We start from the raw sequence: 72,089 nt of genomic DNA, 5'->3' as shown, positions 1-72,089 counted from the left end.
ACGGTTCACCAGTCTGGAGCAGCTAAAGGAGAGGGTAGAGCTGCCAATGGGGAGTGAGTTCAGGTATCTGCAGGTTATGGACTTTGCGCAAAAGGTCTGGGAGGGTTCCCTAGGTTGCTGGGATACACCCAGCTGGAGCAACTGCTGCTTCCGGGTGTGGAGGGGGAGAAAAGAATTGGGGATATATACTGGGGAGCAGGGAGGTGAGCGGGTGGTGATCAAGTAAAACTGGGAAGCGGAGTTGGGAGGGGAGGTCAATTGGGGAGTATGGAGTGAGGCACTGTGAAGGGTAAACAGGACCTCCTCTTGTGCAAGGATGAGCCTGATCAGTTCAAGGTGGTGCCCAGGGTGCATATGACTCGGGCGAGAATGAGTGGGTTCTTTCGGGGGGTAGCAGATGAATGTGAGAGGTGTGGGCAGGAATCATGCACATGTTTAGGGGTTGTGAAAAATTGGGAAGATTCTGGGCAGGCGTATTTGCAGTCTTAGCCAGAATAGTGGAGGAGGAGGTGGACCTTTAGTGATGATATTTGGGGTTTCAGAGATGCCGGAGCTCAAGGAGAGGAGGAAGGCCGAAGTCTTGGCCTTTGCCTCTGATTACACGGCAGCAAATTTTGCTGGAGTGGCGGCTGGCATCGCCACCAGGGGTAGCAGCATGGTTGGGTGACCTGTACGACTTCCTGGAGTTAGAGAAGATAAATAATGGGTTAAGGGGCTCAGCAGGGGAGTTTGAGAAAAGGTGGGGGATGTTTGTGACCGTGTAATAAAATACATTTTTAAAAAAAGGTTAGGTGGGGTTACAGGGATAGGGCAGGGATATGGGCCTACATGGGGTGCACTTTTGGCGGATTGGTGCAGACCCGATGGGCCAAACGGCCTCCTTCTGCACTGTAGTGATTCTATGGGTTCTATTCAACCATTGTCGATTGTCATTAAAAAGATAGCAAATGTACTTTAGGAAAGGAAATATGGCGTCCTTGTCCAGCTTACACATTGTTCCAGACCTACAGCAATGTGGTTTACTCTTAAAATCACTCTCAAGTGGCCTAGCAAGCCATTGAGTTGTATCCAACCACTTCAAAGTTTACTAGGAATAAAAAAGATGGACCACTTGACATTGACAACCGGAAATGACAACGGCAAACTCAACCTTGTTGCCTGTAAAGTGCTCCTTACTAATACCTGTGGACTTGGGAGAGCTGTCTCACAGACTAGTCAAGCAAGAGCCTGGCTTAGTCACACTCACATAATCATACCTTATAGATAATGTCCCCAATATCACCGTCACCATCCCTGGGTATGTCCACTGGCATACAGTACTCAAATCTGCTCCAAATCCCATTAATTCTTATGGCATCAGGTCAAACATGAGCAAGAAAATCCCCTGCTAATTAACAAGTACTGCTCCCAGCCCACCTCAGCTGGTGAGCTAGTACTCCTCCATGTTGAAGACCACCTTTAAGAGGCACTGATGGTGGAAAGGCTGCAGTGTATATTCTCGGTGAGGACTTAAATGTCCATCACCAAGAGTGGCTCGATAGCACTCTACTGACCAAGCTGAACAAGTCCTAAAGGTCTTGGGCTGGATTCTCCCATCCCAGATGCCGAAATCGCATTTGGAAAGGGGGCGGAGAATCCCCGATGATGGGCAAATCTGGGGTGCCGCCGCTTTCACGATGCTCTGCCCCTGAAAAGCGTCGTACTCTAGGGGTACGCCGCACGACTTATCCATGGTCTCAGGCCATTGCCTGAGGTCTGTCGCGTGATGCTCCATCCCCGACTGGCCACGTTCCTGTCAGCTTGGGACTATCATGCGGCGGGATTCTCCTGCAATTGGCGGGATGCCCCGATGCCGGCGCCAAGAATGTTGTGAACCACTCCGGCGTTGGGCCAACCAGAAGTTGCGGAATCCTCCAGCACTCAAGGAGTTGGCGCCACGCCAACCAGCGCCGAAGGTCCGGCGCAAGTTGGCACATGCGCAGAACCGCCAGTGTGGGGCAAGTTGGCACATGCGCAGAACCACATGCGCAGACCGACAGGCATGCTCCTGCACATGCGCAAGGAGGTTCTTCTCCATGCCAGCCATGGCATTGCCCTACAGAGATCGGCGCGGAAGGAAGGAGTGCTCCCACCGTACAGGCCTGCCTGCAGATCGGTGGGCCTCAATCATGGGCCAGGCCACCGTGGACTAAAGCATTTTCAACAATCGTCAACCAGAATTGCCGAGGGGATGAACCATCTCGGCCTTGTCCAGAGGTCCCCTGCATCACAGATGCCAGTAGTCAGCCAATTCGATTCACCCCACATGATATTAAGAAATGACTGAAGGCACTGGATACTGGAAAGGCGAACGCCCTGATAATATTCCAGCATCTTGTGCTCCAGAACTTGTCGCATTCCCAATCAAGCTGTTCCAGTACAGCTACAACACTGGCACCTATCCAGCAATGTGGAAAATTGCCCAGGAGTGTCCCATACACAAAAAGGAGGACAAATCCAATCTGGTCAATTACCGCCCCATCGATCAACAGGAAGATAATTGAAGGGGTCATCAACAGTGCTGTCAAGAGGCGCTTGCTTAGCAATAACCTGCTTACTGATATTCAGTTTGGGTTCCGCCAGGGTCACTCAGCTCCTTACCTCATTACAGCCTTGATTGAAACTTGGACAAAGAGTTAAACATCAGAGGTGGGGTGAGAACGACTGTCCTTATCATTAAGGCAGCATTTGAAGAAGTGTGGGGTCAAGGGGCCCAAGCAAAGCTGGAGTTAACAGGAATCAGGGAAAAGCTCTCCACTTGATGGAGTCATATATAGCACAAAGGCAGACCGTTGTGGTTTCCAGATTTTAATCATCCCCACTTCAGGACTGGAGTTTCTCAGGGTAATAGCCTCAGCCCAACCATTTTCAGCTGCATTATCAATGATCATTCCTCCAGCATAAAGTCAGAAGTGGAGGGTGCTTGTAGATGATTGCACAATGCTCAGCACCATTCACGACTCCTTAGATAATGAAGCAGTCCATGCCCAAAGCAGCAAGACCTGGACAATGTCCAGGCTTGGGCTGACAAGTGGCAAGTAACATTCAAGTCACAAAAGTGTCAGGTAATGACCATCTCCAACAAGAGAGGATTTAACCATCGCCCCCCGACATTCAATAGCACTACCGTTACTGGGACCCCACTATCAAAATCCTGGGGGTTACCATTGTCGAGAAATTGAACTGGACTATCCATATAAATACTGTGGCTGAAAGAGCAGAGGTGGGTTCTGGGTCGGAGAATCGCCGGGGGGGCGGCGTGAATCCCGCCCCCGCCGTCTCCCGAAGTCTCCGGCACCAGAGATTTGGCAGGGGCGGGAGTCGCGCCGTGCCTGTCGGCGGGCCTCTCCCCCGGCCAAAGTCCAGCTGCTGTCATGCCGGTCCCGCCGGCGGGAATCAAAACACCTCCCTTATGAGCGGGACTGGCAGCATGGGCTGGTTCCGGTGTCCTGGGGGAGGGGGGGGGGGGGCACGGGGCGATCTGGCCCCAGGGTCTGTCCCCACGGTGGCCTGGCCCGCGATCGGGGCCCACCAATCAGCAGGCGGGTCTGTGCCGTGGGGGCACACCTTTCCTTCCGCGTTGGCCATAGAGTTCACGATGGCGGACATGGAAGTGACCCCCTCCCCTGCGCATGCACGGGGATGACGTCAGCAGCCGCTGATGCTCCGGCGCATGTGCAGACTTCCGCCCAGGCTGGCGTGGTGCCAAAGGCCTTTCCCGCGGGCCGGAGGGGCGCCAACCACTCTGGCGTGGGCCTAGCACCTCAAGGTTAGGGCTTGGCCCCTAAAGGTGCGGAGAAATCAGCACCTTTGGGGCAGACCGACGCCGGAGTGGTTCACGCCACTCCATCCCGCCGGGATCCCCCCATCCGGCCGGGTAGGGGAGAATCCCGGCCCAGGTCAGAGACTAAGAATCCTCCTGCAAATAGCTCACCTCCTGACTTCCCAAAGCCTGCCCACCATTTACAAGGCACATGTCTTGAGTTTGATGGAATAGCCTACAATAGCTTGGATGAGTGCAGCTTCAACAACACAAGAAGCTCCACAGCATACAGGACAAAGCAGCCTGCTTGATTGACAGCTCATCCACAGACATGCACTCCCTCCACCACCGATGCGCAGTAGCAGCAGTGTGTACCTTCTTCGAGATGCAGCAACTCACTAATGCTTCTTTGGCAGTGCCCTCCAAGTCCATGACTACTGACATCTAGAAGGACAAGAGAAGCAGATACCTTGGATAACCGCCACCTGGAAGTTTCCCTCCAAGTCATTCACCATCGTGACTTGGAAATATATTGTCATTCCTTCACTGTCACTGAATCAAAATCCTGGAACTTCCTCCCTAACTGCACTGTGAATGTACCTAAACCACATGGACTGCAGTGATTCAGGAAGGCAGCTCTCCCCTGTTATGGCTGATGGTAAATGCCAAGCTGCCTCAAATCCCAGAAGGGAAACTTGAAACAGCTGGCAAAACAGTTTTTTGCAAGTTGTACATTATGGGAGAGGTTCTGAAACATGTAAATTATGTCCTTAACTACTTCTAATGATTTTATATTGGAGCAAATGCTCATTAAGAAATGAGGGGGAAAAATAGAATTACACTTAAACACAAAAATGGCGACATGTCGTAAAAATAATTTAACACGGTCCCAGTAGAGGATCTAGGGTGGGATTCTCAGTTTCTGAAACTAAGTGTTGATGCCAACGGAGAATCCATGGACTTTTGCGACAGAAAAACTGGCGCTGCACCTGGACTGATTCTGTTATCGTTGAGGGGCTAGCATCGGTGCCGCGTTGAACAGACTCAATTCCACTGAAAAACGGTGCGGGTTTCGCCAGGTCTGGGATCGACATTTGGGAGGCTGACAAGCTGCAGCCGCACAGACACATTACAATCCCTACACATATTTATCCCAGCCAAAAAGGTGGCATTGGTTGAACTGGAGCCTGCTCATACAGCTGATATGTCGTCTGGGGTCAGAGGGCACCCGTGGGGTGCCCTGGGGGGAAACCTACACAATCCGTGGCACCAGGGTCAAAGTGGGCTGTTAGCGGTGTGCGCAGCTGCATGGCTGCCTTTCTGGCTGCAGCAATGGTGCTCCGTGTCTGTCCACCTCGACCCCCCAGCCTAAATCCTGCACTCCTCCTCCCCCCACTACTCCCCCCCAGCCCTGGCAAAAGCCCCCCGGCCAGCGGCACAACTATCAGCAAACTATGCCGACGTTAGACACCTCCTGTACCCCCTCTCTCTCCTTCAGCAGCCACCAAAGTGTAAGGAAGTAAAGTAAAGGTAGGGTGGATTTACTATTATTCAAATTCTGAGAGCTGAAGTAAAGAAATGAATTAATCAGTTGTGGGAGACAGCATTTATAAAAACTTCTGACCGGATGCTGGATGACACAATGGAAGATCAAAGGGAAATAACATATATAAAGAGATAGTGAAACCTATGTGTGGGTAGCTGTTTAGATCTCCCAGCAGACAGTCGGCATATCTGGCCAAAATTCCCAGATGGCGACCAAAACGAGACCTGAAGAACCAACTGTTTACAGTCACAGAGGGTACCCCTGAAGTGTCAATCACAGACCCAGCAAATTCCTCACTGTTTATCATTGAAATTGATTGTGTTCCACATGGGGCCGGTGCTAGCCCCTCCACAGTTGCTGAATCGGTCCAGGTTCGGCGCCAGTTTTGCTGTGGTGAAAGTCCGCGAATACTGCCGCGACGTCAACACTTCGTCTCAGGAACGGGGAATCCCGCCCCTTTTCTTTTCAACCTGTACAACTTCTCCTTTGAAACAAATAATCCATTCATGTCTACTCCTGTTTTTGTCGTATGTAAACATCTGTTTGAAGTCCCTCTGGGTTCATTACTATATCAACCACTTCTATCTGTCAGTTTACATTCTCAGAGTCATTCTGTGTCTTACTTCCATTACCATACTCACAAGTCCCCAACAGCTGAAGAAGTATGACAATGATATTGCCAACAAAAAAAATAGTTTCTGAATTTTCTGGACACCCCACCTTTTCAATGGCAATTTGGGATGGCCAATAAATGCTGGCGACACCCACATCCCATGAATACATTGTTAAAAAGATCCAGATTTTGCCACGATGGAGCGCCTCTCGGTTGTGGCAAAAATCCCAGGCAAGGCCAGAACTTCTAAACCCCGAACACAGTAAATTCCACTTTCTGGGGGTGAAATTGGAATTGGACCGGGCTTTACGCATACTCGGTTTACGGAGGCAACGGCCCATTTAAATCATCAGCTCCCTCCACTGAAGTGGGACTTTGGTAGGCTAGGAGTACGAAACCCAGAATATGCAGGTAAGATGCAGTGAGGGATGGTCTGAATTTAGCGGGTGCATTTGGATAGCCAGGGTACCAATTTGGAGAGGAAAGGTACCCCGTTGGGTCTCGCCCTTGAGGTAAAACACCCTTTGGGATTGTTAAAAGTAAACATGATTGAGTGTAAAAGTGCATAAACTCTGGACTTAATTTTCCATTGATCAAACGAAGTTCAATGGCAGGCACTATCGGCAATCCCACCCCGCTGCTCAGAATGGTGGAAACACATGCTTCATTCAGTGCTTGGAAGCTCATTAATTATGCACCAGCGAGCATCTGACCAGATCACCTGTGGGTTGGAAGCTGATTTGTGGGTCAAAAGTCTGGGCACCATATTTAAACACCAGTGGAGCACACATATCTCAATCTCTCACTTGTCCTCAGGAAACTATAACAGATGTTTTTTATCCACAAGCAGACGACTTCAAGCCTCAAGGTTGCTTCACCCAGCAGGCCCTTAAGGCATTAATCAGAGGTGTGCAGGCACACAGGCCTGCCCTGTATCCCAGGGAAAGGTCCAGGAAGCACATCAGCCTCACCTCTGTGGCCTGGGAGGCCGTCACCCAGCAGGTCAGCGCAGCTGGAGACCGGGCCCAAAACACCATCCAGTGCAGGAAGAGGATGAATGATCTCAGGAATAATCTCATCTACTCTGCCAGGATCAGTCATCCCTCAACTCCCTCCAATGTCAAACTCCCATCATGACATCATTGTACTCAAACGGCCACTCACTACTCTCTTCAGGGATTATCATAGAATTTACAGTGCAGAAGGAGGCCATTCGGCCCATCGAGTCTGCACTGGCTCTTGGAAAGAGAACCCTACCCAAGGTCAACACTTCCACCCTATCCCCATAACCCAGTAACCCCACCCAACACTAAGGGCAATTTTGGACACTAAGGGCAATTTATCATGGCCAATCTACCTAACCTGCACATCTTTGGACTGTGGGAGGAAACCGGAGCACCCGGAGGAAACCCACGCACACATGGGGAGGATGTGCAGACTCCGCACAGACAGTGATCCAAGCCAGAATCAAAACTGGAGCTGTGAAGCAATTATGCTATCCACAATGCTACCGTGCTGCCCATTAACAGGCAACGTATATTAACACTCATTGTCTCACAGAGACTTTCGCTTCACCACCATTCAATCTACCATGCTGTTCACATACATGCTGTCCCTTCTGGGGAGGGTTCACCACACACAGGGTACATGCTTTGGCTGACATCAAAGCCCTCACTGAGTTTGAGGAGGCTGCAGCCGAGTTGACTGGGGAGGAAGGCGGGATCAGTTTGTCCAACCGTTCTGGTATGGATTGCAGCTCCATCAGTTCATCACATCCTGACAATCACAGTGAGTGACATGCCATCTTATATTGCTCATGTTCATCAACTAAAACCCTATTCTCGATCTTCTCGGCAGTAGATCGAGGCCCACAAGGCTGCCCACCATAAGTCCAAGCCCCTAGATCACGTCTGAAGAGAAAGCTCATGAAGAACTGTCACAGCGCCCGCACGAATGCTCCACCAACATAGAGACACATATCTTGGTGGGACATAGCTCTAGGTTAGGCTCCTGGGCACTTTCTGGAGAACACTTGATTGAAACATCTCGCCAGCAGTCGAGGCAGGGACAGCCCAGATGTCTGTCACTCGGAGGACTGCTGGCGAACAGCCAACCGCTCAATCCCAGTCAGGTGATGGCTGCCAACTCAATGTTTGCGATGCAATGAAAGGCAGCAGAACATCAGGCAGAAATTCGACAGTCACTAAGCAGATCACAACGAACGATGGAGGAGTTTATCCACATGCTGTCTATTGTCAGGACCCCGAAATTGAAGCACTTCAAAGTGACCTCGGGAATGTAGGCAACCACCATAGAGACCTTGGACCAGCAGGCCTTGCGGGGTTTGTACTCAACCTGCTCCCCTTAGCCAGACACCGTGGTTAGCTGCATCAAGATGTAGGCAACAGGGGGATGAGGCAGCAAGGCCTCCCTCCAGGTGCAACCTCTGCTCAAGGAGTCAGGGCAGGGCCCTTGGGCACCCACATGGAGGATGAGTGTTAGCTGAACATCCTGGGGGCCTTCTCTCAGGCCACTCCAGGGTGTGCAGCCACTCAGAGTCCCCCCAGCCTGTTACCCCATCCACATGAGCTACTCAAGCAGATCAGAGTGCATCTGCTCCTGAGCAAGAGACCCTTATGAGGCAGGGGCCCTTCTGGACTTGGGCCACCAGAGGGTGTCCACCAAGGTCATTACAGACAGCAGGATGCAGCAGCCTGTCTCAACCTCTGCTGTGGATATCTGGGCTGCACCCAGGCATAGTGGTCGGGTTAGGAAAGTTAAGACATTTTGATGTCACTTGACCTGAGGTCGCAACACAGGTCAAATCAAAGTTACTTAAATACCCAATGTCTTTGGCGTGATCCCGATTAAGTCCAGCCACCAGGTTTGTAAATTTTAATACATGTAACCTTTTATTATTTAACAGTAATTAGTATTAAATAGGCAACTGTACAATTGGTTAACAACTATCTAATTCCCAACCTTCCCTTTCTAACTCTCTCCACTCTGTACACACACACGCACAGACAGACAACATAGAGGGAAAGGATGGTGGAGAGGGAACAAAATAATGGTAAAAGATAAAAGAAAGGTATCTTTGACTTCAGGTGGATATCTTCCAGTTAGGTTCTTTATCCAGGTTAGGCCTTCAGTTTGAGGTTATCTCTTCCCTCAGCTTGTAATGGTCTTCATTGTGGACTCGCCGCAGGCAGCCAGCGGCTGAGAGAGAGAGAGAGAGCGAGAGGGATAAAACACAGTTCCTTACTTCGAGCGTCTTGCCAGGCAGAACACTGTTCCTTGCCAACCCATTGACCATCAGCCAACCAATTGAACCAAATCGCTCCCATTTGCTAGGTGCCAGAAAATCTGGGATTTCTCTCTGATATCGCTCTGGTCCCTGAGTGGACTCTCAGAGTGAGTGCATTAACAGGGCACCATGGACGAAAGTAGAGATCATGGCCTCGTGTTTCATGTGGCCATGGCGCACATGTGTGAATGCTGGACCCGTTCTCGTTGCAAGTGGTTGGACATGCCCCGAGATGGCCCCTCATAAATCACAGGCACCTGGGAGTGACTCATGGTGCAGAGGTCATGGCAACTCCCAGAACACCGTACACAAATGCACAGCCCATGCTTCTAATGATAACACACCAGTTCTACAACGATGGAATGGTAGCTTGGCAGTATATAAACATTAAGGGCTGCTCCCATGGATCCGGTATAGCCACATGGGTTCAGTCCATTGCACCCTGCACTCTTGGAAAGCCTTAGATGGCGATGAAGCTGGTGAATGTCACAGTCTGGTTAACTTTGAGCCAACATAGCATAATGGTGGGCCTTCCTGCAAAGTGCATCAGTGACTTCCTTAATGTATTGATGTGTTGCGGACTGATAGATGCCGCACAGGTTGCCTGTTGGTCTCTGGAAAGACCCACAGACAAATAAACTGAGCACAGCGGTCATCTTCAAAGCTACGGTAGCACAGTGGCTCGAACTGTTGCTCCACAGCTCAGCGTTCCAGGTTCGATTTCTCGCTTGGGTCACTGTCTGTGTGGAGTCTGAATGATCTCCCCGTGTTTGCGTGGGTTTCCTCCGGGTGCTCCGGTTTCCTCCCACAGTCCAAAGATGTGCAGGTTAGGTAGATTGGCCATGCTAAATTTCTTAGTGCCGAAAGAAAAAGAAAAAGGGTTCGGTGGGGTTATGGGGATAGGGTAGAGATGTGGGCTTAAGTGGGGTGCTCTTTCCAAGGGCCGGTGCAGACTCGATTGGTCAAGTGGCCCCTTTCTGCACTGTAGATTCTACGATTCTATGATATTGGCTGGAGCAAGCATCCAACCCCACCAGGTGTCAGATCTTCCTGAAGAATGTGGCTCATGGAATCTACCGGAACTCAGAACAAGCGCAGACGTGCCTGGCACGGTCTCTCACTCATTTGTAAATTGGAGACTCTTCTACTGTATACCTTAGGTCTGGGGAGTCCCCTCCATTGTCTTTTTCTCTCCTCTTAACCCTGTTGTTCATGCTCTGGTTCCCCTTGATCAGGTCCCTCAGGCGGGGCCTCCTGCTGAAGCTGCACTCAGCATCACCTCTCTCTCCTTTGACTCATCCATAGTATTGGGATCCTGACAAGGGCAGCAGAGAGCCCTTGATCGATTTGCACTTTTGCTTTCTCTCCGGAATGAAACATTGAAGACATTAATCATTAAAGTGTCAAGAGAGTGATGCTCAGAATGTGAAAGCTGTGTGAATGTGAACACAGTGCCGGAGCACAGAGGTAGGCCTTCTGCCCAGCACACTCGCAGCCTCCACAGTTGTTTCGGGGACCAAGAGCCTGATTCCAATCCATCACAGTTCCCCAAAATTCAAACTCTGACCAGCGAGCGGCCATTTTTAAAAATCAGGAATTCTCCCATCACTGTGCAGCCCACCCGGGCACAAAACTATGGGTCAGAATGCTTTTTTCTAAATAAAGCCTGAAAGATAAACATGGAACTTTATTTGCTGAGGTCTTTCCATGGTGGATACTGGTTGAGTTGGCAAGGAGGATGTGAGGGCAGAGAGTGGTTCATAGGGGGATATGGATTGGCATGTGAGTTGGCACTGTTGGCAGAGGGGATGTAATTGGTGATTAGGCATGGATAAAGGGACATAAATTGGAATGGAGGTTAAAATGGACGATTGGCGGTGGATGAGGGGCATGGAATAGCATGAGTTATCATCGATAGTGCACAGGGAGTTTGTGGGGGGTTGGGGTATAAGGTAGTTTGAGGGCCTGAGGGCTGTTTTTGGTTTTATTGATTTCTTTACAATACTGATTGTGTCCTAGAGCACAGAAGTGGACCTCTTCTCAGCCAGCCTTGCCACCCAGCAGTCCCCTTGGCTGTCTCCAAACGCCTTCTGAATCAGTGGGCTGGACTCCCATTAACTTTCACACATCTGGAATAAAAATTCAAAGATCCAGTACACTTTCTCCCAAGTCAGATTTGCGGAGTCTGGAATTTTTCTGTGTGTTCCTGAATTCTTCCAAAGCAAATTAATTACCCAAGCATATTATGTCTTCTTTGTGTATCCTTGGTTTAATCCCAGTTGCACTCTTTAAGGTTTTCACCTTCTTGAGGTGCTAATAAACACATTTTCATATTCTATCTGACCTTTCAAATGGCTTAACCTTTGCAGGGATTTCAATTCAAACTATGTCAAACATTATCCTATAGTTGGTTCAATCACCCAAAGATTACATATCTTCAACTGTCCGGGTCACTTATCATACCCAGACTGATAACTGCCTCTTGTGGTTTTCTTAACACACAAGACCATGAAGCAATTTTCACAAAATAATAGATACAATTCCTGGGAAAAGACAAAGGGAATCAATATTGTTGTTAGAAAAGTTACAGAGGTTTCTTTGCACCTATTGATAACATTATGTCCCTTTCTACTAAGTTGGGACGCAACACCACACTTTGAAACACGACGAATCATCAAACTTAAATTACAAGCAAAATATTTTTTCAAAATTCATTTGCGGGATGTGGATGTCGCTGGTTAGCCAGCATTTATTGCCCATCCCTAGTTTCACTTCAGAAAGTGGTGGTAAGTTGCCTTCTTGAACCGCTACAGTCCCTGAGGCGTAGGTACACTCGCTGTGCAGTTAGGGAGGGAATTCTAGGATTTTTCCCCAGTGACAGTGAAGAAACGGTGATATATTCCAAGTCAGGTTGGTGAGTGACTTGGAGGGGTTCCCAGGTATCTGCTGCTCTTGTCCTTCTAGAATTGGTAGCGGTCTTGAGTTAGGAAGGTACTGTCGCAGGAACCTTGGCGAGTCACTGCTGTGCATCTTGTAGATGGTACACACAACTGCCACTGTTCGTCAATGGTGGAGGGTTTGAATGTTTGTGGAAAGGGAGCAATCAAGCCTGCTTTGTCCTGGATGGTGTCGAGCTTCTTGAGTGTTGTTGGAGCTGCATTCATCCAGGCAAGTGGAGAATATTCCCTTGCACTCCTGACTTCTGCTTTGTAGATGGATAGGCTTTGGGGGGTCAGGAGGTGAGTTACTCACCATAGGATTCCTATCCACAGTATTAATATGGCGAGTCTAGTTCAGTTTCTGATCAATGGTAACCCAGGATATTGATTGTTGGGGGGAGGACTCAGCAATGGTAATGTCATTGAATGTCAAGAGACAATGGTTAGGTCCTCTCTTGTAGAAGATGGTCATTGCTTGACACTTGTGTGTTGCGAATGTAACTTGCCTCTTGTCAGCTCAACTCTGGATATTGTCCAGGTCTTGCTGCATTTGGACACGGACTGCTTCATTATCTGAGGAATCGCGAATGGTGCAGAACATTGCAAACAACCCCGCTTCTGACCTTTTGATGGAAGTGGAGGTCATTGATGAAGCAGCTGATGATGGTTGAGCCTGGGACACCACCCTGAGGAACTCAAGCACTGATGTCCTGGAGCTCAGATGATTGATCTCCAATCACCAAAACCATCTTTGTTTGTGCTAGGTATGACTCCAGCCAGCAGAGAGTTTTCCCCCTGATTCCCATTGACTCTAGTTTAGCTAGGGCTCCTTGATGCCATACTCAGTCAAATGCTGACTTGATGTCAAGGACAGTCACTCTTACCTCACCTCTGGAATTCAGCTTGTTTGTCCATGTTTGAACCAAGGCTGTAATGAGGTCAGGAGCTGAGTGATCCTGGCGAAACCCAAACTGAGCATCCGTGAGCAGGTTATTGCTGAGTAACTGCCACTTGATAGCACCATTGATGATTGTTTTCATCACTTTGCTGATGACTGATAGGACAGTAATTGGCTGGGTTGGATTTGTCCAGTTTCTTGTGTACAGGACACAACTGGGAAATTTTCCACATTGCTGTGTAGATGCCAGTGTTGTAGCTGTACTGGAACATCTTGGATAGGGGTGCGGCTGGTTCTGGAGCACAAGTCTTCAGTACTATTGCCGGAATATTGTCAGGGCCCATAGCCTTTGCACTGTCCAGTGCCTTCAGCTTTGAATGGTGTGGTGGACAATTAAACAACTCACTTTAATCAGTGGCAGTGGACCTCTGAACAGATCAAACACTAGCACTGCTCTGCCCTGCCCTGCACTCTCCTGATCAGCTCTCTCCAGCAGATTCTGTTTTGAGATCCTGTCCAATAGGTACACTGCCTATTTGTGTCTCTGGCCAACTCGTGGCAAATGTGTGGGGTCAGGGAGAGGGAGGATAGTGCCCCCGTCCGATACCTCTGTGGTTGGGAGGGGGTTTCACCTAAATGCGTTTTGGGGGTTAGGTCCTCCATGACTGTGGGTGAGTGGAAGTTCAATTTTCTCGTTGATCATGGCGCGCTTTAAAGATGACATGCCAATCTCTATCAGGCCCCGCCCCACCAGTGTGACGGCGCAAAACATGACCACCGATTGTGCCAGAAGATCTGGTCAGAAAATGTGGCTGCGCTTCTAGGGAAAAACAAGTTGGTTTTCAGTGAGATCCTGACACTCATTCTTTTGGGAAAAATTCCACCTATTAATTTTCTCTCTCCAGAGAAGCTGCCAGAGTTGCTGTGTTTTTCTGGCACTTTGTTTTTATTTTATTCATCAAAATTGATTGGTTATGTTTTCAACAATTGAATCTTTAGGAATGACTCATAGGCAAATAATAAAAATATGGAAGGATATATTTTAGCTCAGTGGGTACAGTGTTGAGACCCAGGGCATATTAATGACATAAATTAGATTCTTCTTTGAGCTGCTGGTGTTTTTTTTTCACTGTTCTTTTTTTCTCTCTGACAGGAACATGTCTTCCATTAACACCAAACTCTCACAGTCAAATCCCTTACCTAATCTTTCCATTTTTTATACTATTTCCAAGTCACTTGAATGTGTGTCACCGGCAATATTCAGCATCTCTCAGTGGATTTCAGTAGTTTGCCAGTCACATGCCTCACTTTGGGCTCGAGATATGTTGCCACTAAAAGCAAAATAGGCAGCTGCCAGGCAATAATACCTCACACTCGGGTAAATTTTGCACTCTGTAACAGAGTGTGTTAAAGCTTCTTAAAGCCATTGACAAATTAATAAAATTTGCAGTGCTAATATAGCATTATGTAATTTCAACCCACATTTTATTGTGCTTAGCAACAGAAAACATTGAAAACTTCAGCTCTATAGTAATAATTCCTTGCCCAACAGTAGGTAAAATAAAGATTATTTTGCATATGTAAAGCACTTTACCACGGTTGTCACAAGCTGAACTTACAAATAGCTACGTTTTAGCCTGGCGACTATTGTTGATAAGACAAAAAAAGCAACTATTTTTAAGACAGCAAGATTTAATGAGAAATAGTGAGTTGAAGACCCAGTTAAACTGCTTATGATTATGTCGTTGGAAGAAATTAATGTTTGCAGGATTCTGAGAGAACTTCACTGGCAGGGTTCCCTGCTGCTTTCGTTAAAACAGAAGGGATTTAATAGAGATGATGAAGGGATGGGACAGATTATATCTAAAATGAGGGTGCACAGGCATAAGATTATATATGAGATTTACAAAGAACAGGAGAATCTACTGTACACAAAGGGTGCGAGGATGTGAAATGCGCGACTGGGTTTAATGATTGAAGCAGAGACCGGATCAACATTTAAGAATTGATTAGATCAGTGTTTTTACCAACCGGCCAACTTTCGGGACCCACACCGACTGACCTTCGTGATCCATGCCGGCCGACCTTCGCAACCCACCATTTTCTCTTACCTTTAATGTGACAGGTGAGTCTGCTTGGTCCTCACGATCTCACTCAAATCAGGTTCACAGGAGGTGAAAACTTTGATTTCTTCACAGTGCGAAAAGCAATCATCATCCTTCCCTTGCAATTGAGGTTCAGTTCATTTAGAATTGAAAAGATGCCTGCAAGGTAAGACATAGTTGGCATCTAAGTTTCATCGGCAAACAAATCAGCCAGAGAGGACAATTTCTTGAGGAGGAAAGTGTGGATTTCTTACCTCAGTTCGTAAACTCTGAGTAGCACCTGACTCCTTGACAGACAGCGTACTTCTGTGTGGAATAATGCACGTGATTGCTCAGCCCCCATAACGGTACACAGAGTCTCAAAAAGTCTGGTATCGAGTGCGCTGCATTGAATGAAATTCACAACTTTCACAATTCCTTTCAACACCACTTCAAGATTGGATGGAATGCCTTTCGATGTCAGTGCCTCACAATGAATAAAACAATGATTCCAAACAATGTCCTGACCAGCTGCCTCCTTAATCCTTACAATAACTCTGCTGTTTTTCCCAGTCTCCATCGCTTGTGATTCTTCTGCAATGAACCCAGTCGAGCCTGTACTTTCCAACCATTAAACTATTCAATGCTTCAGAAATCTCTGCGCCAGTCGTGGGGGTTGGTAAAGTTTGACCTTTCATTTGCCAGCACTTCCCTGCATATAACACACATGGGCCTTGCATCCTGATTTGCATTGGCACAATTAATAAATCCATACTTTAATATAGCTTCTTTATACTGCTTTGTGCCTGTATTCAGCTCTGTCTTAATGGACTGTTCACCAGAGGCCCTGGCTCTCACACTAGCACTGCTTTTCCCTGTTGTGGATTAACCTGAGCCACTCTCTCCAATAGGTTTAGTTGTGAGATCCCGGACTGTTTGTGTCTCTGGCCCTCTCTTCCTTATTACAAAACAATCCATTTTAAATTTTACTTGTTTGCTGCTGACAAAATGGAGGAATCACAATCGCGTCCAAAGCACATGATGTCAGCATTCCAGGCATGTGACCTGCTCTCTGCCTCGCTTCAGGCAGGAAGATTGCATTGAACTTTTAAAAAAATCTTCTCCTGGGTCAGCGCGCTGATGTCAGGAGGAGGCAGTGCTTCTCACTGGGCTCCGCGCATGCGCACTAATGAGCAGCCATGCATGTGCAGTGCGCCTGCATTTTTTTAGCTGGTCGTGGCCATCATTTTTAAAGCCGCTCGCAGCCGGCATTGTTAAAAACTGGCTGCTGTGGCTGTTGTGCATGAATTTCCGCAATCGGGATCGCCACGATGGATGGCTCCGTGACCCTCGCGACATTGCCCACACCCATCCATGGGTCGCGACCCCCACTTTGAAAATGCCTGGGTTAGATAGGCAGTTAAAGGAAAGGGATCAAAGGGATACAATGACACATGTGATTAAGATTACTTGCTTGTAGGATTGGCTCCAGGTCAAGCAACATATTATTCCTAGAATTCTCAGTCTGGTTTACAAATTCCTCGATGCCCTTTCCCCTCCCGCTCCATAATCATTCAAAATATCCGTGTTCCTCTAACTCTGGTCTCTTGTGCATCCCCGATTGCCTCGGCGCCGAACTCTGGAAATCCCTCCCGACACCTCTTCCTCGCTCTACTTTGTCTTACTCCTTTAAGACACTCCTTAAAATCTACCTCTTTGACCAAGCTTTTGATCATCTGACCTAATGAATTTAATTCCCCCCACAGAAGGAGGCAGACTGGGACATGGGGGGCTTGTAAAATCGGGCAGAAAGTATGGGGCAGATACCCCACTGTTTTACCAACTCCCCACTACTTAAATCTGGGGCAAGAAGTGCCTTCTTGCTCATAAGCCAATCAAGGCTGTTAAGCAGTGAGCAAGAGCAACACCATGTGGGAAACCGACCAGGTAAATCCTTATGGGAGGCCTGTGGACTAGTGGAACGTGGGAGTATCTCCTATTTCAACAGCCCATGCCCAACAGAGACACCCACTGGTGGCAAGGGCCACCCACCCATGACAACTCAAAAACTAAACCCCCCCCCCACGTCCACCACCCCCTGCCAGGGTCTCCCCAAGTGGCCCTCGCGAAGCTGCCTCACCGACCTTCAGTCCAGGTTCAAGGCACGCCCCTGTTGTTCTGGCAGTGCTCATCATTCCTAGTTGGTACAGGAAAATACTGCTCAGAGGTAGAAATTCCTCTGCCCAGACCGAAGACCCCAACCCCAGGGTAGTGCCTGATGAGTGTTAAATCAGGCAGGGGATGGGTGAGGGCTCTGAATAGTTGCTGCAGAATTTCCATCACCTTTCCAGCTGATGGTCTGATCCACTGCGGAGAATATTAAATTCTGCCCAATACCTCCTTATATGGCTTGTGCCATACTTTGTTTTATCGTGCTCCCGTGAAGCACCTTAGGATTTCTTTATGTTAAAATGCTATTGTTCTGACACCCTGGGTTAGTGAGCAGTCAGTTCCAGCTCCACTTGATCTGGAGTCACAATACAATTGAATTAACCAATAATTCTTAGAAAAATATGCAAATTCTTTGGCCCTTGAATGCCCAATAATAGTCATCAAGTTTATAAATTTAAGCACAATTACCTTTTATTTATAACAAGGACTATAATGCAATATGCAGTAAATACAACTGGTTAACTACTATCTAATTCCCAATCCCCCACTTTAACTTGCACACACACTCAGACAAAACAGTCAAACACAGAAGGGAATGGAAAAAAACAAATTAACGGAAAAAGAGTATTTGTTTCAATCGGTTGTCTGTAAGCAGACCTTTCTTCAATCCAGGTTTTCAGGTTGAAATTTATGTATTTCAATCTATAATAGTTTTCACAGTAGATTCATTCAGGTCTCTTGCAGCTTCAGAAATACAGCAACTCACAGTCTTTCTGGAGAAAAATAGAGAAGAGTGTCAAGGATTCAAACTGGATCTCTCAATATCATTCCACTCAGGTAGGACCCAATCACCACCTGTAACCAGACAGAATACAGTCTTTTGCCCAATTAATTGGCCACCAACCAAATCAATCGAACGGCATCCTGCCCATCTACTGTTCGCACACAAGCAGCACTATATACTATGTTGCAACTTCTTGAATCCCTCATTCTCTCTGCTGCTTCACTTAAAGATAATATCCATTAAGCATCCATAGATCAAAATGATAATGGTAAAAATAAAGGAATCAGCAGGAAGGATTTCTTACACTATATAAATGTAAATTGTCGTTGTTAATTAACAAGCTATTTCTGTGTTGTAACTCCTATGTAATTCTCGGCATGTATTAGTCAGACAATGTCATTTAGTTTTTATGTTCCCCCTGAATTACTGGAGCAGACAGCTGGGATTTTGATTTCATGTCTCATTTAAAGTGCAACACTAGCTCAATGATGTGCTGTAATGCCTACCTAGTTTATATGCTCAAAGTCCAAGGATAGGGCTCTGTGTTCATCTCTGAGATTACTACCCAATGAGCCTGACAGAGAGGAATTGGTTTGCTAAATTAGTGCATGAATTAAAGAAAGGCCAATATTGGTTAATTTACTAATTAGAGATGCACGCATAATCAGAATAAAATCATTAAACTTAAATTATTTGATCTCTTAAACATGTTTCAACTACCTGTATTAAAAAGATGCTTGAAATGCTCAGAGTCATTCTTTTCATAGGAGTCTAATTGACCTGTGTGCACCCTCGCATTTCCAGAACTACCTTTCAAGTATCTGCTGCACGATTAAACTATTGGCTCATGTGAAGAAAAACACCAGCAGAAACGTGATGGGTTGAGTGGCCTGTATTTGTGCTGTAATATTTTGCAGATAGCTGTTCCATTTGACATTTGATTATGTCGGTTATTTTGCGAAATGCTAAGGATCACTAGCCAAAATAATAGTTACAGGATTTGAGAAAAAAGGTGAGCAATTTCCATTTTAATTTCTGCATTCTTGGAAATTACATGGATGCATCTTCATTTAGCCTTTATTTAGAATAATGCATGCAAGCACAGCAAAACGTTATAAAAGCAGAGAGTTGCAGCAGTGGACCAATGTTGCAAGATTAATGCAGCCTCTTTTCAGCTCTTGGAATTGCACATCCCATCAAATGTTGTATTTGGCAAGCCTCATCTAATGTTCAGCGATGTACTCGATCACCGTGAGAAGGACCTTCATGCAATAACAACTACAGTTAACATACAATATAAAATAGTGAGATGGGAAATTCTGATGCCTGGCGGAGAGGACTGTAGTCCAATATATTAACTGGACAAGCAGCATTAATCAAACCTCATTATTACAAATGTATGGAACCAGCAAATTAATTCTTTTCAGGGGCTCACTTCACTGAGCTTCGACTAGGCACCTCACATTATATATTAAAATAAAAGCAAAGGAATCCTGCAAGGCTTCTGGTATAATTATATGTCCCCGTGCTCTTATTAGTTTTTCCCCATTTGCCACCAGAAGATTAGAATTTAGCTTACTGTTGGTAATATTTGCAGATAACCAACTTAAAAGGATGCATAAGACATTGTTATTTTAACACAAGCATTAGCCAAGCTATTTGAATGAAGAATATTATACATGTAACAGGAATTAAGATAGTAATGCTGTCATGGGAAACAAGAACAGAGAATGCTGGAAAATTCAGCAGGTCTGGCAGCATCTGTAGGGAGAGAAAACAGAGTTAATATTTTGAGTCCATTTGGTTTTTCATCAGAGCTGAAAGAGAGCCAAGTGGACTTGAAACATTAACTCTGCTTTCTATCCCGACAGATGCCGTCAGACCTGCTGAGTTGATCCAACATTCTCTGTTAGACCATAAGACCCAGGAACATAAGTAGGTCACTCGGCCTATTGAATCTGCTCCGCCACTCAATGGCTGATCTGATATAATTCTCAACACTTTCCCGCATTATCCCCATTGTCTTGTTATGCTTTTGACGTAGCATAAGCTGCTTTCTTGATGTGCACTCTGACAAAGGAAGGTTCAGCCTTGGGAGATAGCTTTAACACATTTATTGTGCTATTAACAATTCTCCTATTTGGATTCGACTGTTAATCCTTCCATAGCTACTCAGACTGACGAACCAGTCTGCTACAATCCACATGGTCGGTGTGATGTTCAATCAATTCTGTGTCTGTACTCACAGTGTCTCCACTGGAAAGAGGAAGATCATGTGTGCTGTGTCCTTTTTATATGGGTTGGAGTAATGCCCTCCTGTGGTGGTGTCACCTCTGTGTGTATCGTGAATGCCCATTGGTCGTGTCCTATCTTACTGACCTATTGGATGAATGTCTGTGTGTCATGTCTCTGGTGCTCCCTCTAGTGTCTAGCTAGTCCACGTGTATTTACATTAACCCCTTGTGTACTTACAGTGATGCATATCACCACACGCATAACCCTTGATTCCCCGACTCATTGTTGGCGATGAAGAAAGTCAAGTCAGATTCACCCCTTCTCCAAAATGCAAACATCCGTATCAGCGATTGATAATAAAAAAATACATTCCAATGGTATTTATTGGCTGAAATTTTGATTTCCCCTGTGTTTTAGAGATGTAATTTTGTAATAGATCTCACACATGACACCGAATCGATCTACAAAATCATAAACAGAAAAGTGCGGTCTGTTAAATAACCTTCAAGTTTCACAAACATAAACTTGCAACACTCAAAGGCAATTAGCTAAAATACTGTTCATAAAATGTGACAAATAACAGTTGAATAAAGGTGTCAATGGACCAAGAAGGAACTTTTAAAGAAAATGTATGAAACAATGTTTCTACTGACCTTGACTAACACCCAAAGGGGAGAAACTGGGAATTCTTTTTTAAAATAAATTTAGAGTACCCAATTCATTTTTTTCCAATTAAGGGGCAATTTGGTGTGGCCAATTCACCTACCCTGCACATCTTTTGGCTTGTGGAGGCGAAACCCACACAAACACGGGGAGAATGTGCAAACTCCACAGACAGTGACCCAGAGCTGGGATCGAACCTGGGACCTCGGCGCCGTGAGGCCACAGTGCTAACCCACTGCGCCACCATGCTGCTGAGCTGGGGAATTCTAAACAGACTGCTGAGAAATAAATTTATTTCAGCAACAATAGTGATCTTTGAGTTGACCTCAGGCTAAAGGCACAGGCACAATTTCACCTCAGGTTACAGTTCTCTCAATGTAGTCCTTTCATATCAAGTAGGAAGGATCACATTTCCTTTCATTATTTTTTAATATGCCTATCATATTTGGGATCTTTAGATAAGATTTCCATAGAAAGCATCCAGAAAATAAAGTGGGACAGTTAAGTGTGATGCTCCCATTTGTCTGTTTGTGCAAGATTTTTTTTACAAAATGGCATTAAGAAAATAACTTGTTAAAATGGACCTGTTGCTTGTTTACATTTTGCAAATATTTTATAGAATACTAATGCCAGGCTTTGACGTTCTTTCCCAAACGACTACAAACAATGAAGCAACCCATCAACTTGGTTTATTAATCGATACACGGGTCACATTTATTGTGCTGAGAGGTTCCTGGTTCTGATGCTCTGCAAGAATGGCCAAGCTCCTCAAGTTAGGAATAGAACATAGAACATTACAGCGCAGTACAGGCCCTTCGGCCCTCGATGTTGCGCCATCCTGTGAAACCACTCTGAAGCCCCTCTACACTATTCCCTTATCGTCCATATGCCTATCCAATGACCATTTTGAATGCATTTAAGGAGATTGCAAATAAAGAGATTCCAACAACTTTGGTTCATAAGCAAGGTATTTAAATAAATAATGTTTACTTACAACATACTATCTTACTAAGTCTTGCAACTTTGTGGCTGCCAGTCACAAAGCCCAACGAGGCGAGTACCATCTCTACACTTATCTCCAGTGTGCCAAGGAGGTCCTTCAGTGAGGTGAGGGTCAGGGAAGGGGGGAGCCTGGACTGGACTGGAGGGGCTCATGTCAGGAGTCTTTTTCGGCCTTGGATGGGAGCTTTTCTCTATTGCCTTGAAAGCTTTAAACTCTCTTTCAGCATGTCAATTTCAAATTTGGATGTGTTGGAAACATTTGGAAAGTGCTTTTTTCACATTCAATTTCATTTCTCTTCAACGTTTTCAAGCCTCTGATCTTGCTGAGAAACCTACAAGCTTTGAACTGCATTGTTTGCATTCAATTTCACAGCCCATTACCTTTTACAAGCCTCTTGGTTGATACGTCCAGGCTATTTCAAAGGGGGGCTTAGGTTTGTTGATTTTATAGCTCTTCACGGTCCATTAACTCTGAAGTGCTTCCTCTTTTGAGCAGGTGTTGTTTCTAATCAGTTTCTTTTTCTTCTGGTATTTCCTCTGTTCTGAAGTTCTTCTTGGAAAGAACAGGTGCACTGCCTGACTGCTTATTTTTTCTGATGGGGTTTCTTCTGTTCTGAAGTGGTTCCTGAAAAGTCCTGGTGCTCTTTCTGAATGCTGCCCCAGCAACCTGAAACTGCCATCCTGACAGTGCCAGGATGCCACGGCCAGACAGCCAGGAGGCAATGTCAGGTTTGCACTGCCAAGAGGCGGTTGCTGATGAGGGGAAACCTGTAGTGGGGTGTCACACACTTGGGGAGGACCCTGCCAGCGATGGGGGGAGCAGAGAGTGCTGTAATATTATTCTGAGATTGGAGCGCCGTTCAGAAACGGCACCCTGATCTCTGAGGATCCTGCTGTGCTAGTTTATTCAGGTCCCAAAACACAAATCACCCCTGGCTACAAAAAAATTTTGACGTGTGGGTGAATTGCAAGCTGGATCAGGCCGATGAATCCACTGGGAATCTCAGTTTGTTTACCGCCATAGATCACACTTGGAAATGTTTTGAGCAAATTCCACCCTACGTTTCCCTGGTGGTTTCCGCTTTATGACAGAGCGGCGTAACTCAACCAACTTGGCTTGTTCAGCTGGGGTACTTTCTGCAGAATTCGCTGCACCTGCGATCTCCTCAGGTACCGGCAACTTGGCCTCATCTTTACTGTGGTGACAGCAGGATGTCCTGTCACAGGTTGACTCAGTATTTCACTACTCAAACAACCAACGTTTCTTGCTGGCAATGTGGCTGTAGTACTGGCTGCTGGAACATCTCTCATCCACGTATGTGCTCCACATGTTCCCTGACAATTCTATCTTGTACATTCACTTCATAAGACAGTGGTCCTGTCTTGGCTACAACAACTCCTGGGACCCAGCTTGGTCCAATTCTGAAATTTTTGACGTACCACCGGTTCATCGATTGCAAACGGCCTTGCTACTTTGCCTGAATCGTGGTCATTCTACTGAGTGCTCTGACTGGCCTCTACCCTCCCTGGAAAATTTGGAAACACCAAACTTAGTCTGGTCCTAAGATGCTGGCCCATTAATAATTCCGCTGGCAGCACTCCTGTTGTAGAATATGGCATTGCATGGTATCCTAGAAAAAAAAATCAAGACATTCTGGTGTCCATGTGCGTCCCATGTGCATACACCCACTAACCCAGGTGAGCCATTTTATTGGCCTGAAAAGTACATTGCTCCTTCTTGAGGCAAACTTCAGCCTCTTGAAATCTTCTTCGCACCTCTTCCAAATTAGCTAGGTGCTCATCTTCCGTTATCAATATATCATCCAGGGAAATTATTACATCATTCTCTGGAATATGGCACAAGCTGACAACATATCAAAAGGCAGGCATGTAAACTGAAACAAACCCTCTGGTGTGTTAATTGTAAAATAACTTTGGGAAGCATTGTTCAACTCAAACTGCCGATAGCGTGGTTCATGTCTAACTTCGGATAAGTTGTCCTTTCACCAGATTTGCAGACAAATCTTCTATCTTTGCAATAGGATATTTTTCTGGCTTGACAGCCTGATTCACTGTCAATTTGAACTCCCCACAGATGCGGATGGTTTTGTTTGGTTTTATCACAGGGACATTGGGGGCTGCCCATTCTGCAAACTGGACTGGCAGTATGTTTTTCTAACTTCTTCAATTCTCTCTCCACTTTTTCTAACAAGGCACAATGCACAAGGCTACTTCTGGATTTATTTGGATCTTTGCCTGCAGTCCCTTAATTTTCCCTAGCTCATCACAATCTAAGACTTTGTACTTATTTATTAATCCTAGAAGGTCTCCTTCTTTTATTTGAAACATTTTTGTCCATTTTAATTTAATTTATTGAGCCTGTCATGGCCCAGGTGACTTGGTCCGCGGCCTGATACAACGAATAGTGAGAGTCTGGCGGATTGCTGCTGATATCTCACTGGTATGGTAGTACCCATCATCTAGATGTCCTCTCCCACACAGGCCACCAATTTTGATCATGTATTCCTTAAACTCAAAGATTGATCCCCTTCTTGCAAGTACCTGTACGTGTGCTCCACTATTATGGTAATAGACACTCCTGCGTCCATTTCCATCACTATGGGTTTACCATTAACAAAAAGCACCACTGTGATACCTTGTCCACTTTTGCATTGTTCAGTGAATTAACATTCAAATCTTGTCAGGGAATCTTCTCCACTGTGTACATGTGCTGAGCAAGCTTGGCTTGCCCTTAAAGTGATATCTCAAGTACCCCTTCCTGTGACGTGAATAGTATTCTGTTTCCTTAAATCTACAAGCTTCTGGGGAGTGATTTACCCCAGACTGGTAACATTCTGTTTCCATGCTTGCTGTTGCATTCAATCTCCTAAATGTTCTGACTCCACTTGCTGTTACATTTCCTTCCCATTTAAAACTAGAATCTTCACTTTTTGTGCCACTGCTGACTGCAGCTTCCTGCTCTAATTGACAAACCGCGCTGCCATTTTGCGTGCTCTGAAGCTCATGTTCACCCTTTTCAGCACTCTCCATTGCTAGAGGTAGCTCCACAGTCTTTTTAAATTTGATATATGTCTCTGGTAACAGCTTTCTTTGGATGGCCTCATGATTGACTCCACAAACTAAGTGATCCCTCAGCATATCATTCAGGATGGGCCCAAAGTTGCAGTGTTCTGCAATTTTTTTTTAACTTCACAATGTAGGTTGCAATGGTCTCTCCTGTGGCTCTCCTCATAGAATTAAACTTAAAACACTGCATGGAGACTGAGGGCTTTGGATAGGGTGCCTTCACCAAATCCACTATCTCCATAAATGAACTCGAATCGGGCATGTTCGAGGACATAAGGCTGTGGATTAACTTGTAGCCCTGGGTCCCAGATGCGCTTAAAAGAATTGCCTTTTCCCCCCTCCTCCTCTATTCCATTGCCCATAAAATAATAACATAAATTGTGCCCAATTCTTAATGGAGACATCAAAGACATCTAATCGACCAAATAGGGACATTTTTCCTGCAGCGCACTACTGCTTTGCAAGCTGACTTCGATCTCAATGGGTTCTGTACTCAGTCTTGGAACCACATGTCCTCTGCCGTATCCTTGTCGCCAATGTAGTAACTTTGGCTCACCAGCAAGCTATGAAACAACTAAAGTTTATTTGCAGCATACTATCTTACAGAGTCTCGCTGCTTTGTGGCTGCCAGTCAGTGTCCAGAATCGAACTGAGGCAAAAGCCTGTACTTGCTTGGGTGGACCCCCATCCTGATCCCTTGATTGGTTTTCCAGGTCATGTGACCCTATCGGTTGATCAACCCTGAACAGGGCCAGACACCACCCAAACAAGCGCAGCCTGACGTCACTGATGCCATAACACAGTAAATCGCAGCCAGGTCCAGTAAAAGCTGACAAAACTTAACGAATGCAGTAAAACTTAAATGTTATTTTGTCCTAGTCAAACAAGACGATTACTGGTGTGGGAAATAAAGACAGACTGTTAATCAACAAGGGGAGTTAAGGGTTAATGGAGGGAAGTTGAAGGAAGGAAAGTGGAGTTCAGTCGTCGACCAGATGAGTGATGATCTTATTCAATGGCGGGGAAGAATTGAGGGCTGAATGGGTTACTCCTGCTGCTATTTACATACATGGGTACATATGTGCCTATGGGGTGGCACGGAAGCACAGTGGTTAGCACTGTTGCTTCACAGCACCAGGGTCCCAGCTTCGATTCCTGTCTTGGGTCACTGTCTGTGCGGAGTCTGCGTGTTCTTCCCGTGTCTGCATGGGTTTCCTCCGGGTGCTCCAGTTTCCTCCCACAAGTCCTGAAAGGCGTGCTTGTTAGCTGAATTGGACATTCTGAATTCTCCCTCAGTGTACCCGAGCAGCCGCCGGAATGTGGCGACTAGTGGATTTTCACAGTAACTTCATCACAGGGTTAATGTAAGCCTAATAAAAGCAAATTAATGCGGGTGATGGAATCTGAAACCAAAGAGATAATGCTGGAAAATCTCAGCAGGTCTGGCAGCATCTGTAGGGAGAGAAAAGAGCTAATGTTTCGGGTCCAGGTAACTCTTTGTCAAAACTCAAATATAACTCTGCATATGACACTAATAAAGATTGTAAGATTATTATTATGAGGGAGGCCAAAACTATATAAGGTACTCTCGATGTGGTCTCACCAATGCCATGTACAACTGCAGCAAAACATTCCAACTTTTATATACAATTCCCATTGCAATAAACAACAACATTCCATTTGCTTTTCTAATCACTTGCTGTTCTTGCATACTAACTAATCTTATAAATGATATACCATGACACCCAAATCGCTCTGCAGCTTGGAGTTGTGCAATTTCTCTGCTTTTCTATTCTTCCTGACAAGTTCACATTTCCCGCATTCTCCATTTGTCAAGTTTTTTCCCACTTACTTAACCTATCTTTGCAGATGTCCTCTTGACAACTTCATGTCCTACCTACCTTTGTGTCATCAGCAAAATTAATCGCTATACATTAGCTCACTTTCTCCAAATCTTTGATGTGGATTGTAAGGACAGTACGTCACAGTACTTAGCACTGCTACCTTACAGCACCTGAGACCCTGTTTTGATTCCCGTCTTGGGTGACTGTGTGGAGTTTGCAAGTTCTCCCGTGTCTGCGTGGGTTTCCTTTGGATGCTCCGGTTTCCTTCCAAAGTCGGAAGAAATGCACGTTAGGTGGATTTGTCATGCTAAATTGTCCCTTGGTCATGCTAAATTGCCCCTCCTGTCAATTAGTCTAATTAAAGTCCCACCTAGGGGCCATTTCAAGTTGTCCTGGTATTTTATTGATGTCAGTGGCACTCAGCCTCTGCCTTTTAGTTAATGACTTCAATTCAGGCAGCATAAGGACAAGAACTCCATATTGAGGCATCCTTGATCTCACTTAGCAGGGCCCACCTCTCTCAGGGAGACTGCTGGCCGGACATTGCTATGAAGCCACTGATTAGGCCTGTTAGTTGTGGATCTGCCTGCCATTCTTAATTGGATGGGGCTCCCAGTGACAGCTCTTTAATTGGCTGCTTCTGGGAAGATCATAATTGGTGTCCTGGCATGGCCAATTCTAACAGCACTGTGGGTGTACCTACAACTCAATAGAATCATAGAATTTACAGTCCAGAAGGAGGCCATTTGACCCATCGTGTCTGCACCAGCCCTTAGAAAGAGCAACGCCTGCAGCAGGTCAAGAGGCAGCTCACCACCACCTTCTCAGGGACATTAAGGGATAGGCAATAAATGCTGGCTCAGCCGACAAAGCCCACATCCCTGAATGAATAAATAAAAAATGTCAGAATTGAGGTCAACATTTTGGATCCCTGAGACCCTGGCAAATTACAGCTCAGTGCTCTTGTAGAGTCCATTTCTACAGATTATCAATCACAATAAAACTCCAACTCCCATTTTAGACATGTAATAAGATTTGATGATGCATATTTAAAATAGTTTACAGCGTAATAAACCAGTGATTGTGTCGAGAATAGTGGATGGCTGGCAATCAGTTCCCAGGCAATAGTTGAATCACGTGCCTCAGCTACTGTCAGTAAACATGAGAACAAAACTTCAGTCAGCAGAGTCCTAAGATTGAGTTGCTGACATAAACTTGATGTCAAAAATGTATTGTTTTTTATTACATATGCAACGCCTTGTGTTTATCAGGAAGAGAGATGCTAAGGCATGGACATGGAACATTTTTCACTTCTGGCATCAACATTGCTATCAAATACTCCTGGGTATGTATATCACCGGAGTATTTTAGAGGTGATTTAACTTCTATTCGCCCGGCAGAAATTCTATTCACCCCTCATAAAGCTGCTCAGATCCTACATTTAATAAGGGCACAGGGAGTTCACACCGAGCAAAATAAGAACAAAGTTTTATGGACACTATCCGTTAGAACCCGACTGGGTTCCTATTCTGGTCAGCGCCTTACTGGCTGACCTTTAATACATTGGTTAATTGAGATACCCCGCCGCGAGCGGGGCAGCTCATACTCACAAGGAGCATGGGGAAGGAATATCCCGTGCGGGATATTACACCAGCGACCATGATTTTTACCCAAGTTTCCGAGTGGATGAGAAAGCTGTCCACCACAGGTGGAGTAGGAGGGAATGTTTCTTGAAAGATGAATATCAGTGTTCAATAATGCCACAGGACCCCAACTGTTATTTCAACTGGCGTCACCTTTAAAATCCTACTTTGGTATTTATTTTTGGTAGTGTTTCCTTCAGACATTTCTTTCTGCTCTGCACAGTGTTCCCACATGCTAATCAGGCTTTTTTAATATTTGTTTTACAAGCTTTGCTTATGTAGAATTGCACAGCAGAAATTTAAGCAAACATTATAATGGTCAAGAAAATATAGGTGATTCTGTGTTGGTAGACACAGCTTCGCATTGGCAACATGAATTTAGGGAATGACTTTGGACACCTTTTCCGTTGTGTTTTCAATTACGCAGCCTATAATTAATGCCAATCATTCAACTCCACACAGAAATTTTAGTATCTCCTCTTCCCACATTAGAATCCCATCTTTTTTGCACATTTCAAACCACATTGTTTCACATGAATTTGATGTACTTTACACCAATTCTCACCAGAGGTCATTGGGATTTCTTTACATTTGTCACTCAATGCTTTCGGCCTGACTACGCAGAATCCCAAATGTTAGCAAATAAAGTTGGTGTTTAGGATGGCAAAGTGGAAGATGTACTTTTATGCTTAGTTACAGAAAGATTCACCTTTAAGCATGCAAAAATATGACTGAGTTAGACTTTGGTGCATATGTGGGGGAACTAATATGAGGAAATAATGATTGTTTTTTCAGTGAATGTAGTGTATTGAAAATTGTATGATGCATTTTGTCCACTTGACGCTATCCATACACATGTGTACCATCAGCGAAGTGAAAGATTAAAAAGGACCCCTGTTTTAACAGCATATGCAGCAGCTTTTTTTCTCTGACTGAATGACGGTTAAATCCTCCATATGCTGTTAATTGGAAGGAAGCTCAATCAGAGGTGGAGGCAGTCAACCAGAGGGGGGCCACCTGGATGGCAAGTGTGGGGGGAAGCAATTGAAGGTCAGGAATTGGCTGGACGGGGTGGCGGTGGTTGATTAGATTTTGAAGGAGGAAGAACACGGGTGTCGATCAGATGGATTGCTGATCTCTGGGAAAGATAACAAACTTGCAGAGGGCTGGGGAATAGGTTGGAAGCTTTGGACGGGGTGGTGGTGGGGAAGCACAAGCCAGACATGGTGGTTAGCATAAATGCTTCACAGCTCCAGGGTCCCAGGTTCGATTCCCGGCTGGGTCGCTGTCTGTGCGGAGTCTGCACGTCCTTCCCGTGTGTGCGTGGGTTTCCTCCGGGTGCTCCGGTTTCCTCCCACAGTCCAAAGATGTGCGGGTTAGGTGGATTGGCCATGTTAAATTGCCCGTAGTGTCCTTAAAAAAAAAAAAGTAAGGTTAGGGGGGGGTGTTGTTGGGTTACAGGTATGGGGTGGATACGTGGGTTTGAGTAGGGTGATCATTGCTCGGCGCAACATCGAGGGCCGAAGGGCCTGTTCTGTGCTGTACTGTTCTAAAAAAAAAGCGTGGCTGTGGGGAACAAAGATTTGGGAGGCCTGGGAGTTGGTGCAGATGCCTCGGGAATGAGGAATTTGGAGACTTGGTTGCGTGGAGGATGAGGTGGGGGGTTGGGTCAGTTGGAGGAGGCACGATGTGTGGTCGAGGGATAATAAGCCAGGAGGTATGGCTGGTGGTGGTGTGCCCCATCGTGGAGGCTCCTAAGACAGCCATCTGATCGAAGGGGTAGGTGTAAATCACTAACCACCTGAGTCCTTCAAATCCTCACCTCAATGAAGCTGCAAAGCTCTTGGATGCTCTGGAAACGTGGTCACGAACTGTTCAACAGTTAAAATACCTGAATGGCAGCCTCATTATGTTATCCACTCCCTTGGACTGAGTAGGCTTCAGGCATAGCCCCCATCCTTAGTTAAAGCTGGAAATGGGTGTTTTGGAGATGGATTTGGGTCAGGAAACAGATTTCTCAGAAGCACCTTGCCAACCTAAAGCTGCCTGCAATTCTAGGTCAAAATTCCCCAAAATCTGCAACATGACCTCATATGTCCTCTGTGATAAACTACACAATTGTGCAGGTTTTAAATTAAAGCCCAGCGCAAGATACATTTTTTACCTACAAAATTGATTTGATACTCACTCGTAATCCCCTGATGGAGGTGGCTTTGATTGATATCTTCTCCAACCCACTGACTTAGGAATGGGCTCCTGTATGCCTCCTAGAGTGAGCTGTTGCCTGATGATATAACTAAGAAACTATATGCTGTGTAATATGAACATATTTGTCTGCTAACAACTTCTATGCCATTTTTAAACCTTATATGAAATCATTAAAAATGACTGATCCTTTTTCACAAGATCGGAAGACTGAAGGATGAGGTGCAATGTGAAAAATACTTCAAATCTGAATTGCTTTATTGGCACTTCAGAAAGATGATAGATATATCTATTCCAGGAAAACATAAATTATACACATCCATGGCTATAGTCGTTTATGCAGAACAATTGAATTTTCTAAAAATAATATTGTGGAATAAGTCAAGCAGGAAAAGAACACAGCATTGTGCCTGAATTGCTTCATTTGCTAGTTTTTACTCCAAAACATTTTCTGAAAAATTGATAGGGTAGACACTCTGTCCTTTGCTGTTAGATCAGTCACAGTTAGTCTGGTTTTTGATGCACAGTGTTTTTTTTACAGAAAATGTGCATTGAAATGATTGTGTTTCTGAGGTATTGGTCCTAGAGTTCAGTTTTTGATGTTTGCCACAGTCCCAATGCACCTAAATGAGGCAATGGTTCACCATTTGATGTAATGCTGAAGTAATAGAATACATGATGGTCAGAAGGTCCAACATTGTTTTTCAACTTTTTTTTCAAGGGGACCCATTTTTACCAACCAGCCAACCTTGGGGATCCATGCCGGCTGACCTTCGCGACCAATGCCGGAAGGTCCTGTATGAATCCTACCTTATTCTCAATTGTGTTCCAAATTAAGCAAAAATGTGGACATGGGCTGGTCGGCCGAATGTGGTGGTATAGTAAATGTAATTCAGTATAGCACAGGATTTGCCACTTTGGTGCTGGTAGCTCAGTAGGTTTTGGGATCAGAAATAGAAAAGAAATTCATAACAGAATTAGAAAAAAGAACCTTCACATTTTGGGTGAAATCTTGCTTTTAAATGCTAGCTGATTAGTTTTGCTTATTGGAGCTCACGGAACCATGCGGTTCTGCGCATGCGCACCGATCAGCAGGCATGCATGCGCAGTGTGCGCAGGTTTTTTTATATGGTCATGGGTGAGGCAGTCAGTTTTAGTCAGGGAGTGAGTTTTAATCAAGTCAGAAGTACCAGGCAGGAGATAGGGAGATGGGAAAGGGAAAAAATCCCAAGAAGGATGTCCCAGGTAAGGGACAGAGACAGGGGACAGAGAAAGGTTCCAGTTAAGCTGTGGTTTAAAAAAAAAGAGGAGCAGAGAAAGAGGTTCCAATTCAGACAAAAGCAATGAGTAGCAGAAGTTAAGTGAAGTGGACTTGGCAGAAGCCCTACTAATTGGAGGCATCAAAAGAAGCCCTCAATATCCAAGAAGGAAGCTGAAGGTTGGTGATTCTGTGCTGCAGGACATTGGGGCAAAGGTGCCTCTTTAGAACCAAAGTGTTCTGTTTGGCTCGGCTGAAGACCTGAAACATACTTGTGAGCTGGTGCTGGAGTATATTCTCGAGAATCAGGGGAATGGAATCTCGGGAGACTTCACTGAAACCCTGTGAGATGGGCTGTCTATTAATTCTATGTACCTCATGTTATGTACCAAATGCGCAAGTAAAGGACAGAAGAATGTCGCAGGTTGTGTCAGTGCACCAAAGAACGTCTAGTGCTTGATTAGTTAAGATTTATTAAATTATAATAACGTGGGTAGAAAACAATACTAACACTACCAACGAACTGTAAACTGTTAAAAACTAGAATACAAGAGCTAATACAAAACACGACGAACCACGACGACGCCTCACCCAGACGCCTCGAGGTTGCAGTGTCACTTGGTGTAGTTCTACTGTCACCTGCTGGTTGGAGGTCTAACATATTAACATACAGAATTGCTTATGCATATCATTACACCCAACAAGGATCATAACAAAAGATTCAGAGCTAGATTTTAAATCTGTGTAATTGTTGAGTTTTGAATGATTTAATATCTCACCCAATTATGCTAATATTATTTACTTACCATTGTGTAATGTTTGCTTGCGATTTAAGTAACTTTGTTCTTCCCTTTCCAAAAGCTGATTATCAAGTGTTTACATAATAATATATGTTTAAGTTTTTACTGTGGTAAATTTGCAGTATCTGTTCGTGACAGAAAACCCATATTTGTTTATTTTTTTCCTTGTTCCTTCCCAAATCATCTCCCTCTTCGGTTATTTATCAAATATTTTTTCTTCCTCAATCATTTCCGATCTTGAACGTATAACGTTTGTTGAATGCCATCGACATTGGATTGCGCTAGAAGGTTTTCAAACTGCCTCCAAAGACCAGCTCCTGTGTTGGACATCAGTTTCCACGAACGTGGCTTGACTGACTAACTACAGCCACAAGAGATAGCATTGAAGCAGATGATAAACAATTGATCCTGACCTTGAAGATTCACTCATCTTTCAATGACTTTGGCTGTCTTGCTGTGACACGGTTCTGTAGTAACAGTCATTGCGTAGCAACTTGCTCAGGTGAGTTTGCTATTTGATCAAAGAACGCAATACCTTAGAATGCTAACTCTGCCATCACCTGATGTTTTTATGGATGTGCTGCTCTAACTCGGAGCAATATTCCTACACCATAATTAGCACCAAGCCTAATTATGGTGACCTGATTGGTGTTACTCTTATGAGCAATTAACGAGGTACAGGCCACTGAACAAACCTAGGACCTTCCCGATTGGAAACACCTACCATACTGACTGAATCACTGCAGAAGGCTGCATTTTAAAAATGATGTCCCAAGACAATCACGGTTACCAAATTGTTGAGAAAAGGAAAGTTAGATCAGGTGCTTTAATATTCAGCCCTGATCTTTGGTCACTGGCTTCGGAAAAACCCTCATTGGCATATTTTTGATTGTTGCAAATAAAATGGCAGTGCAAATGGGGCAGTTGCCAGGGGTTGATTAGCTTTCAAGAGAAAAGGAAGCCCTGCCTTCAGGCGTTTTGCTGTAACCTAAATGAATGAACGCCAATGCCTCTGGATCCAGGGAACCTGACTTTGGTTTCTGCCCCTGGGGGATAACTGGTTGCAGTCTCAAGTGAACATTTCCACCAATGTCAGTGCTTGCAGTTAGAGTTGTGGCAGAGGGTTGAGCTCTCGGCCCACCTGTATTCGATCAATACTGACCTTTCCCTCAGCCCTGGCAGGTGCAAAAGGCGGTTTTGTAAGGGGCATGAAGAGTCCGCACTGTTAGTCGAAACAAAAGCTTACTTTCTGTTACAATTACAGCTCCAGTAGTTCCCCACTTGGTCTTCTCCAGTTGGTGCCTTATTGGCCGACTCTACTTATGCAAAGCAAATATTGTTCAAGGTTCCCCCCCCCACCTTATCCGGGGAGCTCATATTCTGCAAGACCCACCAGGTAGTTAATCACCCCTATCCCATATGACCTGTCCGAGTTATAACACTATGAATACAACATAAATACATCTGCAACCATATATGCAAGATGTGAATGATCCTTGATATTTTAATTTATGCCAAAGTATTAGGTCTGAATATTGTCAAAGGCTGTACAACCTATTGTAGAAACACGAGGGGACAATATAAATATGGTATAAAAAGCATTCTTTGCACGAGATAAAGTCAGCTGCAGCCATTGGTAGTGATAGAGTTGCCAATTATTGCTGGGCAAATATGTGGAGTGAACATGACCTTATGCCTCCAATTGCTCCAGCCATACCAACCATTGCTTGCTCAATACATCCATCTTCACATTGCTCCACCTCCCTCTACCAGGCCAATCAGATATCAGGTCAACGCTTGATTACAGAACGGGAATGCTCCGGATGTTGGGATTCTCTGTTCCCGCTGGCAGTGTAACCCCTCCCACGGGTTTCCCAACATCATGGCGTGGTTTCAATGGAAAATCCCGTGGACAAGCAGTGGGAGTAGAAAATCCCACCCCCAGCGCCGCCAAGAAACATGTGGCCGGGGGCCGGAGAGTCCCCTGTTTGGATAATTTGTGAAACAGCCTTTTGCCCCTTTTTAGATAATCTTGTGACCAATAAGCAAAATGCTTGAAGAATTTTGTTTTTAAAGAACGTTTCTTTTGAATGTCCCCATGATTTTTCTCCCAAGGTTGCTTGCAGCAGTACCCTTGGGATTAGTCTTTGAATTCTTGATGATTGGAAGCCCTAGCAGTGCAATATCACTTCTTCTGAGCCATACCAATACCAGCACCAAGCTGTGGCGTCTGCAAAATCAGCTGCATTACATGGTGCATTTGGGCAGGGTGTATTCAGTGTCCCCTGTAGAATAAAGGGTAAAGAGCATACTGAGCATGTGCAAAAGAAGCTGTGTCGCAGTGATGTCACCCACAGAGAAGGGGCGCAATTATCCCATCGGGAGAGTATGTCCCAACGCCGGAGTGAAAACCAAAGTGTTTCACTCCGGCATCGGAGGCCGCTCCCAGCCCCCTATTCTCCTGCCCCCGGGGGGCTAGGAGCGGCGCCGCGTCATTTACGTGCCACGTAAATGACGTCACCCGCACATGCGCAGGTAGGCTGGGGCCAACCCGCGGCCGCCCCGCAAGAAATGTCGGATGGATCTTGCGGGGCGGCGGAGGAAAGGAGGTCCTCCTTCAAACCCCTTTTGAGGCCCTCCACGGTGCAAGAACCCCCCTCCCCCTCCCACAGGCCGCCCCTCCAGCGTTCCCGCGCTGTTCCCGTCGGCAGCAACCAGGTGTGGACAGCGCTGGCGGGAACCTGTTGTGTTGGGCAGGCCGCTCAGCCCACCCGGGCCGGAGAATCGGCACTCGCCCGTTACAAACGGCGAGCGGCGAGTCTCCCAGCGGCCAGCCGTGAATCTCGCCGTGCCGATTTGGGGAGGGTGGCGGGACTCGGTCGGCGCCCCGGCGATTCTCCCACCCGGCATGGGGGGGGGGGGGGGGAGAATTCTGCCCAAAGTGTTTGACTCGTAGCTCAAGCTATATGTTAGTTTTATTTAAACTTTGCAAATAGCATATAAATAAGCGTTCTTTGGACAAAGACCATTGCCTCCGGTGAGATCTATTCTAGAATAAAAGGCTAACCAATCCCAAGACAGACCCATTGTGACAGATGGTGGCAGCGGCAACTGCATCCACAGCATGACAGAAGAAAACAGTCAGAAAATCCTCAAGACCAGAAAAGTGCAGCTTAGCGGGTGAAGGAGTTTGAGGTCAACTCAATAGCCACACCGAGACCGCTGAATAACAATGGAATCCCAGTGACTTGCAGTATAAGCAGCACGAGAAAAGACAACACATCCAGGTGAGCTCTTACCAGAACCTTTTCAAATGTTGTGGGCCCCAGACATTACTGATCAATAGCAAAATTGGCAAAAACATTTTACCCAATACCGCAATGCCTCAGGCCTCGAAATTAAAGAGAACAAAGATCAAGTTAGCATTGCTATTGGGAGCACAGCAGACAATGAGATCACCAGACAGCGGGTGAACAAGAGCCAGTCTCCTAATTGAGAGGGTAAAATTCAACTGGTGCGATCAAAAACAGTGTGAAGGGATTCACCCATTCATCAATGACTAGTACAACCTAGCTGCAAATTGTGAGTATGGAACAATGAAAAGCTGACTTGATCAGAGATTGAATGGTTGTCAGAGAATCTCTCAGACTTCTTACAACCTTGAGAAGATTTAACTTTCAGACAAACTTTACAACTGGCCAGAGAGGCCAAAGAGCAGATGCAGAATAAAGCTTTTGTTCGGGATGCGAGGAAAATTTCCCACGAACAGCCTGATGAAGACGTTTAGTTTGTCGGTTGTAAAACCAAAAGTATAGCAAGGCAGCAACTAGGGAAATGCCGTGAAATGACACCAAACACCATTTCCAATGGCATCGCAGTGGCGGGAAGTCTAACCCACCCACATTGCGTTGTGCCATGACAATGGAAAGTTAGCCCATTTTAAAGTGGTCTGTTGATCCAGGACATGGATGGCACGGTGCCACAATGAGCAACATGTGATGTGTTGGCTGGTGTAGGCTGGAGAGATGAACAGACACTTCCAACACAGATGAAGGTTCAACTCAATTTTATTAACTACTTCTAACTAACTAACACACGATGACTGGGGGTCTAAATAATGCTAACTTGAACTAGAGACCTAAGCCTTGTCCGAACCAGTTGATTCTCTCAGCACGTGTTGTGAGTCTGTGCTGGGCTGAATAAGTTCCTGTTACACTCAGAGGCAGCACCCAGAATGAGCAGGAACCGTGGTGCCCTCTGCCTTTATAGTGTGTGTATTCTAACTGGTGATTGGCTGCGGTGTTTATACATGTTGATTGGTCCCCTGTGTGTGTCCATCAGTGTGTGTCTACACCATGATATATTGGTATATATTATGACACCACGGTGGCACAATGAGCGGCATAGTGGCACAATAGTTAGCACTAATGCCTCACAACGCCAGGGACCCGGGTTTAACTCAACCCTTGGGTGACCGTCTGTGTGGAGTTCGCACATTCTCCCCGTGTCTGTGTGAGTTGCCTCCTGGTGCTCCGGTTTCTTCCCGCAGTCCAAAATTGTGCAGTTTAGGTGGATTAGCCATGCTAAATTGCCTCTTAATGTCAGGGATATAAACATTAGGTGGGATAAGGCAGGGTGAGCAGGGCAGTGGACTTAGACAGAGTGCTCTTGCGAAGGGTCAGTGCAGACTCAATGGGCTGATTGGTCTCCTTCTGCATTTTAAGGATTCTGTGATTGTATTAAATATGTGTCTATGAGATAGAATGAGAATTCTGTTAGGAAAACATCCATCCAAGAAATCCAGGACCTTGATGACTTGGCAAACCATTTTCCTAGGAGTAATAACAGAAGTCACGGATTATGAAAGCCTGATTTGGAACGCTGACATCGAGGCAAATGGTCATCTGACTGAATTCAAATGAGAAAGTGGAACAGGTGTCGCTGTACCGCCTGACAAAGTTACATGGCTGAGTAACCTAACTCTATAATTTTCCTCTAAGCAACTTCAAGGTGCAAGAGGTATCGCAATAACAGCATAAGGGCAGACGCGGGCTATCATTCGTTGAATGGGAGCAAGGTCATTTGAACATTACGTCCTTCCAAATAATCAGTGTTCATTGTTAAACAAACATGCTTGTGTAGTTTTGAACCTTCTGTACCCCTCAGTTGCAGCAAAAGTTGGAGCAGACTCATTATGCTGTGAACCAGTATTTATTGGATAAACACAATTCCTAGGATCGCAGGAGGATATTGCAGATCTTTCACTTCTCTGAAGACAGATTTCAAGAAGCAGAAACAGGATGCACCAAGATTGACGGTGACCACCCACAAGATGACATTTGCTCTTTCAGAAAGAGTACAGGGGAATGAAGCTGCCACAGAGGCGGAAGATCTGATGATCAAGAAGAGATTTTGGACCTTACTACACTATTTGACTCCACTACAAATGATTGTGAAGTCTCTGGATTCTCCAATTGTGAGGCTATGTCCGGAGCATGTGTCTAGTCAAATGACCACAGTCCGCAGCCACAACATGAGGTCCCCGAAAACTGAGAGCACATGCGCCCCACACCATCAGGAGGTCGGTCCATCAGGGGCGGAACATCGGGGGAGTGCCTTCAGGTGATGTTCTGAGGCCGTCCCACGACATAGAATTTACAGTGCAGAAGGAGGCCATTCAGCCCATCGAGTCTGCACCGGCTCTTGGAAAGAGCACCCTACGCAAGGTCAACACTTCCACCCTATCCCCATAACCCAGTAACCTCACCAAACACTAAGGGCAATTTTGGACCCTAAGGGCAATTTATCATGGCCAATCCACCTAACCTGCACATCTTTGGACTGTGGGAGGAAACCGGAGCGCCCGGAGGAAACCCACGCACACACGGGGAGGATGTGCAGACTCCACACAGACAGTGACCCAAGCCGGAATCGAACCTGGGACCCTGGAGCTGTGAAGCGATTGTGCTATCCACAATGCTACCGTGCTGCCCATGTGGCGTACTCAGCAATGATGCCGTTTTTTGAGGGGGCGGAGCATCTGAAAACGGCGCAACCCCCGAATTCGGCGTCAAAACGGATTCTCAGCCAATCACCGTATACGATTTTGGCAATCGGAGAATCTAGACCCTGTTGTCTCTTTTGAGGAGAATCATCCTTTTGTTGAAGGATGTAATAAAAAGGTGAATTTGCCTGCCTATTCCACTGACAACCTGCATCAACAATTGCAAACAACCAACAAAAAGACATCCAGGGAGAGTGGCACGCTTAACCTCCAAATTGGATCAAACCAATAGTGAAAGTTCAGAGGTTATTAATCTGTTCAAATGCAAGCTGGAGCTCACACATCGATCTCATCAGCATCTATGGAAGCTTTCTATTAGCAAAGCACATTATTAGCAAAGAGGCAGAGGCCCAAAGTATAGAGCGTCTACAGCTGAAGAGTGCCTTAGAAAAGTTAAAGTTGAGCAGCAAATGGAGCTTGAAAATATTACATTTAAGCAGGAATTGGAGAAGTCTACCTACCGAAAGAAGAAGGCTGAATTAAAAACCCAGTTCTTAGTAATCACACAACACTACTAAGTCAAAGGGAGGATTCACACGTCAGAAATGGTGCAGCAAAAAAAAGTGAACGAGTGTGTCAATGCCGAACCACATCTAATTAAATAAACACAGTATCAGTCAAAAGAGCTACAAGCAACTATCTGAAGAAAAACTGACATGAGCTATCTCTCCTAAAATCACTGACACTTGTGGTGATATGCATGTGCACATCAATATATATAGTTATCTATCAATGCATATGTTCATCGGTACGACCTCTGACCAGCATGTGGTGATAGAGATCCACCATGTGGCTGTAAGCCCCAGCAGTTGGTAGTAAGTCATACTAGAGGCCAGTCGCACTAGAGGAGAATTCACTGTATTCATTTATTAGCTCCCATTTGCAATATAGTTTTTTAGTTATCTTTCCACGCGTTTGTTAATAAATCATCTTACTTGTTAAAGAGCTATATGTTCTGTGTACATCATTACCACAGCTATAACACAGAACATAACATGGTACCAAGTGTGCAGAACAATTAAAGATTACAACGGAGAAGACGGGACGAAACAGGCTGAAGAAAGACAAGAATTCTTACATAGTTCTGGTGAACTACGGCCAACTGGAACACAATGCACGGACAGACTGTAAAGTTAGAGATGGAAGGTTTGAAGGCAGCCCACTAGCTTCAAGTCACCGGTAATGTAGATGAAAATTGGCGTGTTTTCAAGCAGCAATTCAGCATTTATGCTGCAGCCCTTGGCCTGCAGGCAGAGTCTGACGAGAGGCGTAGTGCATTGCTGCTCACGGTAGCAGGTCCTCAATATAAATATACATAGATACATAGATACATAGAAAATAGGAGCCCTTTGAGCCTGTTCCGCCATTCATCATGATCATGGCTGATCATACAACTCAATAGCCTAATCCTGCTTTCTCCCCATAGCCTTTGATCCCATTCTCCCCAAGTGCTATATCCAGCCTCCTCTTGAATATATTCAAAGTTTTAGCATCAACTACTTCCTGTGGCAATGAATTCCTCAGGCTCACCACTCTTTGTGTGAAGAAATGTCTCCCTTATCTCTGTCCGAAATGGTTTACCCTGAATCCTCAGACTGTGAACCTTGGTTCTGGACACACCCATCATTGGTAACATCATCCCTGCATCTACCCTGTCTAGTCCTGTTAGAATTTTATAAGTCTCTATGAAATCCCCCCTCATTCTTCTGAATTCCAGCGAGAACAATCCCAACCTAGTCAATCTCTCCTCATATGACAGTCCTGCCATCCCGGGAATTAGCCTGGTACACCTTCGCTGCACTCCTTGAGAGCAAGAACATCCTTCCTCAGAGAAGGAGACCAAAACTGCACACAATACTCCAAGTGTGTCCTCACCAAGGCCCTGTACAATTGCAGCAAAACACCCCTGCTTCTATAGACAAAACCTCTCACAATGAAGGCCAACATACCATTAGCCTTATTTACTGCCTGCCGCATCTGCATACTTACATTCAGCGAATGGTGCACACTCCCCTCTCCCAATTTACAACCATTCAGGTAGTAATCTGCCTTCCTGTTTTTGCTTCCAAAGTGAATAACCTCCCACTCATCCAAATTATACTGCATCTGCCATTGATCTGCCCACTCGCCCAACCTGTTCAGATCATGCTGTAGGATCTCTGCATCCTCGTCACAATTCGCCCTCCCACCCAACTTGGTATCATCTTCAAACTTTGAGATGTTACATTTTGCCGTACCAGCCTCCCCGGACAGGCGCCGGAATGTGGCGACTAGGGGCTTTTCACAGTAACTTCATTGAAGCCTACTCGTGACAATAAGCGATTTTCATTCATTTGTTCCTTCATCCAAATCATTAATATATATTGTGAATAGCTGGGGTCCCAGCATCGATCCCTGTGGTACCCCACAAGTTACTGCCTGCCAATTTGAAAAGGACCCATTAATTCCTCCTCTTTCTTTCCTCTCTGCCAACCAATTTTCTATCCACCTCAATACATTTCCCCCAATCTCATGCGCTTTAATTTTGCACAATAATCTCTTATGCGGGGCTTTGTCAAACGCCTTCTGAAAGTCCAAATATACCACATCGACTGGCTCCCCATTGTCAACTGTACTGGTTACATCTTCAAAGAATTCCAACACATTTGTCAAGCATGATTTTGCCTTCATAAATCCATGCTGACTCTGACTGATCCTGCCACTGCTTTCTAAATGTTCCACTATAAAATCCTTGATAATGGATTTAAGTATTTTCCCCATTACTGATGCTAGGCTTAACATTAATTATAGGTCTATAATTCCCAGCTTTCTCGCTACCTCCCTTTTTGAATATCGGAGTGACATGAGCTACCCTCCAATCTGCAGGGTACAATACCTTCACCTTCGACATCAAAGAGGAAACCAAGAGCTTCCATTAAGTAATACAGTACTTTGATCGTCATAGCTCTCCGAAGCAAAATTAAACGTTTAAAGTTGTATATTTCGTACGAGTACGCAAAAGGCAGGCGAATCTGTTGATAGCTTTATAACCGACTTGCATTTGAAGGCGCAGTCGTGCAACTTTAGTATTTTGACGTTGTTGATGATCCGCGATCAGATAGTGTTTGAGATGACAAGGTACATGAGAGGTTACTGAGTGAAGGCCTTAAATTAGAAAACGCTATCAAGATTTGTCATGCAAGCAAGCAACCTGCACAGCAGATTAGCAAGCTCAACTTGAAACATTTTGGCACCAATCTGGAAGAAGCGGCCAGCACCATAAGCACTGTGACGCAGTCAAAAAAGAAACGTGGTCTCAGTGCAGGTGGCCATTTTGAGCAAGTGATCGGATCCGCCATTTTGTGACAGCAATGCGGCAATCGACATTTGCCACGCCAATGTCCCACACTTAGAAAGGTGTGTTACAAGTGTGGAAGAATAAATCACTTTGCTAGGCGATGTCTCTCATGTCCAACAGTTGACCAAACAGGACCAGTCAACTTAGTTAATGAGATATGCATCGATGACCTAGCTGCTGTGGGCAAGATTTAGATGGAGGACACAAATTTTTTCCTCGCTATTTGCAGCCATAGTGATGCGGATGCGAATACCAGAGAAAATAGATGGACGATTCCGTTGATGGTTAATGGCAGGCTAATCAAATGCAAGCTCGACACGGGAGCACAGGCCAACCTGATCACTTTGCCAGCACTAAATGGGCTAAAAATTAAACCGAAGGTGGTTCGACGATCTGTACTACTGAAGGACTACAATGGTCATCGGTTCACAATGTTAAGAGCATGTAAGCTCGGAGGAACTGTCAAAGGCGGAACGTGAATGATTACATTTTCCATGGTGGAGACAGAGTGTGAATCGTTCATAGTAGTGGAAACATATGAAGCACTTGGGCTCGTTAAGCAGGTGTACAGTGCAGAAAATCTGGCACCCCGCCAACATGCATCCATTGAATCCATCATAAAGGACTTTCCGGAGATATTTCAAGGCTTTGGCACTCTGCCTTTTATATACCGCATCCGATTGAAGGAGAATGCAAAGTCAGTTGTACATGCGCTGAGACGTGTACCTGCTCCATTGAAGGACAAACTGAAGGCTGAGTTAGACACAATGATGGCTCGAGAAGTCATCAGACACATAGAGGAACCCACAGACTGGGTTAACTCTATTGTGTGCGTAAAAACGAGGAATAATGACCCGTGGGGATATGCATGGACCCCAAAGACCTGAACCTTAATATCAAGAGAGAGCACTACCCAATTCTGAAGAGGGAGAAAATAACGTGTGAGATGGCTGGAGCAAGTTGTATGTGTCACAAGGCTTCTGGCAGCTCAAGCTGGACAAAATGAGCACCAGCCTGTGCATGTTTAACACACCCTTTGGGCACGACTGCTTCCTGAGGATGCCATTCGGCATATTTCCAGCATCTGAAATGTTCCATCGTGCCATGGAGCACATAGTTGAAGGGCTACCAGGCGTCCATATCTATGTGAATGATGTAATAATCTCGGGGTGCACGTGCGATGAGCATGACAGAAGGCTTCTCAGAGTCCTACAACAGATTTTTAAAAATGACCTGAAGCTTAATAAAGCAAAATGTCACATTGGGGTTGATAGTGTCACCTTCTTGGGGAATAGGCTCAAGGCACAAGGTGTGCAGCTGGATACAGGCCATTTGGATTATGCCAGTCCCACGCATACAAAAGGCATTCTACATATGCTGGGGATGATCAACTTTGTTGGAAAATTTATTCCCAACCTACCCTCGTAAACCTCTCAACTCCGAGATTCAATTAAAAAAGGACGTAATGTTCCAATGGCCCCCCCAGACATGAGCAGGAGTGGCAAGCATTACATATCTCGTTGACCACAGCGCAGTTCTAGCGTTTTTTGACGCAGCAAAAAAGACCAAAATTTCAACCGATGCATCTAAGGATGGCCTGGGAGCGGTGTTATTGCAGCAGGATGCAGGCGACAGCTGGCTGCCTGTGGCATACGCATCCAAAGCAATGTCCGAGACGGAGCACAGGTCTGCGCAAATTGAAAAAGAATGCCCTGGGTTAGTCAATGGTTTGGACAAGTTTCATGATTATGTGCATGGTCTTCCGACATTTCCTGTGGAGACTGACCACAATCCACTCGTCTCCATTGTGCAGATGAATTTGTGTGAAATGTCCCCGAGGATCCAGCGCATGATGTTGAAGCTCCAACGCTATGATTTTGACCTAATCTACACACCAGGCAAGCATCTCATTGTCGCTGACATGCTTTCCCGAGCCACGGGCATTAAAGAGGTGCACATGGTTGATGAGGACGTGCAATTCCATGTCAATCTCGTCACTGCGTCTTTTCCAGTCTCTGATGAGAAGTTGCTCTTAATAAAGGAAGAGACAGCCAAGGATATAGTCCAACAAAACGTAATCCAGTGTCTCCACGAGGGATGGCCAAAGGGTTCCTGCTTGGTAACTACAATGTGCAGGCAGAGTTGAGTGAGGTGAATGGATTTCTACTGTGACTGCACAGGATTGTGATTCTGCATTTCTTGAAGCTGCTCATGCTCAAGAAGATCCATGAAGCGCACTTGGGCAAGAAATGTGAAGTGCAAGTGCAGGGCCAGGGATACAATTTATTGGCCAGGCATCACCCAAAATATTGCAGTCATGATCGACAACTGTGACACTCGTCAGAAATTCCAGTGCAAGCAGAGCAAAGAGCCGATCCACATGGGTGAAATGATCACAACTCCTTTGCAAAAGATGGGCATGGATTTTTTTTCACTTCAATAGAAAAGACTATCTTTCGGTTATTGACTACTTCTTGAATTAGCCGGAGGTAGCACAGTTGGCGAACTCGACTGCTCGGTGTGTTATCCAACATGCTAAAGAGATTTTTGCCAGGCATGGCATACCAAACATTGTTATGACTGACAATGGTCCCTGCTTCAAAAACTATAAGTGGACTGAGTTTGTCCGTTGCTATGACTTTAAGCACTTCATTTCAAGTCCCTTATACCCCCAGTCAAACGGGAAGGCAGAAAAGGACGTGCACATTGTTAAATATCTGCTAAAAAAGCCATTGACAGCCAGGAAGACTTATCTGGCACTTTTGAGCTATTGTTTGAGCTATTATAAGCCCACTTATCAATGGGCTGTCACCAGCACAGCTGCTAACAAATAGACAGCTGTGAACCACCCTGCCTTCCATTGCAACTCACCCTGTGGATCGGGGACTGGTGCGGAAACTGCTTTATCAGGAGAGGAGACAGAAAGGATTCTACGATAGATCCACAAGAAAGCTCCAGCCACTGCGTCCAGGTAAGACACGGTTAGACTGGAGGAAGCCAATGGAAATGGATGGCCAAGGCATGCAAAGGTACTGCAACAGGCAGGTCCACCTTCGTTTCTGGTCATTACCGAGGATGGCTCAATCTTGCGAAGAAACCGAAGAGCGCTGTTGAAAGTTCAATGTCCTTTCGGTTTGAGTCCAGTTGGAGAGCTGGTGTGTAATCCCAAAACACTTGAGGAGGATACAGACCACAAATTAGAGCCAGCACTCAGAGAAACAGCCGCAGCAATAAATACAGAACTAGCAGGAACATCAACAATAAACAATGGTGAAACACAATCGCCTATTCAGCCACTGCTCAGGAGATCAACTAGATTATGTCATAAATCTGACAGACTGAACTTGTAGTAAACTGTGTACAGTACATGTTTAAAGTTATCATGCATATCATTAACAGTTCCAAAGGAACGGGGATGTGGTGATATGCAGGTGCACATCAATGTATATAGTTATCTATCAATGTATATATTTATCGGTATGACCTCCGATTAGCAGGTGGTGATAGAGATCCACTATGTGACTGGAGAGATTCAACAGTTGGTAGTAAGTCATGCTAGAGGACAGTCGCACGAGTAGTAGCTCCAGGAGAATTCGCTGAATTCATTTATTAGCTTCCATTTGTATTACAGTTCATGAGTTATCTTTCTATGTGTTTGCTAATAAATCATCTTACTAGTTAAAGAAATAGATGTTCTGTGTACATCACTAACACGACCATAATTTAGAACACAATAACACTCTTCTCGTAACAATGCCTGATAATGATATGAACCTTCAAGCAAGTCTGCAGACTAGAGCACTACACAGTCCTGTAGATCCTGGTTTGGAAGTTGATTCCATTGTTGATAATGGTGCAATCCTACTCTCCGGGGTCCTATTGTATGCAGCAGAGCAGCCTCGCACTGAAACAAGCACAGAATTGATACCACTATCTAAAGAAAGAAAGATTCTTATCCAAAGAGTAGTAAGGAGGTCCTCCTTTCCTTGCATCCTACAATGTCTTCAGGATGTTCTTTGTTCTTCTCTTTATCTGGCAGATTTGTTCATGGCACACGTATTAAATACTTCTCTTGTCATCACAGCAGTGGTGAATGATTCAGTGCAAAGTTCTTCATGGGAGCTGAAGGAGCTTCATTTCATCAAGCCAGTGCTCTCACTGTTCCCTAGTGTGCAACACAGAACATGAGAGAGAGAATTTCAGTTCATTGTCTTCCTTTGAGGGATTGTGATTGTCTTTGTCCTGGAGGGTTCTTTCTTCAATCAGTATTTCCACGATTCACTGCCTTTAATATTCAGGTCATTGTAGAATCACAGTCCAGGTGTCAGCTGTCATGAGAAGCAAATATCCCCCTCCACCAACATGTTTGTGTTCCAAGGAGAAGGGGAGGGCAGCATGGTGGCACAATGGTCAGCATTGCTGCCTCACAGCGCTAGGGACAACGGTTCAATTCCAGCTTTGGGTGACTGTATGGAGTTTGCACATTCTCCCTCTGTCTGCAGGATTTTCCTCCGGGTGCCGTGGTTTCCTCCCACAGTCCAAAGTCATGCAGGTTAGGTGCATTGGCCACGATAAATTGTCTCTTAGTGTCCAATAGGTTAGATGGGGTTACTGGATTACAGGGATAGGGTGTGGGTGTAAGCTTAACAGCTGGATTCTCCGCAGCCCCGCGCTGAAATCGCGTTCGCCGCGGGGACGGAGAATCCACTTTTACGTGAGAATTGGGACCGGAGAATCGCTCACGGCGATTTACGCCGCGTGGCTGGGGGGGCCATTGCGAGAGGCCCTCCTCAAGATGCTCCGATCCTGACCTGCCGAATTCCCGACAGCAGGTCGGGACTCACGCACGGCAGCTGCTGGCTCAGTCCGCAGCCGCCCTGGTGGGTGGTGGGGAGAATCCAGTACTGGGGACGGGGTCTTAAGGGCGGCCGGAGTGGCGTGAAAGGCCAGCATTTTTACGCCGGCGTGGGGACATAGCTCCATTTTTGGACAATACAGCCCTCGGTCTTTCAGAGGGTCGGTGCAGAGTCGATGGGCCAGATAGCCTCTTCCTGCTCTATTGTGATTCTATGAGGAACACATACATCCTATACATCCTCCAAAAGAGCCGATAACACTGTTGGCGATTGAGGCCTTTAGTGAAAGTGACTGGGAGGTTGCGGGAGAGTGCTGGCAGGGACCAGAAGTTGAATGGATCCACTAAATAGTACATGAGGTTAACAGACTGAGTCCAGAGCCGCCATGCTGAGTTCACGACGGGTGAGACCGCACATGTCCCAATCCGTCGGGAACTCAGCCGGTCGAGGGAAGAGCATGGGGGCGGGATTTAGGCAATGGCCTAAGGCCATCGATATGTAGTGCAGCGTGCTCCTAGAATACGCCACTTTGGAGGGGGCGGAGCATCGCGAAAGCACCGCCACTGATTTAATCGGGAACTCGGATCCGTCGGCCGGTCGCCGAACACAACCAGAGAATCCACACCCAGTTTTCTTTCCAAATCTTGAGCCTCTTGAGAAAGTAAAATGATAGGTATGGTTTAAACCACCACTCTGATTGGGTGGGTTCTGATAGAGCCTGCACCCGACTCCACAGAGCTCGGGGCACCATCTTAAAAAAGCGCATCGATCAGCACTGATGTTGAATTCATTCCACATCCCGCACATTCATCCGGGCTCCCACCACCACAGAGGTATTGCCGGAGCTCTCCCCCCCCCGCCCCCCGCCCCACCCAACTCAGTGCCTGCATGTTCCACATTCACTGCCAGCTCTCCACCGGCCCACTACACATAAATAGAACCCCCCCCAAAGGGGCTCCCATGATGGTCCTCCCCTGGCACTGCCCCCAGAAGTGCCCCCGGCACAGGTTGTCACACTGACTGCCAACCTGACGGTGCCAACCTGTGCCAGTATGCAATGCCAGGGTTCTGCTCGGCTATGTGTCGCTCTCTCTTCCCCCCCCCTCCCCCACCCCGGGGGCTATACTTACCCTTGCAATCCCGGAGGGATTCCATCGACTGAAGCCCGTTTTTAAAAAGCTTTTGTAAACCTCGCTGATGTTATTTTAGCAAGGTGTTAATGTTCAATGGAGGGGAAACCATGTGGCAGGGGGGCTGATTAATCATGTTAACATTTGTTCAAATGCATCAAAATTAGGTTCTTGCCCTTTGTGGACGTGAACCTCGTGACCTCACTGGTGAAGGGTACAGAAGATCGGGAAACGCGGGGCTGGATTCTCCGAGCCTCCGCACCAAAATTGCGCTCGGAGAATCACCGCCAATCGAGCACACACGGTCGACACGGAACCGGTCGGGGGCCACTGAAAAAGGCCACCACAGCGATTCTCCCAGTGTAGCTGGTCGAGTTCCCGCCAGCGTGGTCCTCTCATGGTTCCATTCAGTCTGTGGCCGCCCTGGTTGGGGGGGGGGGCATCCTTCACCGTAAGGGCGGGGGGCGTCACAGACGGTCAGGCTACTGATTGGGGTCACCGCTCCGCAGGTGCGCGCGATCTGGGGGTGGGCCTGTCTTCTTGATGTCGATCCACGGTGTGGTCGGCTATGTCGCGTGGGGCGGCCGACACAGGCTGCCGCCATGCTCATGCACGGACCCCCGACCGGAAGTGCAGTGTCCTGTATCGGCAGCGGGAGCTGCGAGGAGCACTCCGGGGCCCTGCTAACCCGTGAAAATCACAGAATCACCCTGGACTTAATCCAGGTAAATCCAGAGTGATTCACGATCGTTTTTTACGCGGGCGTGGGGACATAGCTCCATTGTTGGAGAACCCCGGCCGCAATGTCTCCAGAGAGAATTCCGTTTGCCGATTCTCTCTGGATTTTCCGCCCGCATTGCTGTTCTCTGATGGCGAAGGCGGCTGAAAATCACCCTCGGTGTCTGGGTTGCATCTCAGAGGGTAGCTGTAGCTATATGTTAGTCCTATTTAACCTTTGTAAATAGTTAACATGTAAATACATTTTTGAACAAAGACCATTGTCTCCAGCGAGATCTCTCCTGGAATAAGAGGCTAACACATCCTGAAATAACCCATCATTGCAGACTCCCATCACATCACTATCACATCTGCAGCATTAACATTCAGACAAACCTCAGGGTGCCATCGTACCTTTGTCACTATCATCCTTTTTTCTTTCTTGTAGTTCATAAAATACAACAGGTGTGTTTTCAAATCAGCTTGTTTGAATTAAATCTCTAGAACATAGAACATAGAAAAATACAGCACAGAACAGGCCCTTCGGCCCACGATTTTGTGCCGAACGTTTATCCTAGATTAAGAACAAATTAATCTACACCCTGTCTTGTTATGCTCTTGGCGTAGCATAAGCTGCTTCCTTGATGTTCATTCTGACAAAGGAAGGTTCAACACGTTTATTAACCTATTTACAATTCTCCTACTCGGATTCGCCACTACTGTTAATCCTTCTATAGCTACTCAGACTGACGAACAAGTCTGCTACAATCCACGTGGTGGGTGTGATGTTGAATCAACCCTGTGTCTGTACTCACTGAATGTCTCCACTGGAAAGAGGAAGATCTTGGGCGAAATTCTCCGACCCCCACGACGGGTCGGAGAATAGCGGGAGGGCTTTCCCGACATTTTTCCCACCCTCCCGCTATTCTCCCCCACCCCCCGCCCAACTCCCGACCCGAATCGCTGCCGCCGTTTTTTTACGGCCGGCAGCGATTCACAGCTGTTCGATGGGCCGAAGTCCCAGCCCTTTACGCCGTTTTTACGAACGGCAAACACACCTGGTCTGGCCGTTCGTAAAAACGGCGTCACAAACTCGCTTTTCATAACCATGGCACCGATTGGCACGGCAGTACCACGGCCATGCCAAGGGTGCCATGGGCCCACAATCGGTGCCCACCGATCGCGGGCAGCGGACCCGATGCCCGCGCACTCTTTCTCCTTCCGCCGCCCCGCAGTATCCATTCGCGGGGCGGCTGAGGGGCAACCCGGCCCGCGCATGCGTGGGTTTTGCGCAAATACGCGATGACGTCATCCGCGCATGCGCGGGTTGGAGTCTTCCAATCCGCGCATGCGCGGCTGACGTCATATGACGCATCAGCCGGCGCTAACTCCGGCAAGCGGGCTTAACGATATTCGTTAAGCCCGTCATGCCGGAGCCTACGGCGTCGGGCTGCTAGCCCCGACCGGGGACCAGAATCGGTTCCCGGTCGGGAAGGGGCGCGCTGGCGTCAAACCCGGGCGGGTTTGACGCCAGCTTTACGATTTCTCCTGTTTTGGGAGAATCGCGCCCCATGTGTGCTATGTCCTTTATATATGGGTTGGTGTAATGCCCCACTGTGGTAGTGTCACCTCTGTGTGTATCGTGAATGCCTATTGGTCGTGTCCTATCTTACTGACCTATTGGTTGAGTGTCTGTGTGTCATGTCTCTGGTGCTCCCTCTAGTATCTAGCTAGTCTATGTGTACTTACATTAACCCCTTGTGCATCTACAGTGATGCATATCACCACATACCCCATCATTCTCCCGTAATCCATGTTCCTATCCAATAGCCGCTTGTAGGTCCCTAATGATTCCAACTCAACTACTTCCACAGGCAGTGCATTCCATGCCCCCACTACTCTCTGGGTAAAGAACCTACCTCTGACATCCCCCCTATATCTTCCACCATTCACCTTAAATTTATGTCCCCTTGTAATGGTTTGTTCCACCCAGGGAAAAAGTCTCTGACTGTCACTGTTTTATCTGTGTTTTATAGTGCGAAACTGTGGACAATCATGGGCAGGATTCCCCATCATGCCAGACCCGTTTTCTAGCGCGGCACGCTCCCACCGGCAGGGGGAATTCTCCTTTCCCGCAGCCGAGCAATGGGGTTTCTCATTGTGGCCATCCCACGCCGTCTCTAACCCACGAGCCTGGATGCGCTGCCAGTGGAGCAAAAGGTCCCGCCGATGGAGATGTAGAGCAACCCATTTAGACTAAATTCATTTCAGTTTCTTACCTAGTAAACAAAGGCCAACAAATAAACACTTAAATTTGCAGTGCCAGTTTTGGAGAGAGGCACTGTGCTGGTTTGATGGTGCTCTGTGCCTCTGTTTCTAAATTCCTAATTCTAAAAAATTACAAATGTCCGCTCGTCACCCCCAAGCAGCTCGCCCAAAAAGAGGATTTAAATTTCAGGCTGCTGCCTGTAGGTCCTGGCAGAGAGGTTTGAGGGACAATTGGATGGAAGACAATAATGGGGGGAATGACTGAGAAAGAGAGGTAAATAATATGGAACCATGTAGCAGTGATGGGTGAGTAAAAGGAGGGTTTAGTTGCGAGAAGAAACAGGACAGGGAGGGATGTAGTGAGTGTGATAGGGAGGGTGGCAGTGAGTGGGAGGGAGGAAGAGAGTGGGGGCGAGAGTGAGACAGTGACTGGGAAAGGGAGGGAGGCAGGGAGAGTGAGGGAGGCAGTGAATGGGAGAGGGAGGCAGCGAGTGGGAGAGGGAGGGTGACAGAGAGTGGGAGAGGGAGGGAGGCAGCGAGTGGGAGAGGGAGGGTGGCAGGGAGAGGGAGGGAGGCAGCGAGTGGGAGAGGGAGGGTGGGAGAGAGTGGGAGGGAGGCAGAGAGTGGGAGAGGGAGGGAGGGAGGGAGTGGGAGAGTGAGGGTGACAGAGCGGGAGAGGGAGGGAGGCAGCGAGTGGGAGAGGGAGGGTGGCAGGGAGAGGGAGGGAGGCAGTGAGTGGAGAGGGAGGGAGGAAGTGAGTGGGAGAGGGAGGGAGGCAGAGAGTGTGCGAGGGAGGGAGGCAGAGAGTGTGTGAGGGAGGGAGGCAGCGAGTGGGAGAGGGAGGGAGGCAGAGACTGTGTGAGGGAGGGAGGCAGGGAGTGGGAGGGAAGGTGGCAGAGAGTGGGAGAGGGAGGGTGACAGCGAGTGGGGGAGGGAGGGAGCCAGCGAGTGGGAGAGGGAGGGAGGCAGGGTGTGGGAGAGGGAGGGAGGCAGGGAGTGGGAGAGGGAGGGAGGCAGTGAGTGGGAGAGGGAGGGAGGCAGGGAGTGGGAGAGGGAGGGAGGCAGTGAGTGATAGAGGGAGGGAGGCAGTGAGTGGGTGAGGGAGGGAGACAGGGAGTGGGAGGGAAGGTGGCAGCGAGTGGGAGAGGGAGGGAGGCAGCGAGTGGGAGAGGGAGGGAGGCAGCGAGTGGGAGAGGGAGGGAGGCAGCGAGTGGGAGAGGGAGGGTGGCAGAGAGTGGGAGAGGGACGATGGCAGAGAGTGGGAGAGGGACGGAGGCAGGGAGTGGGAGAAAGAGGGAGGCAGGGAGTGGGAGAAAGAGGGAGGCAGCGAGTGGGAGAGGAAGGGAGGCAGCGAATGGGAGAGGGAGGGAGGCAGGGAGTGGGAGGGAGGGAGGCAGCAAGTGGGAGAGGGAGGGAGGCAGCTAGTGGGAGAGGGAGAGTGGCAGAGAGTGGGAGAGGGACGGAGGCAGGGAGTGGGAGAGGGAGGGTGGCAGCGAGTGGGAGAGGGAGGGTGGCAGCGAGTGGGAGAGGGAGGGAGCCAGCGAGTGGGAGAGGGAGGGAGGCAGCGAGTGGGAGAGGGAGGGTGCCAGAGAGTGGGAGAGGGACGGTGGCAGAGAGTGGGAGAGGGAGGGAGGCAGTGAGTGGGAGAGGAGGGAGGCAGCGAGTGGGAGAGGAAGGGAGGCAGCGAATGGGAGAGGGAGGGAGGCAGGGAGTGGGAGAGGGAGGGAGGGCAGCAAGTGGGAGAGGGAGGGAGGCAGCTAGTGGGAGAGGGAGAGTGGCAGAGAGTGGGAGAGGGACGGAGGCAGGGAGTGGGAGAGGGAGGGTGGCAGGGAGTGGGAGAGGGAGGGAGCCAGCGAGTGGGAGAGGGTGGAAGCCAGCGAGTGGGAGAGGGAGGGAGGCAGTGAGTGGGAGAGGGAGGGTGACAGAGAGTGGGAGAGGGAGGGGACAGCGAGTGGGAAAGGGAGGGGAGGCAGCGAGTGGGAGAGGGAGGGAGGCAGAGAGTGTGTGAGGGAGGGAGGCAGTGAGAGGGAGAGTGAGGGAGGTAGCGAGTGGGAGAGGGATGGAGGCAGCGAGTGGGAGAGGGAGGGAGGCAGCGAGTGGGAGAGGAAGGGAGGCTGCGAGTGGGAAAGGGAGGGAGGCAGCTAGTGGGAGAGGGGAGTGAGGCAGCGTGGGAGAGGGAGGGTGGCGGAGAGTGGGAGAGGGACGGAGGCAGTGAGTGGGAGAGGGAGGGTGACAGAGAGTGGGAGAGGGAGGGAGGCAGTGAGTGGGAGAGGGAGGGTGGTAGAGAGTGGGAGAGGGATGGAGGCAGTGAGTGGGAGAGGGAGGGTGACAGAGAGTGGGAGAGGGAGGGGACAGCGAGTGGGAAAGGGAGGGAGGCAGCGAGTGGGAGAGGGAGGGAGGCAGCGAGTGAGTGAGGGAGGGAGGCAGTGAGAGGGAGAGTGAGGGAGGGTAGCGAGTGGGAGAGGGAGGGAGGCAGCGAGTGGGAGAGGGAGGGAGGCAGCGAGTGTGATAGGGAGGCAGGCAGTGAGTGGGAGGGAGGAAGAGAGTGGGGCGAGAGTGAGGCAGTGACTGGGAAAGGGAGGGAGGCAGGGAGAGTGAGGGAGGCAGTGAATGGGAGAGGGAGGCAGCGAGTGGGAGAGGGATGGTGGCAGAGAGTGGGAGAGGGAGTTAGGCAGTGAGTGGGAGAGGGAGGGAGGCAGGGAGTGGGAGAGTGAGGGTGCCAGAGAGTGGGAGAGGGAGGGTGGCAGCGAGTGGGAGAGGGAGGCTGGCAGGGAGAGGGAGGGAGGCAGGGAGTGGGAGAGGGACGGAGGCAGGGAATGAGAGAGGGGGGGAGGCAGGGAGTGGGAGAGGGATGGAGGCAGCGAATGGGAGAGGGAGGGAGGCAGCGAGTGGGAGAGGGAGGAAGGCAGCGAGTGGGAGGTGGAGGGAGGCAGAGAGTGGGAGAGGGAGGGAGGCAGGGAGTGGGAGAGGGAGGGAGGTAGAGAGTGGGAGAGGGAGGGAGGCAGCGAGTGGAAGAGGGTGGGAGGCAGCGAGTGGGAGAGGGAGGGTGACAGAGGGTGGGAGAGGGAGGGAGGCAGTAAGAGGGAGAGTGAGGGAGGTAGCGAGTGGGAGAGCGAGGGAGGCAGCGAGTGGGAGAGGGAGGGAGGCAACGAGTGGGAGAGGGAGAGAGGCAGCGAGTGGGAGAGTAAGGGAGGTAGCGAGTGGAGAGGGAGGGAGGCAGCAAGTGTGTGAGGGAGGAGGTAGAGAGTGTGTGAGGGAGGAGGCAGGCAAGTGGGAGAGGGAGGGAGGCAGCAAGTATGTGAGGGAGGGAGGCAGAGAGTGTGTGAGGGAGGGAGGCAGTGAGAGGGAGGGAGGCAGCGAGTGGGAGAGGGAGGGAGGCAGCGAGTGGGAGAGGGAGGGTGGCAGAGAGTGGGAGAGGGAGGGAGGCAGGGAGTGGGAGAGGGAGGGAGGTAGAGAGTGGGAGAGGGAGGGAGGCAGCGAGTGGGAGAGGGAGGGAGGTAGCGAGTGGGAGAGGGAGGGAGGCAGCAAGTGTGTGAGGGAGGGAGGTAGAGAGTGTGTGAGGGAGGGAGGCAGGGAGTGGGAGAGGGAGGGAGGCAGCAAGTGTGTGAGGGAGGGAGGCAGAGAGTGTGTGAGGGAGGGAGGCAGTGAGAGGGAGGGAGGCAGCGAGTGGGAGAGGGAGGGAGGCAGCAAGTGTGTGAGGAAGGGAGGCAGAGAGTGTGTGAGGGAGGGAGGCAGAGAGTGTGTGAGGGAGGGAGGCAGTCAGTGTGAGAGGGAGAGAGGCAGCAAGAGGAAGAATTATAGAGAGAAAGGAAGCGGTTATCAGGAGAGAGAGGAAGTTATGATCAGGAAAGGGGGGGGAGGGGGCAGTGGTCAGAAGAGGGGAGTGATTAGGAGAGCGAGTGTGCAGCAATCAGAAGAATGAAATTCCCAGCCTCCTATTTTCAACACCCAGACTGATATCCCTCCCTGAATTTCAAATCCTCAACCCTCTTCAATGCTATCAGAGACCCAATCTTCATCTACTAATCTCTGACGGACATCATGTCACTTTGGCTTGATGCCAATAAGGGTTTCAAGTCCCAGGATCAGACGTAACCTTGTTCCTCATCATACAGGTACAGGGTCCCACTTCGAGTTTCTCATGAAAATGTGTTCCAAATTACTGCCCTGTAATTTGGCAAAGTGCTGAGCTCGCTTTGATTTTCAGATGTCCGTCTGAGCTGCTATTCATATGAATATTCTTTAAAAGCATGATAAAATCTAATTAAATTTGATCTGAATACTTTCTTCATTACATGATATTTTTTATAACAATTTATTAGTATGTATCCTACAATGATACATATAATAAACAGATTTATCGACAATTTGTTTCTTTCTAGTTGGAAAATTTATCAGAAAGTGTTGATGTATTCATTAATAGCACAGTGGGCTAAATAGCTGGCTTGTGAACCCAGGTCAGCAGCACGGGTTCAATTCCTGTACCAGCCTCCCCAAACAGGTGCCGGAATGTGGCGACTAGCGTTTTCACAGTAACTTCATTTTGAAGCCGACTTGTGACAATAAGCAATTTTCATTAACAGGACCTATGCTGACTGAGCTCTTCAGTTCTGCTGACCACCTATATATAGTGCTTATTTAGTAAGGGTGATCATGCACTTTCTACTATATTTGTGTTGCATTTTTCCAGGAAAAGTACATCTCAGCCCTTTTGTTTAACCTGACACCAACCTCAGTCAGCAAAATAAATGTTGTTCGTTCAGTTTAAGAAAAATAGATGCGTTAAGAAAACTTATAGGAGGTTTCCATCTTGATTGCTGCCGTGATTTATGGTATATGTAATAATGTCTTGGGGCAATTGTCCTGTTTTCAGTGAAGAGAAATGAAAGCTATGAATCACCGTCTGTGAAGCTTATAGCTGGTGCCCTGTGCCCCATGACTATCCCTCTAAGTGAAACAGTTGCTTGCTTTTTCCCTTCTGCTGATTCTCCTGATTTCTCTGTTAACCTCAAATGGGAACACTCTGTGTCCCCTTATGAGAGCTGCAACATTAACCAAACGTTTCATTGAAGCTCCTAACTCAAACAAAAAGCTTTCACAGGCACTTACCAGTGTATCCACGGGAGGCCCCCTGCCATTTCAACTTCATCAGTCTTGAACACCACAGTGTTGCATTACTTTCACACTAAATTAACTTAGCAATGCATTACGCTGCAATGCCATTATGTCTTACAAAGTACTTTGCGCAAGAACATTATGCAGACATATCACAATAAAAACAGCTATTTTTCCTAGTGAAGCCTCACGTTTTGTTCAAAACATATTGTTCAGCTGACATCAACAGTGGAACTGGCAGGCTGCTGCTGCTAATGACAGCCAGGTCGGCTTCTGTCTATGTAACAATAAGATGAACATCAGCGAATGCTGAATTCAAAACAGAGAATGATGGGGCGGGGTTAAATGCACAGATTGACCCTGTACAAGAGCTCACCTAATCTATTTTATGTGCCGTACAATTCCCATATTTTCTGCGTGTTTTTGAATTATAGAGACGCTTCCCCTGTACCATGTGAAAAGGTCTGCTAAAGAATATGTAATACTCATGAACATGTCTAACAAGAAGAGTGAATATCTTTCTCTCAGTTCCATGAATTTCTCTCAATACAGCACGGTGTCGTTTATGTTTGAAGGTGGGAGCAGAATTCTGATCACTCGGCAGTGGTACTTATTAGAGGGATGTTAGCGTCCCTGAGGGTGACATTCTAATGGATGGGGAACAATGGAGTGCCTTCCAGCCTGACATTTTGATGGATCAGCAGATTTCTCACCACTTTTCCCTCCGGAGAGTTCCTGCTTCGCTCTCCTCTCCCATCCTTCTTCAGCAGCAGAAATCAAACCCATTGCAGTATTTTCCAAAGCAAACCCGCTGTGCTTATGTACACTCTCTGATCATTCCATATCGACTCGATTGTAATTTCATCTACCATTAATAAAAGCACTTTAACTTCCCTCATTTTCTTCTCCTTGGTTCTGTTTCGATTCATTAGGATCCAGCTGCTTAGGGCAATGTTCTATTATGATAGGCAAAAAATTCCCACTTGGACTTACATCAAATGTGCAGTAGATTTTATTCTGGCGTGAAAGCTTCTGAGATGAAATGCATGCCTGATATTCAAATAATAGAAACAACACGGTAACAATTACAAGAAACAGCAGCAGGTCAAGGTGGTGATTCACCACCACTTTCTTCGGGATAGGCAATTAATGCTAGCCTCCACAGTGAGGCCTACAAACTAACGAGTGAATTTTTAAAAAAATGTTCCTCCCATGGCAGCCTTGTCTTCTTGGGACTTAGATCTGGGGTTCGCTCACCAGACTTTTCCACCTCTCTACCTCTATTTTCCTTCAAATGCTCTTTAAGAGCCCCAATCGGCCCTTGTGTGACTCAGTATCAAATTGTACTTTATGACTCTCCTGTGAAACACCTTGGAATGTTTTGCTGTTGTAAAGGAGCTATGTTAATACAAATTGTTTTTATTGCTCTGATCTTAATTACACATATGATCGAAATATTTAATGCATTTTCAATAAATGTTGTGATTTTCATTGTTATTTAACTAGTGATAACAGCAATTATTGGGTCTCCGAGTGCCACTTATCATGTAACAATAGTCTTACTACAACTAACATACTACATAAATGCAAGCTATTGTTGTGAAACATTTGTAATTGGGCTGGCTTGCTTTAATTGTAGTTCTAATTCTTATTTAAATTAATTTTTAAAAATTTTATTTGTTTTATCCAACCTCATTTTCTCAAAGAGCAATGCTTGGCGCTCATCAATGCATTGCTTTGAAATCTGCCATTAATATCATGTATGCATCTAGAGAGGGCGGCACGTGGTTAGTGGTTAGAACTGCTGCCTACGGTGCTGAGGACCCGGGTTCGAATCCCAGCCTTGCGTCACTGTCCGTGTGGAGTTTGCACATTCTCCCCATGTCTGCGTGGGTTTCACCCCCCAAACCCAAAAGATGTGCAGGTTAGGTGGATTGGGCGCACTGAATTGCCCCTTAATTTGGAAAAAAAATAATTGGGCACTCTAAATTTAAAGTACACATCTAGAATCTTTTGGTAGGCTGTGGCACACATTTTGAAAAATCATTTTTAACTTGCATGGCTGGAAAAGATAGACAAGTTAGGAGTAAAATCACTGAATTAATTAAACTTAACGCTTGAGTAACCGATAAAAGATCTTAAGTATCCATTTTGCAGGCTTCTCCAGTTTAGTATAATTACAGCATAAGTGGAGCAAAGTTTAAAGGGTTTTTTTTTCAAACATTACAATGGCATCAGAGAGTCAGTTTTCCATTTGGAAGCCAGTGAGCAGAACTTTGTTCAGAGTTTCATTTTGACGGAAGAAGTATTTAGACCGAGTGGTCACGTGATGACGTGACGACTGAAATGGTCACCTGTCACAAGCAAGCATGGTTCTCCCGGTCGCGTAAGCAAAGTGGAAGCATGTAAGAGCTGCTCAGAGTATAGAATAAACTATTGTTGTTATAAGTCCTTGGTCACCATTCGCTGGAACCCAGTGTTTCCACATGGTATTAGGAGTAGGCCATAGAGCACAAAGACTTCACTGCAGTCACCTGCTCATGTTCGACAAAAACATTGCAGACAACTGGGCCAAGTTTGAAAAGGAGCAGCACAGCTCCTGCAGTGCAGGGTAATTGGACAAATCAAAAAAGGCACAAGCTTACTGATGCGACCATCAATTCACTCGAGACAGAAAATAGCAGTGAACAGAGGCTTTAGTCAACTAGAACAGTGCCTGCCTGCGACTGCTCTGCAAATGAGAGCTGCCTACAAGGCAGCTGTTCTTATACCTCCCCTCAAGGGGGCGGAGCCAGGGGCAGAGCCCACAAGGACATCAACATGGTACAATTAGTGTAGTACAGTACAATGGTCCATAGGTGGAGTCCACATGGGCAACAGCGTGGTACAATGTAATACCGTGGTGAATGGCAACCATAATACGTTCGCCACACTTACACCTTACTAAATCTAACGGGTCCCCAGGCTGTCAAGAAGTTTGCACCTTTTCTCTTTCAAATGGAGGAGGAGAACCAAGACACCAAGATACACTTTAAAAAGTTTGAAAAAATTTGTTTGCCAGTGAAGAACATAAAGCAGTCCATGTCCAAATGCAGCAAGACCTATACAATATCCAGGCTTGGGCTGACAATTGGCAAGTTACATTTGTGCCACACAAGTGCCAGGCAGTGACCATCTCTGACAAGAGAGGATCTAACCATCGCCCCTTGACATTCAATGGCTTACCATCGCTGATTTCCCCCACAATCAACATCCTGGGGGTTAACATTGATCAGAAACTGAATTGGACTAGCCCTATTAATACTGTGGCTACCAGGACAGATCAAAGGCTAGGAATTCTATGGCGAGTAACTCACCTCCTGACCCCCCAAAGCTGTCTACCATCTACAAGGCACATGTCAGAGTGTAATGTAATACTCTCCATTTGCCTGGATAGTTTCAGCTCCAACAACACTCAAGAAGCTCAACATCATCCAAAGACAAAGTAACCCATTTGATTGCTCCCCGTTTCACAAATATGCAAACCCTCCACCACTGATGAACAGTGGCAACAGTGTGTACCATCTACAAGATGCATTGCAGTAACTCACCAAGGTTCCTTAGACAGCACCTTCCAAACCCAAGACCATTATCATCTAGAACTACAAAAGCAGCAGATATCTGGGAACCCCACCATCTCCAAGTCACTCACCACCCTAACTTGGAAATATATCGCCTTTCCTTCACTGCCGCTGGCAGAATATCCTGGACATCCCTCCCTAACAGCACCGTGTGTGTACCTACACTTCAGGGACAGCAGCGGTTCAAGAAGGCAGCTCACCACCACCTTCTGAAGGACAACTAGGGATGGGTAATAAATACTGGCCTAATCAGCAATGCCGATATCCTGTAAATGAATTTTTAAAAAGAGAACCAGGAGGATCAGAATGTCTTCTCTGATGAGGTGGAAGTCCAGTAAGGCAGCACGGTAGCATTGTGGATAGCACAATTGCTTCACAGCTCCAGGGTCCCAGGTTCGATTCCGGCTTGAGTCACTGTCTGTGCGGAGTCTGCACATCCTCCCCGTGTGTGCGTGGGTTTCCTCCGGGTGCTCCGGTTTCCTCCCACAGTCCAAAGATGTGCAGGTTAGGTGGATTGGCCATGATAAATTGCTCTTAGTGCCCAAAATTGCCCTTAGTGTTGGGTGGGGTTACTGGGTTATGGGAATAGGGTGGAGGTGTTGACCTTGGGTAGGGTGCTCTTTCCAAGAGCTGGTGCAGACCCGATGGGCCAAATGGCCTCCTTCTGCCCTGTAAATTCTATAATTCTATGATAAGGAGTGGAGGGAGAGGCTGAAGATGATCTGGGGGATGGGGATGCTTCCTGGTTCGTCCACCAGGATCATCATGTTGTCCAATTGCTCTAAACCACAAGAACTTTGTGACCCCCTATAGGAGACTGTAAAATAAGTTAAGAGCCCATGGTGTTAAGGGTAAGGTGCTGGCATGGATAGAGGATTGGCTGACCGGCAGAAGGCAGAGAGTGGAGATAAAGGGGTCTTTTTCAGGATGGCAGCCGATGACTAGTGGTTTGTCTCAGGGGTCTGTGCTGGGACCACAACTTTTCAAAATATACATTAATGATCTGGAAGAAGGAACTGAAGGCACTGTTGCTAAGTTTGTAGCTGATACAAAGATCTGTAAAGGGACAGGTAATATTGAGGAAGCAAGGAGGCTGCAGAAGGATTTGGACAAGCTGGGAGAGTGGCAGTTAAGTGGCAAATAAAATACTATGTGGAAAGGTGTACGGTTATGCAATTTGGAAGGAGGAATTTAGGCATAGACTATTTTCTAAAGGCAGAAATGCTGAGGAAATCAGAAGCACAAAGGGATTTGTGAGTCCTTGCTCATGATTCTCTTAAGGTTAACGTGCAGGTTCAGTCGGCAGTAAAGAAGGCAAATGCAATGTTAGCATTCATGTCGAGAGGGCTAGAATACAAGACCAGGGATGTACTTCTGAGGCTATATAAGGCTCTGGTCAGACCCCATTTGGAGTATTGTGTGCAGTTTTGGGCCTCGTATCTAAAGAAGGATGTGCTGGCCTTGGAAAGGGTCCAGAGGGGGTTCACAACAATGATCCGTGGAATGAAGAACCTGTCGTATGAGGAATGGTTTAGGACTCTGGGTCTGTACTCATTGGAGTTTAGAAGGATGAGGGGGATCTTATTGAAACTTACAGGATACTGCGAGGCCTGGATAGAGTGGACGTGGAGAGGATGTTTCCACTTGTAGGAAAAACTAGAACCAGAGGACACCATCTCAGACTAAAGGGACGATCCTTTAAAACAGAGATGAGGAGGAATTTCTTCAGCCAGAGAGTAGCGAATCTGCGGAACTCTTGGCTGCAGAAGGTTGTGGAGGCCAAATCACTGAGTGTCTTTAAGATAGAGATAGATGGTTCTTGATTAATAAGGGGATTGGGGGTTATGGGGAGAAGGCAGGAGAATGGGGATGAGAAAATATCAGCCATGATTGAATGACGGAGCAGACTCGATGGCCGAGTGGCCTAATTCTGCTCCTATGTCTTATGGTCTTATGGACTGATTTGCTGTGCGGGTGGGCGGGGGGGGGGGGGGGGGGGGGGGGCGGGGGGTGTGGTGGATGGCCAGCCATGGGACCTCACCAATGGGCTTCCCGCTCAAAATGAGAATCCCCTGCATTTTGCGCCATGCATAAATTTGCACGGCAAAGGATATTGATTTGCTTCCTGCCCTGGGAGCACAAATCGGGAACAGTTCAACACTGGCAGGAGAACCTAGTCTCCCAAACCGAGAATCTCTTTCATGGTTTTAGTACATGGCCTGTTCTAGGGTTTGAACAATAAATATCTCACTTGAGACTGGTCACCTGGTTGAAGGTGCAGCTGCTCCTCACTTCTCTGTCGCTGGCCAACCTCGTTCTCCATGCAGGCCAGCTCCTGGTCCTCCCCTGCAAGTTCCATGGCCCACTCTTCAAAAGGTGTTCTTAAATCGGGCATCCCACTTCCCGTTTTCTCTCTCTTTAGGTGGTAATGGGATATAGCACAGTGCTAAATAGCTGGCTTTGAAAGCAGACCAAGGCAGGCCAACAGCACGGTTCAATTCCCATACCAGCCTCCCCGAACAGGCGCTGGAATGTGGCGACTAGAGGCTTTTCACAGTAACTTTATTTGAAGCCTACTTGTGACAATAAGCGATTTTCATTTCATTTCATTTCTTCTAATGGCTCATTTAAATATCCGGACATCGGATTCACCTAGCGCCTGAGAACTGGGAGAACTCACAAATGTGGACCAGGGGTCTCCCAGACCATTGGAGATGCCGGGTGGTCAGGGAAAGGGCAGTGTTCCACCCTGGCACTCCCCTTTGCCACCTGGCACCATGCCAGCCTGGTAATGCCAGGGTACCAGGGGAATTGCCGGAGTGCCATGCAGGGAATGTCAGAGTGCTCATGTGTCATGTTGGCACTGCCAGGAGTCGGGCCTCGGGTGGCCTTGCCAAGTAGAGGGGGGTTAAGGGGTGGGGTTCCTGAGAACCCAAGGTTGGGGTGGGGGGTGGGAGTGTGAGGGTAGTGAGGTCAAAATTGCAGATTGGAAGTTTAGACTTCCTGGGCAATTGCCACGGCATATTGGTTCATACAGCTAGTCTCTAATATGGAAGATCTGGACCATAAAAACATTCATAAAAAATACATATTATGTCCCATTATTTACATTTGAAGACCAATGACAGAATTTCATATTAGCTCTTTAACACACTTATTAGGAATATCACATCGTACACTCACGAATGTTTCACCTCTTAAAATGAATTTATTCTTGTTTGCATAAAGCCAATCTTTTCAAATAGAAATGGTATACATTTGAAATCTAAATGACCATCATAATACTACCCTTTGGAACAGTACAACTGTTGGTACAACATGTTGCCTCGTTTACAGTAAAACCAGATAAAGTTATCCTTTTTAGTGGGTTCCTTGTTATACTAATTTTTATTAATGATTCCCAATGATCACTTAAACTGCACCACCCTTAATTGCTTCATAAAAAAAATAAAATGAGTTGCTTTAATGGATAATTCGTGCCCATAAAATGTAAATTAGGGAATTGGAACTGTAGAATAATTATTGACTAAAATCACCTTTAAAAATAAATATGTGTTTTCCATTTTTTTCTCTAACCGTATGTAATAATCTGGATTTTGGTCCAATGATGAAAATAATCTCAGTGAATAATGATGCAAACTAATACTGGTTTAAACAATAACGCTTGTTATTAAATGGAACTTCTCAAGTGCTCCTTTTCATTCTATTTTCTATTTGGAGTCATATCTAATCTCACAACAGATTCAGTGGTAATTTTACAATAATTTTACAATATTTAGTCACACATTTCAGAGCTTCTATTTATTAAATTTTGGTGCCATTTTGCGTAAACCCTCCAATAAGATCAACCTAACTGAGCTATATCAAGAAGAGATTACACCCTGTCCAGGCGATTTACTGATGTGTATCTAGAATCTTCTCAAAGGCATAAAAATCGGACAGTTTGATTGTGCCTGATGTTTTAAATCAATTATTCATAACCCTGCTGCTCCATAATAAGATTTTAATGATTTTCCCGTGATTGTTAAATACAGGGTAATTTCTCAGAAATATAAATGGTCAGCATTTCCTCTGAACTTCCAATTTAAGTCCATGAAGTGTTCACTAATTTGTTTTTTTTTTACCACAAAAGAGAGACTTGGCAGTGCCTCAAAATACAACAATATTATGAATTTAATTCTCTGCTCCAACATTAAATGTAGAATTTATTGTACAGAAAATGCATCAAAAACTGTTTTTTTTATTGTGAGCTTCTTTGCTACGTGCACTTTGATAGCTTAAAGGGAAAGAAAGAGCAATACGTTTTAGTCAAAGTACAAGTCTCTCTGTGAAACTATGCATTTATTAATATATTCCTTGATGTAGATTTAAACGATGCATGCTTTGGGCCACAACAGGAGACTTTACATCTCCTGACTTCCAGGTCAATTTAATGATGCCACTGAGTGAGAGGTCTGCATGTGTTCCAAGATATCTCCAGTCCCTATATTTTGTTAGTTTTCCCATTTTTCTTCACAAGTTCAATCCCTTTCTTCAGTTCCTGTAGATTTTGACTGAGTGCAGGCATATGATTTCACTGGCATAAATCGACATCGAGTACCTTGCCCACGGCACAATTCCAGCAATAATTGCTGAATTACAGCCAGACATGAGGATACTAATTAATTTCACAGAATTTCATAGAATCCTACAGTGCAGAAGGTAGCCATTCAGCCCATCTGCACAAGTCAGCCCATCTCACCGACCCTCTGAAAGAGCACGCTACGTAGGCACACTTCCCCCGCCCTATCCCCATAAACTAACCTGTGCATTCCTGAACACTAAGGGGCAATTTAGCATAGCCACTCCACCTGACCTGTACATCTTTGGACTGTGGGAGGAAACAAAAGCACCTGGAGGAAACCCAGGCAGACATGAAGAGAACGTGCAAACTCCGCACAAACAGGCATCCAAGATTGGAATTAAACCTGGGACCTTTACCTGTGAGGCAGCAATGCTAACTACTGTGCCACCCCTCACCTTATTGCTCCCTCACCTAAGGGATCTGAACAGAGCTTCAACGCCTCATCAAGGAAGAAGTTTCTCCCCCCGAGAGCTTCCAGCCAAGCAAATGGCCAGCAGCCCTCTGATCACAGGAGTACCTCTACTAGAGTTCTCTGAAGTTTTTTGTTAATTTAGGGTACCCAAGTCTTTTTTTTTCAATAAAGGTGCAATTTGGTGACCAGTAAAGGCCAATCCACCTAGCCTGCACATCTTTGGGTCATGGGGGGTAAGACCCACGGAAACACGGAAGAATGAGCAAACTCCACACGGACAGTGACTCAGGGCAGGGATCGAGCCAGGACCCTCAACCCAGTGAGGCAGCAGTGCTAACCACTGCGCCACCATGAGTTCCCTGAAGTAAAGGAGCCCACAACAAGGTGAGGCCGGGATCGCACCCGGGGGGGGGGGGGGGGGGGGGGGGAATGCTGGCGAGCACTGACGAGAGGGTGGAGGCTGAGTTGGATCAGGCGGGAAGGGACAAGAAACATGTGGGCAATGCAATACTTTTGAAATGCCTCTGACAGGCACAGTGTGCAAGAAAAGGAGGCATTGGTTTCACCGGCCAGTCTGGACTCTTGGTGCCAATCTCCTCTACCATGGGTAAAATCCTGGTGACTGTGGAAGAAGGTCCTTAAGTAACCAGTAATTGGACCACCTAAGAGACTCAGTTGACCCAACACCTTCCCCACAACTAGTAAAATGTAATTGGGGGGTCGGGGGTTAGAGTCAAGAGCCACATTGCTGGCATGGCACCCAATTCTATGACTCTATCCCAACTGCCTCCTCACCCCCAAAGATGGGGGGGTGGGGGGGGGGGGGGGTGTAATTTTCAGTTATGGAGACCAGAAATTAGATGTTTCTGTTTGCCCACCAATAAAATACAATTCTGAATGGATTGTTTTGTTGCTCGTTCTGGTGAGTGTGCTTTACACTCAATTGGCTCTGTTTTATTCCTTAGCTCTAGAGTCGCCAGGTATCCTTATGATACCGCCACAAGGTTCAAGTTCAAGTTCAGATCAATGACTCAATACACCAGTTAGTAAGGTTCAATCAAACACATTTATTATTACACAGTAAATCGATACTCATGCTACTAGTACTAACGGATTAAACTATTCCTACCACTATAAGCCAATACTTATCTTCGATAAGGGAACACACTGGATCAGGGAACAATGGCCTCTTGTTCTGTCCTCAGACTGCAGGCTTCCCAGTTGGTACGGGCTAAATTGGACATTGTCCAATTTTCCCTGCATGCAACTCAATGTTCCATTTTATGTCGGGAAGTGGCCAGCTTCGGTGGCTACAGTTTGAAGAAATGTTGCCAGTTCCTACCCACGTTTAATAATGGGTAACTGCTGTGGCATCGTCTGTGCTGACAATCATTGGCTCAGCATATTGTCATCTGACCTTTGTACTGTGACCTTCAAAGATGGCTGTGAAATAGAGAACCTAAAGCCATACGAACCAATGTGAATTTATGTGCAGCCAGCTATCTTGCACATCACAAGCATCTCTTAATTTCAAATTGCTGTGTGCGATATCTTGCAGTGTGTGTAAACTCAGAAAATCGACCCTCTGTCGAAAAATCCATGTAATAGAGGGTTTTGTGATACGTTGATGGTAAGTGCAAGATTTTCCTGCGGAGATTTTGAAAATCCTACATTTTAAGAACATTTGCTTTTCATACCAACAATTCAATCTAATTCTTGTGTGAGGATAAACAAGGAAGGTGTCATTAAAAAGAGAAAGAAAACAACATGAAATGAGAAAAACGATTTGAGTGAATCTTCATGGCACCACCGACTAACCACCACTGTTTCTAATCTCCATTTTTCTACAATACACAGGCTACTGCAAAGGAGCAATGCTCTCACTTGCTCAATTGTTTCTGTAGATTTGGGAACACTATTTTGTAGCTTCTGTGAGTCTATTTCTTCCCAATTGCGAGCACTGACAGCAATGACTGAGAAACATATATATGCTCAGTTGTGCTTGAAAATGACTGTCCCAATATAAGCAGTTAAATTTCTCTGATGTAAATAATTGACGCATTGTGCCATTAAGAGCACAGAACTATGGAAATAAACTCGATGCTTGATGAATTATTTTTTGCCCCGGATGTGCACCTCACATCAAACAGTTACAGGCTTAAATGAGTTAATACATTGTAACGTAATGTGTTACTCCATATTAATTTTCATTCTTCTTTTCTTTCAGGTAAGCAAAATTTATTTTATTCCTAAAAGAGTTTTATTCCCATTTATCCCAGTTGCCAATTGAGTTTCATTGACTTCTCAAACTCCAGCAAACAAACAGCGAGGAAAAATATATATTGCACTAAAGTCAACCAAGCTTAAATCTGGAATGAACGAGAAAATGCTGCCAATTCACAGCAGATTAGACATACGCTGAAAGAGAAAGAGAGACTAATAATTCAACAGCATGTTAAAGTTGGGCTTTTTTATTTTGTAAGGATAGACTGATGCACTATCAATTATGACGAGACGAGAGTAGAATGTAATTGAGGCTTTATTACACAGAGATGTGTGGCTTCCGACAGTAGCTGGTGAAATGGCTGCTGTTCAGAGAGCACACACATTTATACTCCGCCTACTGGGCGGAGCCAGCAGGCAGGGATCTACCTCCGTAACTGTAGTACAGGGGACTTACCGTAAAACCCATATATACAGTATAATACAACAGTGGTGACTACCACATTCACCCCCTGTTAAAAATGAGTCCAGCAGGGGTGGTGGTAAACTATATACATACAGATTGGTTTTAAAATTACAGAGAAGGTTACAAATTTAGACGATCTGGCACCTTGATCTGTCGTTGAGAGCATCGCAGTGCTGGTGGCAACTCAGGCGTCGGCTTGGTCAACGGTGACTCCGGGAGCATGTCGAAATCCTCTTCATCCCCGGGTGGGAGCAAGGGGAGGACGGATTGTCCTGGAGTGGGGGCTGCGGTGGGTTGCGCTGGGCGGAGGAAGGGTGGCGCCAGGTCCCTGAGGGAGACTGTGTTTTGGCGGCCATCGGGGTACACTACATAGGCGTACTGCGGGTTTGCGTGGAGGAGCTGTACCCTCTCAACCAACGGGTCCGCCTTGTGAAGCCGCATGTCATTGCAAAGGAGAACGGGTCCTGGAGCTGCCAGCCACTTTGGGAGCAAAACGCCGGAGGTGGACATCCTGGGGAAGGCAAAGAGACATTCATGGGGGGTTTCATTAGTCGCGGTGCACAGGAGTGACCGAATGGAGTGAAGTGCATCGGGGAGTACCTCCTGCCAGTGGGAGGCCGGGAGATTTCTGGACCATGGGGCCAGCTGGACGGCCCTCCAGACCGTCCCATTGTCCCGCTCCACCTGCCGTTTCCCCTGGGGTTGTAGCTGATCGTCCTGCTCAAGGCAATGCCGCTGTTGAGCAGGTAGTGGCTCAGATCATCGCTCATAAATGAGGATCCCCGGTCACTGTGAATGTAGGCGGGGAAACCGAACAGAGCGAAGATGAGGGCTTTGATGACGGTGGCAGACGTCATATCGGGGCATGGGATGGCGAAGGGTAATCGGGAATACTCGTTGACCACATTAAGAAAGTACGTGTTGCGGTCGGTGGAGGGGAGGGGCCCTTTGAAGACAATGCTGAGGCGTTCAAAGGGGCGGGAGGCCTTCACCAAACGCGCACGGTCTCACCGTTGGAAGTGCAGTTTACACTCCGCATGGACCTGGCAGTCTCTGGTGATAGCCCTGACTTCTTTGATGGAGTAGGGCAGATTGCAGGCCGTAATGAAGTGGTAAAAACGGGTGACTCCTGGGTGACAGAGATCACCATGCAGGGTCTGAAGCCAGTCCACTTGTGCGCTGGCACATGTACCGCGGGACGGGACATCGTGGGGTTCGTTGAGCTTATTATTTTTGATCTTGCCCCGCTGTGTGTTGTTAAACATGAAGGCAACCGACCATTGGTCAGTGAGGAGAGTGAATCTCCTGCCGGCCAGGTAATGCCTCCAATGTCGCACAGCTTCAACGATCGCTTGGGCCTCCTTTTCGACGGAGGAGTGCCAAATTTCGAAGGCATGGAGGGTGCGGGAAAAGAATGCGATGGGCCTGCCTGCCTGGTTGAGGGTGGTGGCCAGAGTGACGTCTGATGCATCGCTCTCCACTTGGAAGGGGAGCGTCTCATCGACCGCATGCATCGCAGCCATGGTGATGTCGGTCTTGATACGGCTGAAGGCCTGGTGAGCCTGGGCCATCAGTGGGAAAGCGGTGGATTGAATGAGTGGGCGGGCCTTGTCCGCGTTGTTTGGGACCCACTGGACGTAGTACGAAAAGAACTCCAGGCATCGTTTGAGGGCCTTGGGGCAGTGGGGGAGGGGGAATTCCATGAGGGGGCGCATGCGATCGATGTTGGGCCCTAGAACTCCGTTCTGAACCACATAGCCGAGGATGGCTAATCAATTCGTGCTGAACACAGTCTTCTCTTTGTTGTAAGTTAGATTGAGGAGCGTGACGGTGTGGAGAAATTTGGAAAGGTTAGCGTCGTGATCCTGCTGTTCGTGGCCACAGATGGTGACGTTGTCCAGGTACGGGAAAGTGGCCCGCAGCCCGTACCGGTCAACCATCCCCCATTGGGAGACCGAGACCCCATTGGTGACGCCGAAGGGAACCCTAAGGAAATGGTAAAGGCGGCCGTCTACTTCAAACGCAATGCAAGAGCGGTCGGCCTTGCGGATGGGGAGCTGGTGGTAGGCAGATTTCAGGTCCACTGTCGAGAAGACCCGGTACTGTGCAATCTGATTGACCAAATCAGATTTGCGTGGGAGGGGGTACGCATCGAGCTGCGTGTACCGATTGATGGTCTGACTGTAGTCAACGTCCATCCTGTTTTTCTCCCCGATTTTCACCAATACCACTTGGGCTCGCCAGGGGCTGTTGCTGGCGTCGATGATACCTTCCCGCAGCAGCCGCTGGACCTCAGACCTGATGAAGGTCCTGTCCTGAGCGCTGTACCGTCTGCTCCTGGTGGCGACAGGTTTGCAATCCGGGGTGAGGTTTGCAAAAAGGGAAGGCGGGTCGACCTTAAGTGTCTCGAGGCCACATACAGTAGGGGTGGTAAGGGCACGTCAAATTTCAGGGTTAGGCTCTGGAGGCTGCACTGGAAGTCCAGGCCGAGTAGCAAGGCGGCGCACAGGTTGGGGAGGATGTAGAGGCGGAAGCCGCTGAACTCTACACCCTGTACGGTGAAGGTGGTGATGCAGTACCCCTGGATTGCCACTGAGTGGGATCCGGAGGCCAGGGAGATTCTCTGGTTAGTCGGGTGTACCGCAAGGGAGCAGCGCCTAACCGTATCAGGGTGAATGAAGCTCTCAGTGCTCCCGGAGTCCAGAAGGCAGGATATCTCGTGCCCGTCGACCTTCACCTTTGTCAAAGCGGTCGCGAGGTTTTGCAGTCGAGACTGGACGATCGTGACCGAGGAGAGACGCGGCTGGTCTTCGGCGGTTGCAGGCAATGAGCGGCCTGATGAGGTGCCCGACGGCAGGGGTCCTGAGGCGGGTAAGATGGCGGCACTCACGGGCCGCAGGTGTCCTGGGGCAGGCAAGATGGCGGCGCCCATTGGTTCTGAGGCAAGCAAGATGGCGGCACCCACGGGCCGCACGTGATGTGAGTGGAGCAAGATGGCGGCACCCACGGGCCGCACGTGGTCTGAGGAGGGGAAGATGGTGACTTCCACTGGCCGCACGTGGGGGGTCCTGGGACAATAGCGGGGATTGAGCAGGCCTGGCACACTGCAGCAAAATGTCCTTTCTTGCCAGAGGCCTTGCAGAGCGCGCTCCGTGCCGGGCCGTGCTGCCGGGGGTGTTTTGTCTGTCAGCAGAAGTAGCACTTGGGTCCCCCGGGGTTGGTTGGCTGCCGCACGGCGCAGACGTGGGGTTGGCTGGGGGCGGTCGCTGATGGGGTCCACGATGAAGTGGCCGCTGGCGGGGTCCACGATACACAGGAGGAGTGGGCCGTGCGGTCGGGGGCATAAGCCTGTACGTTGCGTGAGGCGATTGTGAGCGAGAGCGCTAGTTTCTTGGTCGCGGCGAGGTCAAGCTTGGGCCCTTCTAAGAGGCGCTGGCGGATGTAGTTCGACTCTATGCCCGTAACGAACGTGTTTCTCATTAGCAGGTTCGAATGTTCAGAGACCGAAATGGCCTGGCAATCACAGTCTCTCATTAGGGCAAGCAGGGCACGCCAGAATTCTTCCACAGACTCACCAGGAAGTTGGTGCCGCATGGACAGGAGGTGCCTGGCATAGATCTTGTTGGTCCGCTGAGCGTAATTCAGTAGCGCATGGCCTCTGCATAGGTAGGCGCATCCTGGACGAGGGGAAAAATGTTGGAGCTCAGTGTACAGAATCTGCAGCTTCTGTGCTTCTGGGATTGGGTCTGGCGCAGACCCGATGTATGCTTCAAAACAGGCTAGCTAATGTTCGAAGTCCTTTTTGGCGTTGTTTGCTTGAGGATGCAGCTGCAGGCGATCCGGCTTGATGCGGAGGTCCATCTCTGAAAAATCTCTGTGTAATAAATTGATGCACTATCAGTTACGATGAGACAAGAGTAGAATGTAAGCGAGGCTTTATTACACAGAGATGCGTGGCCTCCGACAGCAGCTGGCAAAATGGCTGCTGTTCGGAGAGCACACACATTTATAATCCGCCTACTGGGCGGAGCCAGCAGGCAGGGATCTACCCCTGTACCTGTAGTACAGGGGCCTTACTGTAATACCCATATATATAATATAATACAACAGTGGTGACAACCATATAGACCTTATAAATCTTTGAATAATATTCGCAGTTTACCTCTCTTTACAAAAATCTGAGGACCCTATCTGCTTCAAGAAGACATCCCTGTACCAAAGAAAAGCGAAGCAACGTGCTTTAATGACTATCATCCAGTGGCTCTGACTTCCATCATCATGAAGTGCTTCGAAAGGTTAGTCATGGCACGAATCAATCCAGCCTCCCAGATTGCCTTGATCCACTATAGTTTGCCTACCACTGCAAAAGGTCCAC

General features: G+C 47.2%; 1 long non-coding RNA gene across 1 annotated transcript; it reads right to left on the bottom strand.

The window, feature by feature from the left end:
* Window positions 1–17,851: 17,851 nt before the first annotated feature.
* LOC119951133 lies at window positions 17,852–56,633 on the bottom strand. The gene is made up of 3 exons (XR_005457507.1): window positions 56,364–56,633; window positions 20,618–20,841; window positions 17,852–18,134 (listed from the first exon to the last, which is right to left on the bottom strand). It is a non-coding gene; the product is annotated as an uncharacterized LOC119951133 (long non-coding RNA).
* Window positions 56,634–72,089: the final 15,456 nt, after the last annotated feature.

This window comes from Scyliorhinus canicula, chromosome 17 (genome assembly GCF_902713615.1).
Source record: "Scyliorhinus canicula chromosome 17, sScyCan1.1, whole genome shotgun sequence".
In the NCBI taxonomy this organism is placed as follows: domain Eukaryota; kingdom Metazoa; phylum Chordata; class Chondrichthyes; order Carcharhiniformes; family Scyliorhinidae; genus Scyliorhinus; species Scyliorhinus canicula.
The sequence above is the reverse complement of the archived record's forward strand: the minus strand, read 5'-3'. Positions and strand labels throughout refer to the sequence as shown.